This window comes from Balaenoptera acutorostrata, chromosome X, assembly GCF_949987535.1.
Source record: "Balaenoptera acutorostrata chromosome X, mBalAcu1.1, whole genome shotgun sequence".
In the NCBI taxonomy this organism is placed as follows: Eukaryota; Metazoa; Chordata; class Mammalia; order Artiodactyla; family Balaenopteridae; genus Balaenoptera; species Balaenoptera acutorostrata.
Window position 1 is genome coordinate 24083639 of NC_080085.1, and position 72089 is coordinate 24155727.

The following is a 72089-nucleotide window of genomic DNA, read 5'->3' on the forward strand; positions in this document are numbered from 1 at the left end:
GCAGCCTTCTAGATTTAACTGTCATAGAATAGTCTATGATAAGAAAGATTAAGGCAAGCATGTCTGAATTAATATATGAAAAGAATCCCACAAGAAACACATGTACAAAGTAATAAGCTCTTGATATCATCTAAACTTATGTGCAAAAATTAATTATTTAAGTTTATTTATTTTCACAAAATTCTTACAGCCATTTTGTTCTTTTGAGTATCAATATTACTGTGGATACTATTCATCAATTATATTTTTTCTCCTATTTTCAATACTTAAAAAAATTGTTTTCTTTTGGCTTTATATATAAGAAGTCTTTTAGGATGTGCATAAACCACTGGTCCTAAATTCAGTATTCAAAGAATAACAGTGTTGCAAACAATTTTGGTGGGTAGCTAAAATAATTATATTCCTTTTCTGTTGGTATTAGAAAAGTGCTCCTGAAACAGTTTCATGGGCAGAGGTGCTACCTCTAAATGTCTTTGCAAAGAATACTCAAGGTGAGGCCATTTAGATTTAGAGTTAACATGAACATATTTGCATTGATTTTCACATATGTAAAAGATAAATATTATCTAAGACTTTATTTCAATGTTGATGAATATATATTTGTTTTAAATGAGATAAAATGTTTAATGTAATTAAACAGGTAGGAGAAAATATGTTCTAATTTTCTATCAGATATAGGAAGAGAAAAGACAATACGAAACATTCATATAAACAGAACTTAAAAATTCTGAATTTTCAATTCTGATTTATTCCTAACTGTATAATGCTGACGTCTTTTCCTTGCAGTGCTTCTAGATTTCTTTTGAGCAGCAGTTTCACTGAGTAGTCAATTTATACCGAAGATTATGTAAAATATGACCGATTAAAATCAGGCCAAATGTTAATGCTGGGTAAAAAGGCCAAAATAAATATAAAAATTATGTCTGGAAGGCATTATAGTGTGATTTACTTACTAATAGAAGTAAACTATGAAAAGGAAAAACAGCTATAAAAGTAATGAATGTTTTACTGAAAACATAAGGTGTTTTCTCTTCCCATTCTCATACCATAGAAACAAGCTGACTCTCAATGAGAAGGAATCACATTCCACTTTAGACTGATGAACCGCACAATTCTTTATGCAGCACACAATCAAGCTGTGGAATTCAGTTCTGCAATATATCATTGTGGTAAATAGTTTAGCAAAATCCAGGAAAGCATTAAATGTTGCTATGAATAAGAATGACATTTAGAGCCATGCTTAGTAGGTCACAAAGTTTAAAGGGCTCTCAGCCCTCTAGCAATGGGGCATAGGAGAATTTGTGTAAAGGTCAGAAAGTAATGTTCTCTCCTCTGACATTATTGCATATCACTCATGCATTATGAGATGTTTATGTGGCTCTTTCTCAAAGCTGGGAATGAAGGATATCTACCTGCATGTAAAGAAAATAAAAAGTACTTAATTTTCTTCAAAATATAAATATTATTTAATGCAAATTATCAATTATATTATCAATGACTGTAGTAATTCTGCAAAATATAATCAAAGGAAAGTAAACAGAATATTCTCCCTGCAGAGGAGTAAAGGAGTAGGAAAATTTGGCAGATGTGGGAAATAGGGAAGGCAAAAATGGCTAAAAACAACAGTATACTTTGGATGTTAAAATATTTCCTTCTAAAACATAGCAAATTTCAAAAAATAACCTTGACTTTCTTATTTAACTACATAAGTAATTAGTGTCTAGATCTGTTAAATTAGAGGTTTGGACTGCTCAGTGCTTAAATTTGTTCCTCCTGTGCACTGAGACATGCAAAAGAATAGTCTTAACATTATTTATAAAACGCAAACTATAGCTAACCCAAATTTCAAATCAAGAGTCATGTGAAAAAAAATTTTTATATACTATTATAAAGAAAACTATACAGCAATGAAAATGGATAGAGTTGCATGCAGTAACATAGACACATCTCAAAAATATAATGTAAAACCAAAGATCCCTTACAATAACATCTTTATAAAAAGAAAACACAAAATTAAACTTAAGTATTTAAGAATGGTTACTTATGTGGTAAAACTATGCAGGAAAGTAAGCAGACGATTACTATAAATGACACGAGCATAGTTGTTTTTGTGAGACAGGATGGCTGTAACAAGAAGGTGGCAAAAGAGAGACTTCTATACTGCTGCAATGTTGTATTTTTGATCTATGTCAGTATTTACAAAGTATCGACTTTATGATGAATCGTTGATTTCTACTTCTTCATTCTTCATTCTCTCTCTCTCTCTCTCTCTCTCTCTCTCTATATATATATATATACACACATACATATATTTCAGAATAAAGTTTCAAATATGGTAAAATAAAATAAATGGATAAGAAGACATTGTGTGAATACTGAAGAATGTGCTTGATAAAAATAAGTTATTTATTTTCTAATGTGCAATATTAGATAAAATAATCTATAGTTCCTTCTTTTTAGAAACTGGCTTTTCCTGTTATGTCAAGGCAATAGTTACCAAATGAAAGTTGCTTGAAAATTTGTTTGAGTTTTATAAAATAAATATGATCATCTCAGCATTTCATAAACTATAGCATGAGAGATTAATTTGCATGAAACAAAAATGTCACGCTATAGATATCAGATCAAGACAATGAGTAGATTTAAAGCAAGTATCTCTGGAACATGTTCTGAAAACACTATCTTCAAAGGGAACAGTTTATAACATAAAGAATCTTTCTAGAAAGTATAAATCAAGATAAATGTTCACAAAATGAAAGAGTGCAGAGTTTTATTTGTTCACACTATCCTGCAGGAAAATTAATTTAATTTTATTTAGCATTGTGAGAATTACAGGAAATAATTTGTCATCAGCAAAAACTACAGGGCTCTAAAAATCACTTCTAGAGTGTATGGAAATCCAAAAGTTCTAAGCATTTTCGACCAGGTACTTAACTAAATGATGAAGAAGTATGTTGTCTCATGAGAGAAACATCAATCATGGAAAGTTCATTGCTCTTTGGGAAACCTAATGAGTCACTGATTCTAACCTGATAACTATCCAGGTTAGAGTGCTCTGGAAACTTAACATGATATTTGTTTATTATTTTCTAAGTATCTTTGACAGCATTTGATTGAAATCAGTGAAACAACCTTTCTTTTTCCACTCCCCTTACTCTCAAATTCACACCCTTCCTCACACATGCCAGTTATTTTTGAATAAAGGAAAACTTATGCAAACTACAGATATAGAAATGACATTATTATAATATTATCTATTTAAGATATGTACTGTCTAACTTTGTATTGATAGAGTTTTAAGAGTTGAGTCAATATAACACCAAATTTCAACAGATTCAATTTGTGATGGTTATTCACACTGATACCCCCCCTCCCCTCCCCCCCTCCCCGCCACAACAAATTTCCATCCCTCTCTGTCAAGCTGATGCCTGCAGACTTCATCACCTGGGCTACCCGCATTCTGGTGGAGTTTGGCTAATAGAAGCCACCAGGAAGAAATTGCAGTGCAAGAGGAGAGAGGTTTATTTTTTTTCTACTGCTCATTCCTGCCTTTTTGCTACCTTACTCTTTTTTTTTTAATATCTTTATTGGAGTATAATTGCTTTACAATGCTGTGTTAGTTTCTGCTGTACAACAAAGTGAATCAGCTATATGTATACATATATCCCCCTATCCCCTCCTTCTTGAGCCTCCCTCCCACCCTCCCTATCCCACCCTCTAAGTCGTCACAAAGCACCGAGCTGATCTCCCTGTGCTATGCAGCAGCTTCCCACTAGCCATCCATTTTACATTTGGTAGTGTATATATGTCAATGCTACTCTCTCACTTCATCCCAGCTTCCCCTCCCCCGCCCCCCATGTCCTCAAGTCCGTTCTCTACGTCTGCGTCTTTATTCCTGCCCTGCCACTAAGTTCATCAGTACTGTCTTTTTAGATTCCATATATTTGCGTTAGCATCCTGCTACCCTACTCTTAACCAATATGGAGAATGGTGTCATGGAAAATTCCTTATGACTAGACAACAGAAGAGGAAAAATATGTAGGTCTGGTTTAAAGATAGGTCTGCAAGAAATGCTGGCACCAGATGGAAGTAAAGGTTGCTGCATTTGCTGAGTGTCAATATGGATTAAGAATCTCAAGTGTGTGCATATCCTTAGTATCCAGTAATGATTTTTATCTCATTTTTTGAGTCAATTTTCATTTTTATAAATTGTAAAAGTATAAGAAAGTACAAAAAGTCCGTTTTCTTACAATACAAAATTAACCACTAATTACAATTTCTTATATTCACTTTGTCTATTTTTGAATGTAATAAGACAATCAATTTATAGAAATCGTTCTATCCATTCATGTCCTGCCCACTTCTCTCCTGATATCCCCAGTGATACTTGTTTATTCATTCATTTAAAAAATATACTGAGTCACTGTCAGGCTCTGTCTTTGGTACTAGAGACATGGAAATAAACATCATAAAACATCTGCTCTCATGAAGCTTATACTCTAGCGGCAGTCTGGGGGAGGTTTGGACAGAGAAAATAAAAATGCAAAAAAATAAAAGATATAAAAAGTCATTGGATAATTGCTATAGAAAGGATACAGCAAGTGACAAGGAGATTTGGAGGGATTTAATTATTTATTGTTTATTGAGGAATAACTGACAAATATAATTGTATATATTTAAGGTGTAAAATGTGATGATTTGATATGCATATACACTGTAGAATGATTACAAAGCTCAAGATAATTAACACATCCATCACCTCGCATAATTAACACAGTTAACTGTTTCTGTGCCATGGGAATGCTTAAGATCTACTGTGAATGACTTCTAAGTGTCTAATACGGTATTTTAAACTATAGTCACCATCCTGTGCATTAATCTTCAGAGCTTATACTTCCTATAACTGATAATTTGTACCCTTTGATCTACATCACCCCATTTCCCCCTCCTCCCAGCCCTGTTAGCACATTATTTTTTTTTTTATTATTTTTTTTTTTATAGCTACTTTATTTATTTATTTATTTTTGGCTGTGTTGGGTCTTCGGTTCGTGCGAGGGCTTTCTCTGGTTACGGCAAGTGGGGGCCACTCTTCATCGCGGTGCGGGGACCGCTCTTCATCGCGGTGCGCGGGCCTTTCACTATCGCGGCCCCTCCCGTTGCGGGGCACAGGCTCCAGACGCGCAGGCTCAGTAGTTGTGGCTCACGGGCCCAGCTGCTCCGTGGCATGTGGGATCTTCCCAGACCAGGGCTCGAACCCGTGTCCCCTGCATTAGCAGGCAGATTCTCAACCACTGTGCCACCAGGGAAGCCCTTAGCACATTATTGACTGGGGGATTTTTGCAGAAACTAACACCTGTGGCCATAATACGTCTCCGGTCAAAAATATGTTAGTATAGCTATAATCAAAAAGACAAGAGCTAACAAATGTTGGCGAAGATGTGGAGAAAAGGGATCCCTTAAACACAGGTGGTGGGAATGTAAAATGATACAGTCATTATAGAGAACAGTTTAGTGGTTCCTCAAAAAATCTAAAATGGAATTACCATATAATCCAGCAATCTCACTCTTGGGTATCTACCCAAAGGAATCAGTATCTTGAAGAGATACCTGCATACCCATGTTCATTGCAGCATTATCCACAATAGCCTAGAGGGATTTTAAATAGAGTTGCCAAGAAAGGCAACTAATGAAGGACAAATGTCACAAAAGTCAAATATCTGAAAGAATGAGGAAAAATGAATTATATATATAATATAATTATATATATAATTATATATATAATGAATTGTATCTGGGCAGAAGGAAGTGAGAGGAGGAGAGAGAGGACATGAAATGCAATGACACTGATGAAAATGTATCTAATGCCAGCGTGGCTGGAATGGATACTGTGAAGGGAACAACAGTAGGAGATGAAGTGAGAGAGGTACCAGGGAGCCATATAATAAAGGGCCAGAAGGTCATTTTACTCTAGCTTTTATTGTGTGAGAGACAGGAAATACTGGAGGGTTTTGAGCAGAGGTGTGATAGGGGAACTCATACATGAATTTGCTGTTTGGAAGAGAGGTCCGAGTTTTTATCTTTAAAATAATAACCTACATTTTATCTATTTTTTCAAATATACTTGGTTGTATGTGTGTGTGTTGTTCAATAAAAAAAGTCCTCCCTAATATGAGGTTATAAAAGAGTTCTTGTATTTTTTCATCTGTTTTATTTTTAATTTTTTTTCATCTGTTTTAAATACTTATTTAAAACTTTTTTCTACCTAGAACGTACATCTTTTTAATCCACCTGGAATGTATGTCTTTTTATTCCCAAATGGAAAGCCAGATTTTCCAGCATCTTTATTGAATAGTGTTTGCTTTCTACAATGTTTATGATGCCACCTCTCTCATATACCAAGTGTCCACATATGCATAGGTATGTTTCCTGACTCATAATTCTCCTTAAATGGTCTATGAAACAAAACATTATTTTAATTTGCATCACTTTATAAATACCTTTCTATCTGTAGGTTGAATTTCTCTATTTGTTCTTATTTTACTAAAAAAATAGCTAAACACATAATTTTACTCCCCCATATAAACTTACTCTGTTCGTTAAGTACTCTACTGGGTTTATCATTGGGCATACATAGAATTTTGAAGAAATTAAGAGAGAATTGACATTTTAAAAATAGTGTGCCTTTTTATCCAGGAAACCTGTTTTTCCATTTATTGAGGCCTTCTTTTATGCACTTCAAACATGTTACATATTTTCTATATAAAAAGTGTTACAGATTTTAGGTTAAAATTCCTGGGGATTTTTAAAATGTATTACTTTTGTAAAGGGTTTTATTTTCCTACCACAAATGCTACTTGGTTATTTTTGATATAAAGTAATGGTATTGATTTTTTAAAGTTGATATTGAATACAGCATACCTACTGAAGCAATTGGTTCGTTCTAATAATGTCTCCACTGGTTTTCTTTAATTTTTATAGGCAAATATCTGACACACGGAGACAATGATTTTTATCTGTCCTCTTATTATCTAACATATGACATCCAGAATAATGATGGATTCCAGCAGTAATGGAACCAATCTGAACTTATCCATGTGTTTAGTGAGAATGCCTCTAATCTTTTAACTGCCTTTCTAATCTTTTGAATGCCTTTTTGTCAGTCTAAGGAAATTTCCTTGTTTCTAGTTTACTAAGTGCATTAACATACATGAGAAAATGTTATCAAAAGTTTCCTTTTCTTCTATTAAAAGATTATTTGGTCTTGACCCAAGGCTTTAGTACCTCTAAAAAAAGAAAAAGAAAAAGAAAAAAAATGATTATTTGGTCTTTCTGCTTCATGTATTAATATAGTGAATCACAGTGATAGGTTTTTAAATATGGAACTCTCTTTGCCTTTCTGAGATAAATCCTATTCGGTCATGATTTTTACAGTGTTATCAATTTTAGTTACTAATGTTTTTATATGCATACATATCATAAAAGGGAGTTTCATCAATAATTTTTTATTATTTTTTATGTTGTTCTTTTCTGGTTTCAGTATCAAGGACCTATTAACTTCATACAGTAAATTGTGTAGAGCTCTTTATTCAGTAATCATCACCTTTGGCTGCAAGCATTTATATTAGGCCAAGTGCACCCATACAACTGAAATGTTGAATAGTAAAAATGTCCATTATAAGAATGTCCACAACAAGAATTTAATTAAAGCTCAGGTTTCCAAAAAACACATACACAAGTATATACATATAGATAGATAGATGTAGATATAAATATACACATTTTGGCCCTACTTTTAAAAAAACACTCATACACATACAGAGAGAAAAAAATCTAGATTGAAATATTAACAATAATAAGTTTAGATTATATAATTATGTGTAATTTTCCTTTCCTTTTTAGAGCCCCATCATTTTCTTTATTTTCTATATTACGCATACATTTCTTTTATTTTATGGTAAAAAAAAAAAAACAAACCCACCAGTATAAATAAAATGAAATGGTTAGGATGGGTGACTACTTTTCTTTCCAGTTCTAATTATCCATGAAGCTATGTCAAATAAACACCAACTCCTTACTCATATATTCTGTGCTTATCTGCCTTGACTGGGCTTCTGGTTACTAACAGTCGATCATCCCACCCAAAAATGTACACTACTTTTACCACACCACCTCCAATTTCCTCCTCCATACTACCATGCTAAATATCAGTATAAGCATCATCATCACCACCATCATTAGAAAACCAGTTTTATTATTTCTTAGTTTTAACAATTTATTTTTAACTATGCGCAGAAATAACCCAAGAAAGGCATGGATAAAAATACCAAAAGATTTGATCACAAAAGCCCTGTGGTTACATAGGCATGAAAAATATTCAGTTTAATTCTGCACTGTTGGTTACATATGTTGATCTTTTGTTTTCAGTGATGTTGAAAGCTTTTTGGTTAAGAATGAAAGCTTCTAAGAAATGTGAACTTTATATTTTCTAATCTTAAAGCTAAAGAAACATCTTTGAAAATATGTCTGTAGCATCTAACATGATTTCAAGTGTCATAGAAATTTGTAAAATCAAAATCAATCACCTTATTTCTCCATGTACTTTTACTTTATCAGACTCCTATTAACACAAAAAAGACGTGATATATATATATATATATATACACACACATATATATATCTACACACACACATATATATGTATGTATATATATATATGTATATATATATGTATTTATTTTATTCTAAGAAAGTCAAGAAATGGTTTGTGACCAATTTGTTGAAGACATCCTAGTATACATTGAAGGAGGAGAGAGAGGAGAGGAGTGGAAAGAAGAAAAGGAAAACATAAAGTTAAGGTTGTTTTTCCATTCAGTTTGTTCAAGTGCTCTTTATGATCAGTTAATATGAATGGAAGGAGAACAAAACATTTTATATAACCACTGTTTAAAGTATTGTTTTTGTTTTAACTATCTTGCTTAAGGAAATGCACTATTCAAATAAATAAAGACCATTAGGGTCACAGAAACTGAAATACTTGGATTTATGTAAATATTGGTAATACAACAGAAGCATATTTGAATCATGTTCTAATTATATTAATAAAACCCTTAATGATTATTGTAGAATATCCAGAAAATACAGAAAATAATAAAGGAATATACAGAAAATAAAAGACGATAGTAATTTCATAAGTAAAAATTGACAGTATAATTGTGAATATTTGTCATATGTCCTTTCAGGTTGTTTAACTGTTTTGAAAAGTTTTCTTCAGATTAATTATATTTAAATACAAATTATGTATTTCCAAAGTGCCATCAGGAAGATACTGTCCGTTTCTTTGAAAAGCATGCCATAATCTTGCCATTTTCCTGGAAACAAATATTGTCATTTTGCAGCCCCACCCGTATCATTTGTGAAGCCCTGAGCAAGAGTATAAATAGAGGACTAATGCCATATGTCCTAATATTTTTAAATATTCAAGCTAAAAGAACTGCTAACCTATGCTGTTCTCTTAACTTCAAAAAGATACAAAACATATGAGGGAAATCATGCAGTATGTGTCTGACTTATTTCACTTAGCATAATATCCTCAAGGTCCACCCACGTTGTCACACATGGCACAATATCAACCGTATGGTGATGGATGGAAACTAAATTTTCGGTGGTGAGCATGCTGTAGTATACACAGAAGTAGAAATATATGTTGTATACATGAAACTTATATAATGTTATAAACCAGTGTTACCTCAATAAATCTAAAAAATATAAATACAAAAAAATTTGTGTTAAGCTCTGGACTTCACATGACTAAGAATCACAAAATAACAAAGATAATAAAAATGTAGTTATTACTGTTACATGTAGAAAGTTTAGCGATGTTTAGATGAGTAATAAAAACATAATAATTCATCAGTTATTTTTACATCTATTCTATAAAATATATAGTCTTGCCTTTATATCAGCAAAATTACTAGCTGTGTTATAACTGAATTTTCACATAATCTGTGTTATATTAAATGACCAAAATGAAAAGATGTAATTGCATTCAAAGTGTAAATAATTTGAAATATTTTCACTGAAAATATGAATGCTAGGAAATGTAAGAATAAAACAATTAAAATTATTTTCTTATGATTTAAAATATTTTTTCTCCTAATATATTCAAAATTATCTATCAAGGTAAAAGACAACCCACACTTTATACTTAATGAAACTCAAAATTATTTAAAACAGGTAAAATTTTAGATATACTTTTGAAAATGTAATTACATTTTAATGTATTTTTTTGTACTGACCAAATTACAAGTGACAGTGACACTTAGGTGTCCTCTAAGAAATGTTTTGTTTTGTGATACTTGAGACTCTGCAGGGCCCAGGGCAGCAGTCCTTCTTCTTGGTTTAAGGGAAATACAGCCTTTTTGTTTCAATTTTTATGTTCTCATTAGTGAATTTTAGCATTTTTTATTACCTTGCATTTATTATTTTGTACATTTTCTATTGGAGTGGTTACCTCCTGTTTAACTGCTTTGCTTTCACATTTTTGTCCTTATTTTTGAGATCTGGATGATAACCTTTCAAACCTTAGTGTACGACTTTACACTTTATTTTTGGCCTAAAAGACAGCTTAGGAATTTAAAGTGCCCAGGGACCATATTTAAAATGCATCATTCTAGTTATTCACCTTTAGATGCTTTTTATGCAATCAAAGTGAATTATTCATAGCCTGCATTATGAAGTTCAACATGATATAAAATCACACAAAATATATTTGGAGGCTTTCATTCAAGCAAAAAGACACCAATCATACATCATTTAGTGGAGATTTAACCAAGAAGTTTTCATAGAGCCAGAAGCAGAAATCATAAAACAAGAAGTGATATCACAGACTTGCAACATGTATAAAGCATATTTCTGAAGTACAGTGTGCTGGAACACAACCATTTCAACTATATATCAATCAACATTGATAGCCATAGGTACACATTTTTATTTTGTCATGAGTGGATATGAAATGTGTGCTGTTATCAGCTGAGGGCTTAGAGGGTTAGATAGCTTTAAAGGCTGTAAGAGTTTAGAGGCACTCGGTGACCATTTGGAATTTATTTGTTATATTTGTTGCATGTTGGGAGATTTATCTCGAATATTTTTCATACAATAACACAAAAACAACTAAGCAGGTATTGATTGGTATTTACACATTTCCACAAAGCTACAGAAGGTTGATATTTTCCAATTTCTCATTAATTGGCTAAATTTTTAATAACTATACACAGTGATATTTTATGATATTCTCTGATATCTTCTATTTGACAGCACTTTCACTGAACCCTTGCAGCAGAGATTCAAACAACATAATGCTCTTCACATTCACATAGAGCCAACAAGTTTTTTCTACCCTCAGCTTTTCACACTCTCACAATAACATCAACTATGAAGATATTGGTTTGGGGGGCTGCTCTTTCTTAAGGTAGAAAAAACATAACCTTGTGTCTTTAACTTCCATGCATAGTAGACTGTTCCTCCATTCTATATTTGGAAATGAAATTCAATGCATAATAATAATTTGCACAGTTTAGGGCATTAAGGTGCTAGCCAAATAGAAAACTTCCTAAGTGTACACTATAATAGCAGACTGTTTCTTGATTTTATGTCACGTTCATATTCTGAACTACCAGTTTCAGTTGCCCTTACTCAAGACAGCACTATTTCTTCACCTCAGCAATATGTTCCTGAAAGATGTAGACCACAATCACATCTTACACTTTATTATATCTACGTTCTTCAGTGACTAGCATTAAGGTATGCACATTGCAGAAGCTCTGTAAAAATACTGTGAATGAATGAATTAAAAATGCTATGTGATATAATTTGAGAGACACAAGAAAAATCATTTAACAAAAATCTTTGTCTCTAACTTGTACAACAAAGTGGAGAATTCTATTCACCAATTTTCTCATGATATTAATTATAAGAGAAACTGATAAAGTGAGTGTAGGGACCTTCCCTTGCGTCCCTCCACAAATATTCATTCCACATGGTATTACATGCTTAGTGAGCAGAGGCATAAATTCTGGACATGCCTCTGCGAGATAGCGGATAATGGAGGAATAAATAAAAAGCAGTCTGATGGTGAACAAATTCAGTGGAGAGCATTGAAGAGTAGATTCTAAGGTAAAGAGGTTGTGTTGTTTGTCTTAGCAACTTTGATGAGTGTGGAAATTTAGGAAGAAGAAAGAATGCTTAACCAGTAGTTTTAGGAGAATTTTTTTGTGAAGCATTATGGGAAACTCATACACAGCTTCCATTAAGAAAATTTATATTAGACATACATATTGGGTCAAGGTGTCTAGAGTCAGATGGCTGTGAAGCTGGACCTGATTCTATCTGAGTTCTATCTGGGGGTGCTCTCATCTGGGATTTTGTACATACTTTGCAAAATCTCATTGCACATAAGTGTATCATAATCACTGAAATGAGCTAAAACCACATTATTCACTCTTACCATCCCCTCTTGCAAGGAAATTATTATGACTGGAGTTCATCAGACTTGGAATATTATGTTTCATAGGATACAACCAATATGCAAAAGATATTTTGTAACTGAAAGAGGAGACCGTTTGGCCCTAGATGAAAAATTTTAGCTGTATGGAGACCACTAAATTAAAGAAGTCTTTGTGAATGCTTCGTGAGATTGAAAATTATTTATTTTTCTTCTTAAAGTCATATATATATATAATTTTATATAGTGTACTAGTATTTTGTTATATTATATATTATACTAGTATTTTGAAATTTGGGGATTTGCAGTCCTGTAGATTTTGGAAACACTGAAGCATATCCCTCTTTATGGGAAGATCTTCACTGGAGCTGGAATATGTGGGTTAAATTCATCCTTGTACATCTACCAAAATGGCAAAAGCACTGCCCTTGTATATTCGGATCAACATAACGAGGACAGTAAGACACTTGTTATGGGGCATTAGCAAGGGGTCCTAATGGACTAGGTTCTTGCAGGCACGTTTCACAATGAATATTTACTGAATAATCTTGTACCTCATTTTAAATAAGAGAGACATAACCTGAATTCTCACCATTGATGGAGCTAAACAAGACTGAAGAATGAGAGGAGTAGTGCTCTGAGGAAAACAAGCAAACAGTGAGATGATAGGGGAGACTTAAGTTCAGAGAATGTTACACATCTATCTCAAACTCTTGAAACTGGATGAAGTCCCAGGGGCCTCCAAACCTTTTCCAAAGGTGCATTTTCCAAACCTTTTACTAATCTCTTTAGATTTGGTAGAATTAAGATTGATGGACACTGACTTAATTTGGCACTACCTTCTGAGTTCCTTGAGGAAAATTCTCTGTGCAACAGATGAAGAAAAGCAGGCATGGGCTTGATATAAACAAAGTGACAAAGAGATAGTATGCTCTTATTTTTGAAGAGATACAGAAGCATTAGTTGTACTAAAACTTTAATGAGGTCATATTTATTACATGCATTATTATGGTATAGAAGATGCTCTTTAAGATGTTGACAAATAAGAACTATACACTATTTCCAATTCCGAGTAACATATTTTTCCAAGTTCAAATGTTGTTGTGTGAATTTTTTCTCTAGATTTTGGTAAATTATTTTCTCCACTAGCACATCATTTCCCTAGTGATTTTTTTCCTTTGAAAACTACTCCTAATTAAGCAACGATAAGAATATTAAATTTAAAAATTTTCTGAGAAATCAAAATATAGCCCTTTTACCTGCTTTCATGCACTTTAACCCTAGAAAACTTCTTGGATGCTGAAAGAGGGTCCATTTACTCATATCATACCCAACATTCTAATTACAGTAATTTGGTTTTCTGATTCCCCAAACTATAGTATATTAGAAACATCAAATTAGAGAATGAATGGACTTTGAGCAGCAAGAACACAGGTATAAAAAATTATGTCATTTGGCAATATTAAATCTAGGATGGAGACCAGAAATATATTAAAAAAGAGATTAGGATGTATACCCAGAAGTAGAGTTGCTGGATCATTTGGTAATTCTATTTTTAATTTTTTGAGGAACTTCCATACTGTTTTCCATAGTGGCTGTACCTATTTACATTCCCACCAACAGTGTACAAGAGTTCCCTTTTCTCCACATCCTCTCCAGCACTTGTTATCCCTTGTCTTTATAATAATAGCCATTCTAACCGGTGGGAGGTGTGATACCTTATTGTAGTTTTGATTCACATTTCTCTGATGATTAATGATATTGAGCACCTTCTCATGTCCCTATTGGCCATTTGAATATCTTCTCTGGCAAAATGTCTATTCAGGTCCTTTACCAATTTTTAATTGGATTATTTGGTTTTTTTGTTTGTTTGTTTTTTGCTATTGAGTTGTTCATTGCAGCATTACTTACAGTAACCAACACATGGAAACAACCTAAGTGTCCATTGATGAATGCATAAAGAAAATGTGGTAAATATAAAATGGAATGTTATTCAGCCACAGAAAAAGAAGGAAATCCTGCCGCTTGCGACAACACGGATGGGCCTTGAGGGCATTATGCTTAGTGAAATAAGTCAGATAGAGAAAGACAAATACTGTATGATATCAGTTATATATGGAATCTAAAAAAAAAAAGAAATTCATATAACTAGAGAACAACTGGTGATTGCCAGATGGGAGAGTGGAGGGTGGGGGAATTAGGTGAAGGTGGTCAAAAGGTACAAACTTCCAGTTATAAGCTAAATAAGTTCTGGGGACATGATGTGCAGCATGATGACTATAGTTAACAATATGTATTGTATATTGGAAAGTTGCGAGAGAGTAGATCTTAAATGCTATCATTACAAGAAAGAAAATTTGTAATTATGGAAGATGACAGATGTTAACTAAAGTTACTGTGGTAATAAATTTGCAATATATACATATATCAAATCATTATGTGGTACACCTTAAACTTATACAATGTTATATGTCAATTATACCTCAATAAAACTGGAAAAAAGACATTAGGAACTTGAAATACAGAGCAATGTAAAATCAATACAACTGAAAGTATTTTAAATTATGACAAAATACTCCTGCTTACTATGCTGTTTATAAAGGCAAAAAGGAAGAATTAAACAGTTCAGAACAGCTTACATCAGAATAGCAAACAAATAATGTGGATTTGGTTTTTATGTACTGGATAAAAGTAAACTTCAATAATTCTGAAAATACAGTGTTGTGAGACCTGAGTGATACAAGAATTAATGAAGAATGACTTACTGCGAAGTAATTTTTTTCATGAATCCTTTCCTATATGGAACACACAATTTCCTCTGAGATTTGTTCTGTTATTTTCTAGAAAAGAGCTTCAGTGGTCTCAGTGGTTGTCATTATTTTTCATAGAGTCTTCTAAGATAGGCTGAGTCTCTTCAACAAGATCTATGATTACTTAACAGAGAATTATTTAATCTCCAACTGGGCTTCACAGTGTTTTCACTTTGAATACTAACCTACCATGACAGAGGCAAGATCCAGCACTCTTGCTGCATGTGAACCATGGTGTTAACTCAGTGGAAGTCGTCCTCTGCAGGTATTTTCACAAATAATCATGATTTTCTTTGCTATACTGAATTTAATTTTCTTTTGAAGAGCCATTCCAGTATTTCTTTCACTGTATTATTTTTGGTATTTTTTTCCGAGCCCTATTTCTTTATTGCTTTAACTGAATTATTTTTAGTTTTTGTTTCCTCTTTGATTTGTGTTAATCACCATTTAAATACTTCAGTAACTTTACCAAGATAATGCATAGAATATGGAGACAATTCAGACAAATGTGTTAGAATTGAAGAAATAATTTATCTCAAATTAATATATGGCTAAGAAGTTCTTTGTTTTAAGGAAAAAATAGCTTATATGTTGTATGTTACAGAAAATGATTTAATTTAAACTTTATACATTTTACCATTAGTAAATATATGAAAAACTATATGTCTCTTAACAAGAGTGCTAACATAATTTTGAAGCAATTCTATTTTACTTTGTACTTACATTTCAAGTAAAAGACTATTTTGGTCTCAGAGTTAAACAATCAATTTTTTCTGCAGTTGCTAATTTCTTAGATATAAAATATAACCAATTAAATAGGTAATGTTACTAAAATGTTTTAAGTCTTTTACATACTGATCATGTAGATCTTAATATCATATTGTAATAAAGTAAAATAGAAGTAATTTTAAATATTAATGCTGTAAATATACAATCTGGTAGACATTGTTTCACTTTTTGCTTTATTTTTTAAATTTTAAATTTTAATTTATTCATTTAATTTATTTTTTATTGAAGTATAATTGACTGAGTTTCAGGTATACAACATAGTGATTTGATACGTTTATAGATTATGCACTATACAAAGTTATTATAATATTATTGACTATATTCCCTGTGCTGTACTTTATATCCTTGTGACATTTGTTTTATAACTGGAAGTTTGTACCTCTTAATCACCTTCCCCTATTTTTCTCATCCCCCAATCCCCATCTCCTCTGGCAACCACTAGTTTGTTCTCTGAATCTGTGAGTCTGTTTCTGTTTTGTTATATTTGTTTGTTTGCTTTGTTTTTTAGATTCCACATATAAGTGAAAAGATACAGTATTTGTCTTTCTCTGTCTTTCAATTTCTTTTGAATGCACATAATGGGGAATAACTCCAGTTAAATTATGCAACAGGGGCTTCCCTGGTGGCGCAGTGGTTAGGAATCCGCCTGCCAATGCAGGGGACACGGGTTCGAGCCCTGGTTCAGGAAGATCCCACATGCCACGGAGCAACTAAGCCCGTAAGCCACAACTACTGAGCCTGCGCTCTAGAGCCCACGCACCTAGAGCCGGTGCTCCAAGACGAGAGAGGCCACCGCAATGAGAGGCCGGCGCACGGCAATGAAGAGTAGCCCCCACTCACCGCAACTAAAAAGAAAGCCCACTCACAGCAACGAAGACCCAACGCAGCCAAAAATAAATTAATTTAAAAAAAATATGCAACAATATATCTTTACAGGATGGATACTGGGGTTTATCCCAAAATCAGAGGGAGTCAGCCCCTAAGGGAAAATCAGAACAGGGAATTTAAAAAGTTATAGGCATATGGGTGACCCTCTTCCATTCCATTCTTTCTGCTTCTCCATCTGCTTCATTCATATTATCCTGAACATCATTTTCTTTGTGACTTTTTGCAAATAAGACTGAAGAAGTCTCCTCATCTAAGATTTATGAGTCTCTCAGTTCCAGCATTTACAGAACCTAACTGCATGGCAATTTCACATTCCTAGGAGAATCTGATTAACTCAGGTCAGGCCCCGTGTCCAATATTGGTCTAATCAATAGTACACACAAAGATATCATGCACTGTTACCAGTGTTTCAGCTGCCCATACAACTAGATATAGGGGTTGGGGCAATGCTCCGTTGAGGAAGGGGATTCTCTTAAACTGAGCTGACATCCCAAAAGTTACTACTATACCTATATTGTTACAGTTGTTAATCAGAAGAAGTAATGACACTGAATATTCAACAGGTATTGTGCTTCTACCATGTGCCAGAAGAACTATGGTCAAGGCTCTCATCCATTACTTCCTGTTTTCTTCACATGGTTCTTATCTCTGTTTTATCCATGAAGAAACTAAAAATTAATAGTGGCTAAATATTGTGCTGAAACTCTCAGAATGGTGTGAAAAAATGCCACAAATTATAGAATGTAAATTTATTTAATGGAGAAGAGACAAATGCTTACGAAAAACAGGATAGTACCTGACCCCAGGGAGGATTTTACAGATCTCCCAATGTTCCTGATAGGCAGGCACAGCTGTGGGAAATACCACTGGAATTAGCATTGTCATTCTCATAGCAGTTTTATATCCTTTAGGTCCCCTGGTGACAATGGACTGTTCTGCAGATTCTAGCTATATGACAACCCATTTGCCAGCTAGAAAACAGCTGGTATAAAATAACCCAAATGAATTCCTATGTGTTCAGGGCAAGCTTAGGTGAAGCAAAAAACAGTCTTCCAGGCATGTCTCCTGGCAGGCCCCTCAAATGCTTATGGTCCATCATCAACATTTCCATTCTCAGGTCACTGGATTCCTTGCCAAATGACTCTTGGTTTTAGTGCTAAAGCTTAATACATATGTCTAATGCTTTTAAACAAAATTTATATAGCTACTCTTTTATAATAAGAAGCCAAATCACTGCTGTCCAGTAGAGAATAATCATTTCTAGCTTACACACTCACACACCCAAATCACCTTAAAATAACAGAATTCAGGCACCCCACAGCTAAACTTTAATTATGTTGTCTGATAGTAGATTGCTATATTTTGTCATCATTTCAATTCTGCCTCTATCAACATAGTGCTTTATTGTTCTCTATTACAAACCCTGTTCATTATTTACTGTTAAAGATTCAATAGTTGAATTTACACTCTGTCACAATAAATCATGCTCACCCAGCTAATGCAGCATTAAAATGAAATCAGGCTTGCAATATTGTTAAGCCATATATATTAAAGTGTTTGGGTGGACAATATAGACCAGGCATTCCAAAACTGTCTCATGTCACACATACCACACCATCCAAAACTCTCCATTGAATGACTCTAGGTTTCATGAGACTACTCCAAGTGTTCTGAAATTATCAGATAAGAGAAAAAACACATGCACAATAAATATTCACTCTTAAGATGAAATTTTTGAAAAATATACATAAGAACCTACACTTTTATATGCCTGAATGTGGGATCTGAAATTACTTGAATGAGTGCTCAATATTGTTTGTGTAAAGTTGGTGTCATAGCAAATGTTGTAATGGGTTTAGTCTCCAGTTCAGGTTCTGCAAAGGAAATTATATACAAACACACATATATATGTATATGTATACACATAAACATTATATGTAATGTTTATTTTAACAAGGTATACACCTTGATGCTTAGAGTATTTAATGGGAAAATCAGTGTACAGTGCTGCAATTATTTATTTGTAATGATATCTTTCTTTTTATGGGATTTTTCCATACTTTGATGGTTTGAGTTTAGCACATTTTTGAGGAAAGTGCTATCATAGTAGGAAAAACCAGATAGAAGCTTCTGAAAATGCCTCTCCTTTCTGGCCAAGAGAGTACATCAAAAACACCAGTGTATCTGGAGGGGATGCTGAAAAGTAGTGCTACCTTTAAAGATCTAAAGGCTACAAGGATGGTGGCCCCTATTTTATTTCTGTTGAATTCACCAGTCTGGACCCTGCAGAAACTGAATGGATCCAAGAGGACGACTGTAGACTATTGTAGATTTCGACAAGTAGTAGCCTTGATTGCAACTGCTGTGTTGGACATGGTATTATTGTTAGAGTAGATTAATATAGCCTCAGGTACATGGTATGTGACCATTGATTTGGAAAATGTGTTCTTTCTATTTTAATCAGAAAAGAAGATCAGTAACTGTTTGAACTCATGTGGAACAGACAAATGAATTCATTAGCAGTTTTGCCTCAGGGCTATGTTAACTCTAGTGCTCTCTCTATTATAATAACGTCTAAAGAGCTCTACACTGTCTGGATATCCCACAGAATATCACATTGATTCATTACATCAATGATATGTTGATCAGGCAGGATAACAAAGAAGTGACTATCACAGTGGGCACCTTGGTAAGATATGTACAATCCAGGGGATGGGATATAAATCTGAGGAAGATTCAGAGGCCCATAATATCTAAATGATTTTTATAGATCCAGTGCCAAGACATATCCCCCAAAGTAAAAGGGAAGTGCAGTGCTTCTCTTCTTCAGGTTCTGTAGGAAACATATTCCATACCTAGTACTGCTTCAGCCCATATACTAGGTGACACAAAAATCTGCCAGCTTTGAGTGGGGCCCAGAGCAAAAGAAGTTTTCTGCAGCAAGTCTAAGCTATAGTGCAAGCATCTGTGCTTTTTGGGCTATATGGTTTGCTGGACCCCACGATGTTGGAGGTGTCAATGGTGGGGAAAGTTGCTGTGTGAGAGAGAAGAAAGATAGTGTCCCCAAAAAGGAAATTGAAGTACTGTTATCCTAAAAAGGGAAAAGATGCTGGGCATGAAAGAACAAACAGATATCCAACTTATCTCTATTGTAGTCATTGCAGTTTTGTTTTTTTTTTGAAGATTTCTTATTCTCGGTTGGTTTACATCTAAAAGGCCAATTTTTTTTTTCCCAATGAACACTTTTAAAACTCTAGAACACAGTTGAACATAATGAATCAACATAATTTTAAAAACACTGTTTACCATATGATATTAAATGTTAAAAAATGGCTGTGCCATGTGACCATTTTTGAACTTTTGATGTATACTTTATCAAAGATATAATCAAAATCGAAATATTTATCAAAAAGATAACTATTTTTGAAATTTTTCTCTGCATTGTGATTAAACCCAGAAATAAAATATTTCATAGTAGATCACAATCCAATTAATATATAATTTTAATTTGAAAAAGTGACTAAGAAATAGATTCACTGATCCCCGACTTTGCAATGAAAGAAATCTGCACTATATGCTAACTCTTCAGTGTAATTCTAATAAAAATAAAACTTTTGTTCATTACCACTTTTAAGCTTTTTCTAATTAACTGAATAGAATCACTGAAAAAAATAGATCAGAATAGAATATTAAAATCTAAGATCCTAATTCACGTAAGTCTGCAATATTCAAAGATCTACAATGTCATTAAAACCTCTTAGAGTTTACGAACTTAGAAATAAATAATAAAATAAATGGCACTAGAAACTTTCACTTTTCTTCATATCCCACATGTCTAGCAGTATTCTTTTTATATTTTTATTAAAAAACTAGAGGAATAATAATGCAGATAGACAATATATATCTCAATATATATCTTAGATTTATGGAGTAAAGAGGAGCAACATAATTGTCTAAGAAAATTGTTTTGAATTTTCAGCTAGACTATATTGTAAAAGTAAACAGAATACATTACTAGTATTCTTTTTCCTTTCTAGGGACATAAAAGATTGAATTCTTACTTTATACAGTATTTTTTAAATGAAAAGGTATATGAAATTTCTATAGAAGATACTGTGGTTGATACTATTGCTTCTATTTCTGGTATTATTGCATTATTAGAATTCTTCCAGTTTTAAAAATGATATTCTCCTCAACTGTTGTAATATAGTGAATCATCCTCTCTTAGAAAGTACATTTTTTGTCTTCCACAATATCAATTGTCAGTCATAATATTAGTATACTAAAAGTACATCAATTACCTCAAAGTTGGAAATATAGGTCTCATACTCTCTATGAGAACTGGAATAATTAATTCTGCTGGCAAAAATGGAAGTAGCAGATATTTTTTCACTATTATTCCAGTTATGGCTCATTCAGGTATGAGGGTAATTCAACTGAAATTAATTAAATTCAATATGGAAATTTATATATCTATACAAAAGGAAAATGGACTTGGGTTTGGTCATAACTGAATACAAAGCTTAAACAACGTCATCACTTATTTCTTATTTCCTCTTTCCCTCCACTCTTGCCACTGCTATCTTGTTATGTTGATTCTTTCTGTTAGAAGGAAGGAATTGCTGCTGGAAGCCCTGGATTCATAATCTACAGCTTAACATCGCCATCAAAAAGAGGATCTTTATCCATGATAGCTGTGGGAGAAATTGTCTAGGGGGAGACTGATTGGACATGCCTGATGTTGCGGCACTGGCCCAGTCATTGTTGCCCGGAAGGAAAAAGTCGGGGCAGAATTAGTCTTATGAAAACTACATGAAATGTATTTCCCAAAGGGGAAAAATACATTCTCCTTCTAGAAGGAAGACAAAAATCCTTGACAGATGTGAAAAAAAAAAGCAAAAAAAAAAAAAAAAAGTTATACACTACAATTATGGATACACCATTTTATTTGTAATCCATGGAACTATCTTACGGAAATTTCAAGCTACACTGATTAAATACATAAGGAGCAACAAATCTGGAGGGTTCTGGTGGCTAATCTCTTTCCTTCCTTTAATAGCTTAGAAGAGTGGCTCAGTAATGACAGGCTAATACCAGTTACAGGGCTTCAGAAAATTCCCATTTCTAACAAGACCACTTCCCTGACCAGAGAGTTCCTCTGTGTCTTAGTTACATAGATTTCCCCTGCTCTTCATTATAAATACATAACTATTTAGAGATTTGGGAGGAAGGTTCCTCCTGTCTAGTACGACATGATGTGTGCAGACCTATGCCCAGCCTACACTGTGGGATAGGGAGAGTTCAGGGAAACGTGTGTGATCTACATTTCTCTGCTTTTCAGTTTTCTCCCAATAAATCCTGTTTTATATCTGCACCACATGATGCTTTGCCTAACATAGGTTAAACATTTTCTTTCATGGAGTTCTGAAAGCTGTGAATTGAGTCACATGATTTAACATTTTTATATAGCAATTGACATGGTTCACTAATTTGCTTACTCAGGATCATGATACACTTGGGAAAATAAAAGCATGTTGGAAAAGAACCTTCCATTATTTTACCCCTCTTATTAGTATTATGCCTTTTTACAAGTTTCTATTTGTTTCTATTGCAAACCATCTACTGATATTTTCATATCCCCCAAATATCCAGTTGTCTGCCATCTAGTGACTAGTCCACACGGTTGTTAACTGCTCATTTATTAAATATTTTATACTTAGAGTCTTTTTTAAAAAGCATTGCCTTTTCATGACTTAGAAGAAAAAAGGATCGTCACTTTTTATGGCACAAGAGAACTAAATAATTACATCAAGAGATGTTTATTAAAAAGTATAATGCTAACTAAATAATGTGAAAATATATAGACATTATTTCAAAAATAAAACAATTTTTGTGTGCAACTTCTGTTACTTACAGTTCTAACATATTGCAGTATTCTACGTTGTAATATCATATGGCTTAGAAGCTTCGTAGAGGATGCTTAGGTACATCGTTCTACTCCATGATTGGTTGCAGATAGTTATAAAGCTGCTAGAAAAACACAGTATCTTGGAGAAAACTCAATAAAATATGTGAAATGCATTCTTTTTTTTTTAACATCTTTATTGGAGTATAATTGTTTTACATTGTTGTGCTAGTTTCTGCTTTATAACAAAGTGAATCAGCTATACATATACATATATCCCCATGTCCCCTCCCTCTTGCTTCTCTCTCCCACCCTCCCTATCCCCCCCCTCTAGGTGGACACAAAGACCAAGCTGATCTCCCTGTGCTATGCGGCTGCTTCCCACTAGCTATCTGTTTTACATTTGGCAGTGTATATACGTCCATGCCACTGTCTCACTTCGTCCCAGCTTACCCTTCCCCCTCCCCGTGTCCTCAAGTCCATTCTCTACGTCTGCATCTTTATTCCTGTCCTGCCCCTAGGTTCTTCATAACCATTTTTTTTTTAGATTCCATATATATGTGTTAGCATACGGTATTTGTTTTTCTCTTTCTGACTTACTTCACTCTGTATGACAGACTCTAACTCCATCCACCTCATTACAAATAACTCAATTTCGTTTCTTTTTATGGCTGAGTAATATTCCACTGTATATATGTGCCACATCTTTATCCATTCATCTGTCGATGGACACTTAGGTTGCGTCCATGTCCTGGCTATTGTAAATAGTGTTGCAATGAACATTGTGGTACATGACTCTTTTTGAACTATGGTTTTCTCAGGGTATGTGCCCAGTAGTGGGATTGCTGGGTCGTATGGTAGCTCTATTGTTAGTTTTTTACGGAACCTCCATACTGTTCTCCATAGTGGCTGTATGAATTTACATTCCCACCAACAGTGCAAGAGGGTTCCCGTTTCTCCACACCCTCTCCAGCATTTATTGTTTGTAGATTTTAAAATAAAATTACAGAATTAAGTTGTTTGTTTTTTTGATATTCAGCTGCATGAGCCAAAAATGGGCAGAAAAACTAAATAGACATTTCTCCAAAGAAGATATACAGATTGCCAACAAACACATGAAAGAATGCTCAACATCACTAATCATTAGAGAAATGCAAATCAGAACTACAATGAGGTATCACCTCACACCAGTCAGAATGGCCATCATCAAAAAATCTACAACAATAAATGCTGGAGAGGGTGTGGAGAAAAGGGAACCCTCTTGCACTGTTGGTGGGAATGTAAATTGATACAGCCACTATGGAGAACAGTATGGAGGTTCCTTAGAAAGCTAAAAATAGAACTACCATACGACCCAGCAATCGCACTACTGGGCATATACCCTGAGAAAACCATAATTCAAAAAGAGACATGTACCACAATGTTCAATGCAGCACTATTTACAGTAGCCAGGACATGGAAGCAACCTAAGTGTCCATCGACAGATGAATGGATAAAGATGTGGCACATATATACAATGTAATATTACTCAGCCATAAAAAGAAATGAAATTGAGTTTTTTGTAGTGAGGTGGATGGACCTAGAGTCTGTCATACAGAGTGAAGTAAGTCAGAAAGAGAAAAACAAATACCGTATGCTAACACATATATATGGAATCTAAAAAAAAAAAAATGGTTATGAAGAACCTAGGGGCAGGACAGGAATAAAGATGCAGACGTAGAGAATGGACTTGAGGACACGGGGAGGGGGAAGGGTAAGCTGGGACGAAGTGAGACAGTGGCATGGACGTATATACACTGCCAAATGTAAAACAGATAGCTAGTGGGAAGCAGCCGCATAGCACAGGGAGATCAGCTTGGTCTTTGTGTCCACCTAGAGGGGGGGGGATAGGGAGGGTGGGAGAGAGAAGCAAGAGGGAGGGGACATGGGGATATATGTATATGTATAGCTGATTCACTTTGTTATAAAGCAGAAACTAGCACAACAATGTAAAACAATTATACTCCAATAAAGATGTTAAAAAAATAAAAGAAGTAAATAAACATCACAAAAAAAAATTACAGAATTAACTTTGAAGGACATACATGTCACATATATAGTGAGCATTTGAATAATACACAGTAGAATAAAAGACATTAATTTCCTATTTGTCACAGTGGGATAATAATCTAGATTTTAAAGAGGATATCCAGAAAGAAAGATGTTACAAAGAATTAAAAAACGTAACACATGAAGAAATGCAGTGCATGGGGGCAACGTAGTGTAGGAAGACAGTCTATTAAATATTCCTACAGCTAAAACATGCATGGGAAACCCAGAGGATGGTACACCGTATTATCGGGAAAGGTTTCTAAAACGCACCTCATCTATTCATCTCCTGGTGCTCAGGTTCGCCATTCCAGCCGCTTTACTAACAGTCTCCCCACTTGGAGAATCAGCACCTTTAACCTCCTGTTTCGTACAGTTTGCAATTTGTCCGGAGGATGAACGGGAAGAGGGGGAACCAATGAGAGACTAGCTCTAGGTGTTTGGACAGGCACATGTCACTCTAATTTCCAATCAGCAAGAAGAATTAACCAAAGGCTAGAAAAGAATAAATGTAGCTTGGACTTAGTTTATTAGCTGCAGAATATTTATCCTCACAGAAACACAATTTCCTTACCAGCAAAATGGAAATAATAATAAAACCTTCATTGACTTTTTAGGTACTTTTGAGACAAATAAACATGTCGTCTTTGTTGGGATTAGATACAGACACGCCTCCACGTGTGCACATCCCCATAGTCATGCATCTTGGAGCACAGAGCTTTTGTGTTAATTAGAAAAGATGGTCCTTACTCCAGGAAGATGCAGCTCTGACCCATGAAGCAAGTGATGTTTAGAAGAGTTTGGAATTGATTTTAACCCCCACTTGCCCTCTTTGCTGGTTATCTATGGAAAGAGAACAACTGGAACATCCGTTCAGGGCCCAGCACTCTTGGTTACTGTGGGTTTAGCTAATACTAATGGAAAAGTGAGAGGCAAATTAATAGTGATTCATTTTTCAGCTCTATTGATCATAGACCAAAAGGGGTAAACCTTTAGAGAGAGGCTTAGTTTTATTTTGTTTTTTGTTTTTTTATTAATAAGAAAGACTATCCAAAATTTATGGCCATTTTGTTTCAGTGTTGGGGAAGATTGAAAATAACCCTTTTATGATTAAACCCATCTCATTTTGATTATATATATTTTTTTCTACACAAATTTTATTTGGAAAACTGGCTCTATGAGATATGAATCACTTTTAGGTAAGTGGTTTTGATAGTAAGTCACATAGTGTGGCAATCCTGTGATGAAAAGAATGAGTTTTCTTTATCCTAGGTTGTCTTAGAGACTTTAATATAACATCTATTGTGAATCTCCAAACAGGAATAAGTCTTGTGACATTTTTTCAAAATAATTTACAATGGAAACCATTTCTGAATCAGTGAGGGTTCAACCAGAGAAGCAGAACTAGTAGATTAGATAGATCGATCGATCGATCGATAGATAGACAGATTTATTACAGGGAATTGGCTATCCCAATTGTGGGAGCTGTATTAACAATCTTTTTAAGTCTGTGTCTCCATATCTGATGCTAGAACGTGAAGGCCACAGGGAAGGCAGTCAGGGAGGGAAGATCACAAACAGGCTGGAAAACCCATGAACACACGCTGGCCCAGGAGTTAGAAAAAAATGTGGAAAATTCAAGGAAGGTAGAGCGATTGCAGGTCTATATGCTGCTTCCTGCCAATGAAGTGAGTCAGTAGATCAGCAACAACATATGTCATCTACAAAATGGTTGTTTCCCTTCCATTCTCCAACAAAGACTCTTTGAGAAAAGGATTCACTAGTAGCCTGTCCAAACTCCTGAAAAACCAACTTTCTCAGCTATGACTCAAAGTCCAGACTCAATAAAAGACAGGATAAATTCTATTGCTTAAAATTAAATAAAAATTTCATAGCAAGAAAGAAAGAAATATGGGCAAAGTTAATGGAAAATTACTATTTGAAAGAAAATATTTGTAGCATATGTTAGAGATAAATTATTAATATTATAATAAAGAAATCTAAATGATGAAGTCTAACAACCACCAAAGTAAAAATTATAGACAAAACAGGAAAGAAAACATGAACAATTTTATATTTCAAAACAACTTTAAAGAGACATAAAAGTTCCTAAACTTCTAAAAATATGCTAAATTTTGCATATAATGAGGAAAATGTAATTTAAAACCACACACTGGTAATTTCTTGCAGATCACATTGTCAAAAATTTGAGAGCTCGACCGCACCCTCTGTTGGCAAGACTGTGGAAAACAGGCACTCTCATATACTGCTAGTAGGAATGCAGAATAATACAATCTTTACGGGAGGGAATTTGGTAAAATTTAACAAATGTACTTATGTCTTTACCCTTTGACTCAGAAGTACCACTTTCCGAAATTAATTCAGAGGGTATACTGCAAAAATGCCAGGAGGAGGAGAAGGAGGAGATAGAGAAAAGCAAAGGAAAAAGAAAAAAAGCACAAGTCTTTTCATTATAGCATTTGTTTCTTATTCAACAACATTGGAAATGATGTGTCTATATAGAGAAGATTAAATAAATAATTTATGGTACATACACACAGTGGAGTTCTTTATTGGAAGGTATATTTAAACTGATATACAGTGATTTCCAGGATATATTGTCAGGGGGAAAAAACAAATACAAAAGAATATGTACCACATGCTCCCTTTTGCGCCTTAGGAAGAGAAAATAGGAATATAGACATGTATACAGGTATCTCCTTATTTTTGGAAAAAGAAAAAGAAAAAAGTAAAGCAGAAACTACTGAGATTTGATTACCTGCAGGGGATAAGAAAGTGATGGATGAGTTGGAGAAGTGGAAGGTGAGTAAAATTTATCTGAGTATGCCTTTTGTATAGTTTTAACCCTCAGAACCATGTCAAGATTTTAGGTACTGGAAATATAAAATGAAAAGAAATGAATTAAACAAAATAAAATAAACAAGGATGTGGAGAAATCTCTAAAATAGAATCAAAATAGAAGTAAATGAACCCATGTTTCAGATTAATTACATAACTTTTTAGTATAGCATTTTGACTATTAATTTCAAACAATAATTGAATTCTAGTTAGTAGGTTTGATTTTTGCAGTGGTATAATTCTGAAACTATATCCTGCACATTCTAGAATCGAGCAAATCAGTAAGTATATTGTAGATAATAAGAGCCATGTTTATCACTGCTGGAAAAGGGAGTTACAAATATGTAAAGGAGAGGACTAGGGTGAACCATGTAGTATTGAACTGAAAATGGAATTACAGTTTGAACTGATGGTTTAAATACATGGATAAAGATATAGATAATTATATAGATGTTGGTATAGGTATAGGTATGTGAAAACTGATGTGAATATAGATGTGGATACAGATGTAGATATACCTATACATATAAATATATATGTATAGATATAAATATAGACATAGATAGCTGAGAGGAACTAAAAGCAATGACACTCAAAGTAACAATGAGCACATTTAGAGACCAAATATTGGTTTTTAAATAGCATTATCTACTAGAAGAATTTGGACTTCTTGGAAAAATGGCAAATCTAGCTCTGGGTCAGGGAATGTTCAAGATGAGCCAGGAACATTTTGTTGTAATAGAAAGAAGGAAGTCCACAATGAATGACAAAGATATGTCTGAAGAACACATAAATGAGTTCAAAAGGGCTTGCTCTGGCCAAATCCGGGACAATTTTAAAGCAGCAAAATTAATAATAAAATAATAATAATAGCTGAATATAAACCACTGAATGAAACAATAATCTGAGTCCTTAATGATATGAATAATAATTGAAAAAAATACAGGAGAGGGAAAGCTCTTCCTCACAGTAGAATGCCAACTAGTAAATGTAGAAGGAATGACCAAATTAGAAAATCATTATTTTAGTAATAATTGATTCAAGCAAGAATCAAACACAGATATTAATAATAGTGGGTAAAAGTTTGATGAGGAAAAGTATATTTACATAGTCTCAAAGAATCTGCGTACATTATTTACTTATTGCAAAGGGGAAAATGTTATCTTAGCAGTGGGAAACCTTGCAGATACCACTTTAACCAAATGAGCAATGTTCACATCACCACCAATGACAGGATGAGCAGAAATCATGTACTTCTTGATATGAAGTACTGAGAAGGACACAAAAGCACTTCTGTGATGTTTCTGCCATCACATTGATGTATAATATCAATCTAATCATAAGAAAAGTTTGGCAACTCTAAAATGAGGATCGTTCTACAAAATAACTGGCCTGTACTCTTCAAAAATTCCAAAGCCATGAAAGAAACAAAAACAAAACACTGAGGAACTGAGACATGAAAATGAAATGTAATATGTGATCCCTGATTTAAATCTTGAATCTTGAACTAGGAAAGAAAAAAAAAATGAGCTATAAAGGACATTATTAGGGAGGTTGATTAAATTTGAATATGAACTCTGGATTAGGTAATAGTAATGAATCAATATTAAATTTTGTGGTTCGATAATTGTACTACAGTTGGGTAAAATGAGACTCTTCTTCTTAGGAAAGACACTGTGAAGCATTTAAGGTTAAAAAAATGTATAACGTCTAAAGTAACACTTAAATGATTGCCCCCAAAAAGGCAAAATCAGGAGAGCAAAAGGCTGATGTCAGCTGCTGCAATGCAAAATGCCCAGTTACCAAAACTGAGACAGATTTTAGACCCAGAGCCCAGTGTTCGAAGGGGAGGACATATCGCAGTAAGTATATACAGTAGCTATTTTCCTAGGTATTGCATAAGGAGACTTCTATGGCCATTTACCCTTATGTACACTGAGGAAAGGAGAATACTCAGAACTAACAAAGGCTGTTGGATACAGTGTATGAGCTTATACCAATAACACAGTTCAAAAACAACATCATGACCCCCTTGTTAGAGTGGAGGCTACAGAGGCCAGATCATAGATGGCATTCTGGCCCAAGACCATTTCACAGCGGATCCAGTGGGTCTATGTAACAGCTTTGTGGTTATTTTACCAGTCCCTGAGTGAATAAATTGGGTGAACACAGTACTTATCAGAACACTCACTTTAAGAGTCATGATGGTAGTAAAGGTCAAGTCTAAGTGCCTGAAATGGTCTCATCCAGAAAAAATTGCAATTCGAAAGTAATACCACATCCCAAGTGGACAAGAAGAGATTAGAGTCGTGCTCAGATAATTAAAGGAAGCAGGGTCATCAGCCTGTTCCATGCAAAAAAATGGATGTGTCAATAATATGACAGATATCAGACTACTGTAAACTTCAAGAAATAGTAATCCTAATCAAAGTTTTATTGGTTATATTGTCTAATATGCTATATTTACCAGTACAGATCAACATGGCCCCTGGACTTTGCATGTGGCTACTGATACAGCAGATACATTCATTTTAACTCCATCAAGAAGGAGGAGAATTGATTCGCTTTCACTTGGAGCAGTATATATTCATCTGCTCTCTGTCACGACATAATTCCAAGAGACTCCAATCATGTGGCTATTCTGCAGAACATAACGCAGGTCCAAGGTGATAATACTACAAACCCCTTTCATCATAGAGGCAACAATGATTCTTCATTACCAGGTACTGTCTGATCCACCAAGTCATAAAATTGTGGGAGATAACATCAAGTTAATAGAAGTTGATGCAAGAAATGGCAAATAATCTGGATATTATGGTAAGACACATGTGCAACAGGATAGAAAATAAACTCTACAAAGATTCAGGAGGCTGCCACTTTATTAAATTTTTAGGAGTCCAGGGGTCTGGTACATTCCAGTACATTCTCTTAAAGGTTAAGACATGTTATTGCACCTTGAACATCTTACCATTAAGAAAAAAAGTCTTTGCAGACTCTACAGGGGGAATATAACTCATGTGAGAATGCTACTCTGATCCATTAATCTACTGACTTAGAAGACTGCGAGTTTTGAGTAGGGCCCAAAGCAAGAGACTGCTCTGGAACAGGTTCAGACTATGATACATGGCATACATGGCAGATACCAAGGTGCTAGAGGCACCCGTGTATAAAGATGCCACATATATTCACAGTTCAGGCCCCTAGGATTCTGGAATAAGGACATGCCATTTGCAGCAGAGAACTATTCACCATTCAAAAAGCAGTGCTTGGCATGTTGCTGGGCCCTGGTAGAAGGGGAATATCTAACCATGGGGCATCAAGGGACCATGTGACCAGAATTGCTTATCATAAACTGGGTATTTTCTGATCCACCAAGTCATAAAATTGCAGAAGAAGGCATAGCAGGAATTCATCAAATGATAAAATTGTATATTCAAAATGGGCCTGGGACAGTCAAGAAAGGTACTCAGATAGGTAGCACAGACCTATTTTATACTTACTGCTGCTGCTCTGAGGACTTCTCTAATGGCATTATGGGGGATTCCCTATAGGCCTGGTTCACAGATGAGTTGGCTCAATATGTTGGTGCAAGCTGAAAGTTAGCTACTACTACTACATTACATTATAGCCTCACTCCAGGGTGGGCCTTAAAGACATTGGTGAGGGGAAACCCTCCCAATGGACATAGCTTTAAACAGTGTATTTGGTCAACTTGATGTGAAGGAATAAGCAGCCTGAGGTTAGAATATGCGTAGAATCCTGTGCAGTGTTGAATATGTTGGCTGGTTGGACAGCTGCCTGGAAGGAGCATAAATGGAAGATCATGGTCAAGGAGGTCTGAGAAATAAGCATATGAATGGATCTACTGGGGTGGTCATGAAGTAGGCAGATCTTTTTCTCATTTTCATGCCCATAAGGGAGCATCCAGCACTAGAAAGACAGTGAAAAACCAGGTGGTTAAGTTGACCCAACCAGTGGAGTTCAGCCAGCCTCTGCCCTAAGCCTCCTCATTCTTTGTACAATGGTGCCATAATAAGAATAACCATAGTCCCAGAGGTGCAGACCTCTACACAGGTCTAAGTGAATAGTCTTGCACTCACCATGTTTCCAAGGTACCTCCATGTTGTAGCATATATCGAAATTTCATTCTTTTTTTAAAATTTATTTTTCATTGAAGTATAGTTGATTTACAATGTTGTGTTACTTTCTGGTGTACAGCAAAGTGATTCAGTTTTATATATATATATATATATATATATATATATATATATATATATATATACCTTATAGTTTATCACAGGATACTGAATATACTTCCCTGTGCTATACAGTAAGACCTTGTTGTTTATCCATCCTATATATAATAGCTTGCCTCTGTTAATCCCAAACTCCCAATGCATTTCTCCCCCACCACCCCTCCCCCTTGGCAACCACAACTCTGTTCTCTATGTCTGTGAGTCTGTTTCTGTTCCGTAAATAAGTTCATTTGTGTCATATTTTAGATTCCACATATAAGTGATGCCATATGGTATTTGTCTTCTCTTTCTTACTTCACTTAGTATGATAATCTCTAGGTCCATCCATGTTGCTGCAAATGACATTATTTCATTCTTTTTTATGGCTGAGTACTATCCCATTGTATATATATACCACATCTTCTTTATCCATTCATCTGTCAATGGACATTTAGGTTGCGACCATGTCTTGGCTATTGTAAATAGTGCTGCTATGAACATAAGACTGCATGTATCTTTGAATTATAGTTTTGTCCAGATATACATCCAAAAGTGGGATTGCTGGATCATGTGGCAACTCTATTTTTAGTTTTTTGAGGAACCTCCATACTGTTTTCCACAGTGGCTGCACCAATTCACATTCCCACCAACAGTGTAGGAGGGTTTCCTTTTCTCCATACCCTCTCCAGCATTTGTTATTTGTAGAGAAATTTCATTCTTTTTAATGGCTGAATAATATTTCATTTTATATACAATATTTTGTTTATGCACTCATCTGTTGATGGACACTTGGGTTGTTTGCTCCTTTTGACTATTGTGAAAACTGCTGCTATGAACATTGGTGTACAAATGTCTGTTTGTGTCTGTGCTTTAAAGTATTTGGATGCATACCTAGGAGTGGAATTGCTGGGTTATATGGTAGTTCTATGATTAATATTTTGAGGAAGTGCCAAACCGTTTTCCACAGCAGCTTCACCATTTTACTTTCCCACCAGTCAATGCACTAGGGTTTCAATTTCTCAAGATCCTCACCAACAGATGTTATTTTCCATTAAAAAAATTATAGCCATTTTAGTATGTGTGACATGTTATCTCATTGTGGTTTTGATTTATATTTCACTAATGACTAATGATGTTGAGCATATTTTCGTGTACTTATTGGGCATGTGTATATCTTCTTTAGAGAACTGTCTATTCAAGTCTTTTCCCCATTTTTTAATTGGGTTGTTTATTTTTGTTGTTCTTGAGTTGTAGGAGTTCTTTATATAGTCTGGATATTAATCCCTTATGAAATGAATGACTTACAATTTTTTTCATTCTGTAGGCTGTCTTTTTACTTTCTTGATAGTGTCCTTTGATGCACAAAGTTCTTAATTTTGATGAAGTCCTATATATATATATATATATCTTTCTTTTGTTGCCTGCGCTTTTGGTGTCAAATTCATGGAATCACAGACAGATCCTATGTCATGATTTTCCTTGATGTTTTCTTACAAGAATCTTATACAGATCTTTTCCGACTTATGATGGGGTTATATCCCAATAAAACCATTGTAAGTTGAAAATACTGTAAGTTGAAAATACATTTAATACACCTAAACCTACTGAACATCATAGCTTAGCCTAGCCTAACTTAAACATGCCCAGAACACTTACATTAGCCTACCGTTGGGCAAAATCATCTAACACAAAAGCTATTTTATAATAAAGTACTGAATATCTCATGTAATTTATTGAATATTGTACTGAAAGTAAAAAATAGTATGGTTGTATGGGTACAGAATGGTTGTAAGTATATTGGTTGTTTACCCTCAGGATGTTGTGGCTGACTGGTAGCTGCAGCTTGTTGCTTCTACCCAGCAACATGTATGGTACCACATATTGCTAGCCCAGAAAAAGATCAAAATTCAAAATCGGAAGTATAGTTTCTACTGAATGAGTATCATTTTTATAACATCGTAAAATCAAAAAATTCTACATCAGGGACCTTCTGTAGTTTTAGCTCTTGTTTATGTTTTTGATTCATTTTCAGTTAATTTTTGTATATGGTGTAAGGTAAAGGTGCAACTTCATTCTTTTGGATGTGAATATCTAGTTTTCCCAGCACCATTTCTTGTAATGACTGTCCTTTCTCTGTTGCATGGTTTTGGCACCCTTGTCAAAAATCAATTGACCATATATATGAGGGCTTACTTCTGGGCTATCTAATCTTTTCCATTGGTCTATATATCTTCCCTTAGGTCAGTACCATATTGTTTTAATTACTGTAGGTTTGTAGTAAGTTTCAAAGTCGAGAAGTGTGAGTGCTCCAACTTCATTCTTTTTCACGATTGTTTTGGGTATTCAGTGCCCTTTGCAATTCCATATGGATTTGAGGTTCAGCTTTTCCATTTCTGTGAAAAAGGCTGTTAGAAATTTGATAGAAATGCATGTAATCTGTAGATGGCTTTAGGTAGTATTATTATCTTATAATGCTGGTCTTCCTAGCTGTAACCATGGGATATCTTTCCATTTATTCAGATCTTTATTTTGTTTCAGCAATGTTTTGTAGTTTTCAGTGTACAGGTCTTTCACCTCCTTAGTTATATTTATTCCTAAGTATTTAATTCTCTTAGATGCTACTGTAAATAGAACTGCTTCCATAACTTCCTTTTCAGATTGCTCGCTGCTGGTGTATAGAAACAAAGCTGATTTTCATGTGTTGTTCCTGTACCCCACACCTTTGCTGAATTCATTTATTAGCTCTAGTAGTTTTCTTGTGGATTCGTTGAGACTTTCTAAGTATAGGATCATGTAATCTGCAAATAGAGATAGTTTTACCTCTTTCTTTCCAGTTTGGAAGCCTTTTACTTATTTTTCTTGTCTAATAGCTCTGACTAGAATTTCCAGAAAAATGTTAACTAGCAGCAGTGAAAGCAGGAATCCATGTCTCATTCCTGATCTTAGAGGGAAAGCTTTTAGTTATTCACCATTGAGTATGATGGATGTTAGCTATGGGTTTTTCATAAATAAACTTTATCACGTTAAGAAATTTTCCCTCTAGTCCTACTTTTCTCAGAGCTTTTATCATGAAAGCCTGTTGGATTTTTATCAAATGACTTTTCTACATCAGTTGAGATGATCATGTGTTTTTCCCCCGGTTCTATTAATGTGATGAATTACACTGATTAATTTTCTTATGTTGAACCACCCTTGCATTCCTGGGATGAATCCTACTTGGTCATGGTGAATAATGCTTTTAATATGTTGTTGGATTTGATTTGCTAATATTTTGTTGAGAATTTTTGACCAATTAATTTTTTTGAGACAATAAAAGTTCCTAATTTTAATGTAGTTCATTTAGTCAACCTTTTACTTCACTGTTGTTTATCAAAATATGCCATCATGAGAATGGCAAAGGAGCTGTAGCAGTATAAGACACTTATAAAACATATGGCTGATACAGAACTGGCTTCCTGAAAAAATAAAGAACTAAAAATCAACAAGAAAAAGCCTGACAACCCAGTGTAAAACAGAGGATAAAACTGAGCCAGCTCTTTAAACTTCCCTTCCCCAGAAAAGGATGTCCAAGTAGTCGATAAACATATAAAATATGCTGAGTTCATTAGTAATCAACAGAGTGAGAATTAAAATTATGAGATGCCACTAAAATTTAAGAAACATGCACATGAGCGTGCACACACACATACACACACACACACACACACACACACAAATACCCGATATTGTCAAGGATATAGGCAATGGGAACTCTACTAAGGTATTGATAAGAATATAAATTGTTTAAAGTACTCTGAAATACAGTTTGATATTATCTACCAAAATTGAAGCTATTCTTGCCCTATGATTCAGCAATTCTACTCTCACATCTCTACCTAAAAGAAGTGTAGGCACATATATAGCAAGCAACATATACAAAAATATGCTTAGCATCATTATTTGTAATATCTCAAACTGAAAATAATCTCAAACTCATTGAAAAGTAAAATGGATAAATTATGATGTCAAACAATGAAATATTATAAAAGATAAACATGGATGAATTAGAACTACATGTATGTTTCCCATAAACATAATGCTGAGAAGAGAAATGTAGAATACTTCTACATTACTCCAAGTAACGTAAAAGATCAGGTACACATAAATCATACTGTTTAAGGACACATTCTAAGGAGGTAAAGCTATAAAGAAAAGCAGGAAATAACTACCATAAAATTCAGATTCTCTTTGGAAGAGAGTTGTAGTGATTATGACAGAGTCTGAATGAGGTTTTTAGGTTGATGGCTTTATTTATTCCTTGATCTTGAGGATCATTGAACAGAAGTTCATTATATGAGAAAGGATTGAGTTGTAAATGCCTGCTTTGTACAGTTTCCTCAATATATATTATAGTTCACAATAAAATGTGATTAAAATGTAAAGTAGTTGGTTAAAACATAATCCTCTAATATTTGGAATTGCTCTAATTATAGGGGAACACTTTTGCCTGAAACAAGGAAGTTATAAATGTATCTGCCAATGACAAGAGGTAGGCCTCAGTGACTGGTGTCTGCAAATTGTGCTCATTGCTGGGAGATTTTGCTCATAATATTGTTTACATTTCACACCACTTAGTTTTGGGCTACCAGAAATGGATATCTTGGTGACAATAGGAAAGGAGAGTTTAATAAAATTGTGGACAGATTTCTCCCATTGCTCTTCAAGGACAGAAAAACTCAGGAACCCTAGAATATATATTTTAGTGTAAAAGACTGCACAACAGCCTGAGTATGATTTATTTTTTGATGAATTAGTCAGTCTTTTTAAATAGCAAGAACATACCCCTCACACAACCTCTGAGAAAAATAGTAATGCAGATTTAAACACATATGAATCTGAAAGGATTAAATTTCCTTTCAGATCAATCTTGTTTGAGGTCTGCTAATTAGATAAAGATCCAAGAGCTAAAGTTACAACAGTGAAGTTGTTTCCTAAATGAAGGATGAAAACATTTTACAATCATTTGAATATTCATTGTGTATCTCCTGCTAGATATTTTCTAAGAGCACTCACTTAAATAATCTCATTCAGTATTTGTGATCAACAAATGGAATTGGAATTATTTTCCAAACTTTACAGGTGAAGATATTGAAACTCAAAGTGTGTATGTTCTTTAGTGACACACTCAGAAATTGGAATGTTTGGATTTCAAGCACAGTTCTGACCCTGAGATCATTTGTTTTTGTGCCTACCTGCTACTTTTAGATACCATGCTATTGGGGTTTATCAGTCATAGTACAATTAGGAAAAGAGAAGGCATGTCAGGTAGTTCAACAAAGGGAGTTTTATATGAGAAGCTAGTCTCAAATTGTTAGAAGAGCTGAAAAAACAACAGGGAGAGGGCAGATAGCCCAGAGATGATCAAATACAAAAAACTGCTGCAATTACTACGCTGGAAGGACTATAGCAGGAGCTGATGTTACCAGAGCCCAGGGTCTGAGTTCTTTTACAGGTGCTAGAAACTTGGAGGAGGGTCTGTTTGAGGGGCAGCACAGCTAGCTGCCAAGGAGAACCTGGAAACGTGGAGTGCCCACCTGGCAGGAGCTGAACTCATAAAATGAGCTGCAAGGTTGGAGCTGGTACTGCAGAGGAAAGCGCTGCCTTGTGGGAGCTGCAACCAGAGTTACTATGGACAGTGATAAAGATACCTCAGGAAGGAAAGAGAGAGAGGAAGACATACCTTGGCTTCTTACCTCCAGTCCCCAGCCATTGGTGAAGCCCCAAAAGAACCAATTTGGCAGGGATCTGGGGAATCATCCCTCTTTGGTCTGTGATATAGAGCAGAGCAGAGCACAGGAAAGTGGGGGAGGAGGTGGACCTAAGTGAAGAGGAAAATTATCAAATCCCAAGGCTAGCTTTCTAGCCTACTTCAAATTAATCTGGCCCCAAGAGGAGATGGTAAGTAGAAATTACCTGAATTACCTAAGCAGGCTCATGTTAGAATCATTAATTTAATATATAATATTTATTCTTTGTTCCCCAAGAAAATAAATCATCGTGTAAGTTGAATAAATCCACACTTGCCGCTTCAGTTAGAAAGAAGTCTAAATAAGTAGCACTGCACAAAAAGGATAAGAAAGCAAGCTGAAACGTAAGAAGCAAAGAAAGATGCCTGCTATCATATAGGACTGATTAAAACTCATATAGTAGAGGAATGTGGAAAAGTCTAAAAATAAGACTAAGTCTTAGCATTGCCTGTTAATGCTCATAAGGGACATTGATTTGAATGATAATTCCAATTGCTGGTTTTGCTAATGTCTGAATAGTGCTTTCAGAAATCAATTCTTTTGTTATATAAAGTAGCAGCTTATAATTGGGGGTGGGGAATTCACATTTGAAACAAAAGAATTGATTTCTAATTCTAGATAGTGGAAAAAATAGATAGCACCAAGAAATTCAAGACAAAAAAGAAAAAGGAAAAAGAAAAAAGCCATGAAAGACAAATGCAAAAGAAATGGGAAAAATACAGGGGTGGTATTTCATTAGAATACATAAGAGATACAAAGTTTGTGTTTTCTTTCCTATTCCTTTTTTTGTAGTTATCCAAACTGATAGAATCTAGAAAGAGGGATACCAGGAACATCTGGTATATAATTTTCCTTAAAAGTACCTAGGCAGTGCTACCCAATAGAACTTTATGGGGTGATGGAATAGTTATAAATCTGTTCTCTCCAATACAGTAACCACTGACCACATGTGGCTATGAAGCACCTGAAAAGTGGCTATTATGACTGAGGAACTAAATTTCAGTTTTGATTTAATTTTAAACAATTTTCACTTAAATTTAAATAGCACATGCAACCAGCGATTACATTTTTGAGGCAGCACAGACCAATGCTATTCTTCAAACTTGATAGAAAGATGTCTTCCTTCCACAGTGAATAACTTCAAGAAGGACAGTTTTGGAGCATTGAGCTAAAAAGGTGATTCCTTCCTACCAGTCAGAATGGCTAAATTATCCCTGGTGGGGTCACAGTCAAATTTCCCACATATTCATCTATCCTCTAAATTGATAGTAAACTATTTAGAATTATAGTGCAGACACTTCTAAGGCTAGGATAGGCATTTGTTACCTATTTCATATCTTTCAGTGTCTGCTATGAAACTATGATAAAAAGTGGGGACTAAATAAACATTTTCTGACAGCATTTTGAAGACCTCAGAAAACTCCATTAAGATCTATAGTGGAAAACTGAAAACAAAACTAAACTAAAATATAGAAATTGCTTTTTCCATTTATTCAATTTCAGCCGCTTTTCACCACCTCCACTGCTACAACTTTGGAACCATCCTCTCTTGCCTGGATTATTGCAGTACAACCTCCTAACTGGTCTTCTGTTTTTATCCTTTCCTCCTTACAGTCTCTTCTCAACACTGTGGCCAGTGATGTTTTATGCCATTTCATTTTCCACAGTCTCTTCTCTTTTTTTTTTTAAAATAAATTTATTTATTTATTTACTTATTTTTGGCTGAATTGGGTCTTTGTTGCTGCGCGGACTTCCTCTAGTTGCAGTGAGCGAGGGCTACTCTGTTGAGGTGTGCCGGCTTCTCATTGCAGTGGCTTCTCTTGTTGCAGAGCACTGGCTCTAGGTGCACGGGCTTCAGTAGTCGTGGCACACGGGCTCAGCAGTTGTGGCTCACGGGCTTTAGAGCACAGGCTCAGTAGCTGTGGCGCATGGGCTTAGTTGCTCTGCGGCATGTGGGATCTTCCCAGACCAGGGCTCGAACCCGTGTCCCCTGCATTGGCAGGCGCATTCTTAACCACTGCACCACCAGGGAAGTCCACCAGTGATATTTTAAAATAGAAGTTAGACCATGTCACTCCTCTAGTCAAAACCCTCTAGTAACTCCATTTTATTCAGAGTCAAAAGTCAAAGTTTACAATGGCCTAGGATGCCCTACATGGTCTGCATCCCCCATTTCTCTGATCTTCTCTTCATTTTTCTCCCCCATTCACTCTGCCCCAGCCACATCGGCTTCTTTGCTGTCACAAACACATAAGGCACCCTCTTCTCTTAGGGCCTTTGTACTAGCTGTTTCCTTTGCCTAGAACATTCTTCCACCAGAGTATTATTTATCTTTCCCATGGCTGTCCTCTTCCTCTCGAGCTTTTGCTCAATTCTCACTTCCCCAAAGATGCTACTCTGACCACTCTATTTAATTCTGCACCTTGTTCTCAGCACCTCGAGCCCTCCTGATTTCCCTAACCTTCTTCTGCTTCGGTTTCCTTTTTCTACAGTACTCATCAGCTTTAACATACTAGAACATTTATTGATTTATTATGTTTATTTTTCACCATCTTCCTTACTCCAGTAGAATGTAAACTCTAGGAAGGCAGCACATTTTGCCTGTTTTGTTCACTGATGAATCCCAAACACCTTGAAAACTGCCTAACACACAATAAGCACTTTACAAAAGTATACTAAATATATTACCAAACGTTTATTAATCAAGATCATATGTTTATGATTTATATATATATGAATGTATATGTATGGAATAATTTTAATGAATTAAACTTTTATGAGTAAATATATCTGATTGCTAGTGTAACATGAAATTTGCCATGTCAGAATTTTCTAAATGAAATCATAAAGTTTCTGTAGTAAATGTTAATTTGTTTCAAAGTGTTTTAACGGTGATATAAAATCCTAGATGTGTTCAAGTGGGCTGAGATAATGATATTAAAGAAAATTCTAATTTCCTTGATGCCCAACCCCTTCCGTCTTTAACACTTACGGCGCTTCATTAAAATGCATGTTGTATTTAATTTTCCAGGAAATTTCAGAGCATAAAAGAAGTACATATATTCAAAGCGATTTCCAGTTAAACTAGCTGAAACTTTTAAAATGTTAAGTCCATGTCTTTTTAAATAGAGCCTGTGTCTTTTCTAGATGTGGGGCTGCTCTTGGCATGCTTGCACAGGTCAGTGTGTTCAGAATAGTCAGAATACCTTTATCCTTTGTTTGGTTCTCCTATTTCCTAAACCCTTTATCACATTCTGTACCCTCTCCAAGTTACTGATATTGATTTCAAAGCCCCAAAGCAGACATAGTATTCTCATAACACTTGACCACTGCTGACAGCTGTGGGAGGAAAGCTTGCTGTTTTTAGAGCCTCTGCTGCAGTGTACACATCCCATTTTCATCCCTCCTTTCTTAAAAGAATTATATTACTGACAAATTTAACTTTGAACCCATAAATAATCCTTGGAATATTTTTCTGGCAACTACTTCAAAGCTGGTTATTTCTGATTGTGTAGTCATGGAAATCACGTTTTATCCTTAAACTTATTCTATACTTATAATGTTAAAATTAGCATTTTTTCTCTCTTTCTACTTGTGAAGGTCAATTTTCCCTCTCATCTTGTTGTCAAAGCTTGTGTTTCCAGTAAAATTTACAGTCTAGTATGAACCATCTCTCTTCCGATATAAGTATAAACCCTTTGAGGACAAGGTTATGTCCCATTCATTTTTGTATTCCCTACAGAATTTAGCACGTAACAGGTACTCCATTCCACCTAGCACCAACACAGCCTGGTCCCTCATTATCTCTCACCTGGACTGTAACTTCCTAACTAGTCTCACCACCTCTGGTTTCTTCATAACTGACCTGGGCCACAGACATAGTAAATTACTTGTAAGTAGCCCGGATATAACCTGTTCTATCTGCCAATACACATGCTACTCCCTCTCACCGAAGTGTCTTTCACCCAAATCTGCCTGGCTCAATCCTGCACATCCTTCCAGCTTCAATTATTATATTACTTCCTCTGCAAAGGCACCTTGGATGCCTCAGAGTGGCACTACAACCTTGAGCTTAAGGGCTCAGACTCTGAAATCAGATGGCTGGGGTTGGTTTATCTTGCCTTGTACTAGTTGAATAACCTTAGGAAAGTTATTTAACCTTTCTGTACCTCAGTTTCCTTAACTGGAAAGTAAGGAAAATAATGGCATCAATTTCATCAGGTTGTTGTAAGGATTAAATAAGTTAATATATAAAAAGAGCTTGGAACAGTACCTGTCTCATAATAAGCAGTAAATTAATGTTAGCTTTTATTATTAGTACAGTAGATATATTGACATTGCTAGTTTGTTACCACTCTGGTCCCTTAAGCAGAGTTCAGTATATAATTTTATTATCTTTGTTTAACACTGATTTTTAAGTGGAAATGTAACTGACATATAACATATTACTTTCAAGCATACAACATAATGATTTGATATACGTATATATTGTGAAATGATCACAATAAGTCTACTTAATATCCATCACCACAAGGTTACAAATTTATTTATTTTTCTTGTGATGAGAACTTTTAAGATCTACCCTCTTGGCAACTTTCAAATATGCAATACTGTGTTGTTAACTATAGTCACCATGCTGTACATTACATACCCAGACGTATTTATTTTATAACTGGAAGTTTGTAGTTTTTGACCACTTTTACCCATTTTGCCAGACTCCCACCCCCATTCTGGCAGCCACCAGAGACCAATCTGTTCTCTCTATCTAGGAGTTCAGGGGTTTTTTGTTTGTTTTTTTAACATTAATTTTAAATTATTTTTACCTCCTGACCAAACCATGAGCTGACTGAGGACAGATATTTTTACTCAGTCATCTGCCGGATCTAGCACAGTGCTTAATATTCAAAAGAGCACAATACATATTTTTGGAATAACTTAACAAGCAATCTGAATTATCTTTTTAATGAAACCATCAACATCTAATGATTAGTTCCTAATACCTGACCAAGGAATGCGTGATAATTTTAAAGTATCACGCTTAAAAAGCTGTGTTGATAGTCATCTTTCATCAGCGTCAGGAGCTATGCCAGTCACTGTACTGAATATAAGGTTTTCTTCTAAACCAACCCTATGAAATAGATTCTATTAAGACATGAGAAAGCTGAGACACAGAAGACTCAAGTAATTTTTTCCTTAGCATAAAGGAATTCAAGAATATAACACTTTGTTTCCTGCCAATTCAACATTCATTCACTGGCCGTTCTACTTCCATGTTTAACACTCACAGGAAAAATAAAATGCTTCAATCATCAATGTTTCATATTGAAAGCGACACTTTTAAAGTATTATTTCAGTACTTCTGGACAATAGTCAACACCTGATGTATGCAAGCAACTTCTACTAATGTCAATAGAAACACAGGGTGTTTGAGATATTTTATTTTCCTAATGAACTGTGTTGCATGAAAACCCTAACGCTGAAATGAGTAACTTTAGATAGCTGGGGCCTTATAACTCATCTAAGTTATAATGGACTCATCTGGTCCATTTTCCATGTTTAGAAACAACATGTTCCTCTGACCTTAAAGATTTTATTTTATAATGATAATTCATTATTAACCCCATTTTAATTATAACCTAAAATCTACTACTATTATATTTTAAATTAATATCTCACATTTAGCTATTAGTAAATTATCTCAAATTGATCCAAAAATATAAGAATAGAAAAACAGTGTGTTTATTCATTCATTCATTCATGTGACTCTGGAAAATCAGACATGTATCCTGCTGAACCTGAACGAGGAAGCATGTAGCCCCAGGAGGTGCTGGCAGCTTTATTCGTCCAAAGGTTAAGGACGAGGAACTGACCAAAACAGAGAAACCAGCTATACTGGGTGGGCTGAATGCACCTAAAACCACTTCTGTAAAATTAAACAGAGGCTCTTCATTTTCTGAGCAGCCAAAAATGACAAATGACAAATGTACATTCTACAAGGTCCCTTTCACAATGTTTGAAACTGAAGGCAATCAGAATATTCGGCCCCCAAATATGCCACTTTGGCATAAGGATTATTTTGAGCTGAAGGCAATTGAGAGTCAACAAACACAGGAAGAGTTCTCTCCCCTTTCCTTATCTTCCTAAAAGCTGGGTATGAATTTCCCTTTGAGGATAATGCTCCCTCTTCCAGCCCCAGTACCAGGGAGACAAGAGGAACTCTTATCATCAAAGACTGGGGTTGACACCAAGATGAGTTTGCATAAACAGACCTTACAAAAATAGCCTTTATCTTCCGTTATTTCCCCCATATATTTCTTAATTACTTTCCCATAATTTATCACTCCTTGAAGCCTAACCCTCTTTCCTTTGTTAAAAGTTATATAAGCCCCCAAGTCCAACTGCTTCTTTGAGTTTCACTTCTTTTCTCTAAACTCCTGTGCATGTAAATATTAATAAAAATTGTGTGCCTTTTCTCCTGTTAATCTGTCTTTTATTAGTTTAATTCGAAGGGCCACAGGTTCAGAACTTGAAAGAGTAGAGGAAAAGTTTTTCCTCCCTAACAAGACAAAGTTAGAGTCTTACCTAAAGCTGTGGCTGTGGTTTTTTTGGTCGTTGTTGTTTTTTGTACAGTGTGATTACATGGTTTATTGGATTAACCTTTTGATTTAAGCCAGTTTGTTTCAAATTAATCTGTTGCTTTTGCCCTAAAGAGTTCTTATTAGTACTTAGGGCTTCTAAATTTTCTCCATTGTGGGGTCCCTATTCCAGGAATATAAAGAGCTCTATAGCTTAACTTTGAGGAGTGAAACCCTACTTCTGATATTCAAGTAAGGTTATTATTACCCAGCTATATATTGTTACCCAAATTATCTGCTTGACTGGACCTCTCCATGTCACTATCTGGGTTTTCCATTAGCATGTTCTTTCCATCTTTGAGCATACCACCCAGGACCAACACACAACTACAGGCGGCACCATTCACAATAAGCATCCAGTTCAAGCCATGAAGTACATAGCATATGGGACTGGTTGAACATGGCAATCCTGACCCCACCCCTTATTATTTGACCCTTACTTGGGTTATTTTTACCCTGGCTTTTTTTCAGAAATTATTTCATGTAGCTTAAAAAAATTATACAATTAAATTCAAAATTTTTAAAAATTTAAGCTTTTATTTACAAGTGTACCCAAATTTTAAAGAAAAAATGATTAGCTCAAAAAATAGAGGCATCCTAGTGTTCTCAGCTTTCTAGTAGCCAATCTGCAAGGGGGAAGTGGCCATTTACCCAGGTAACATTGTCCACGCATTAAAAACAAAACAATTGGGCTTCCCTGGTGGCGCAGTGGTTGGGAATCTGCCTGCCAATGCAGGGGACACGGGTTCGAGCCCCGGTCTGGGAAGATCCCACATGCCGTGGAGCGACAAGCCACAACTACTGAGCCTGCGCGTCTGGAGCCTGTGCTCCGCAACAAGAGAGGCCGCGATAGTGAGAGGCCCGCGCACCGCGATGAAGAGTGGCCCCCGCTCGCTACAACTGGAGAAAGCCCTCGCACAGAAACGAAGACCCAACCCAGCCAAAAAAAATAATAATAAAATAAATATAAATAAATAAATTTTTAAAAAAAGTATATCTTTAAAACAAAACAAAACAAAACAAAACAAAACAATTGCTTATGTGAAACAAAACTACTCATGGAACTCAAACTAGACATGATATCCCCAATGTTGGTTCAGATTCTGGGAGAAGCAGACACTAAGACAGGATTAAATAAGGCAGAGATTTATTGGGAGAAATGGCTATGGAAAGAGGGGAGGATACTGAAAGAAGTTTGGGGAGCCATCAGACCACTATGCAATTTGGATCCCTGTGGAAGACAGATGGAAGGAAGGTTGGGTAGGAAAAGTCTTAGACTGCAGTACAGTTTTAAGAAAGTTTCAGTATGGTTGATGGGGAGTCCTTGAGCCAAAGTTGCTCATTAGAGAAGTCCTATACCTTGCAGGAATACCCCTACTCTAGTATCCCTGCTGCACACCATCATTGGCTAGAAGCAACCTGTGGGAAGTGCTGTGATGGATTCAGAGCTCAACAGCTGAGGCTATTGATCAATTATGCCCCACAGTAGGAGATTTGTGAGCAACATTTTCATGGCTGCCATACCCCCACCCTCATTTCTATGAGTCTGAAAAGGCGATGACTACTAAATGTAAATGATTTACTTGAACCAAGTCTGAAACTTTATGTACCTTGGAAACTGATACTTCCCAATTATTTTAACCTTTATGACCAGCTGGATTTGCCCTTACTCAACTTATACTGGCAATGAGTTTCATAAGTCCTGAAATATGAGAATCCATGCCCCATGGAACTGGCATTCTAGTGAAGGTTATAGACATGTCAGCAATGAAATATAATACAAGGTGAAAGGAAATGCATGTTTAATAAAGGTATAAACAATGTATTGTGGAGGGGCAGGGAGGAATGGGAGGTTTCACAAAGCTGGTATTTCATAAGGGACTTCACAGATGAGTAGTGTTCCAAAGCAGATTAACTGAAAGTAACTCAACTAATATGCATTTATTGTTTGAAGTAATGAGAACTAATGAGTTAATGTAGATCTGTAGTTCTCAAGCTTTAGTGCACATCAGAATCATCTGGAGGGCTGGTTAAAACACAGATTACTGAATCCACCCCCACCCACAGAGTTTCTGAATCAGTAGGTCTGGGAATAGAGCCTGAGAATTTGTATTTCTAACAAGTTCCCAGGTGCTGCTGACGTTGTTGCTCTGGGCAGCACACTTGGAGAACCAAGCAAGTAATACAAGAATAGTGGTGTTTTAGAATATGAGTTAATGAGTATGAGAAGTACTCATATGCGTAATGAGTAGGCACTCTCATACTTCTCTCCCTTTAATTAACCTAGAACATGTTATCCATCACAGGATTATTATCAAGAGCACAGGAGCTTTGGAACTGAGCAAGCCTGGGTTCAAGATAGGAATTCTTGGGCTTCGATTTTTTTGTTTGATTGTTTTCTGTTCTTTTGGATTCATTACCTCCCACACCCCCAGGCACTGGCAATCACCCATCAGTTTCTGTCCCTAGAGTTTTACCTTTCCCAGAATGTTATACAAATGGATCAATATAGTGTGTAGATTTTGGGGTCTGGTTTCTTTCACTTGCCAACATGCATTTGACATTTATCTGTGTTCTTACAAATATCAGTATTTCATTCATTTGTATTGCTGAGTAGTATCCCATTGTATGCACACACCACACTGTCTATCCATTCATCAGCTGAAGGACATTTTCATCATTTCCAAATTTTGGCATTATGAGTAAAGCTTCTGGAAATATAATCATTTCACTTAGGTAAATATCTAAGAGTGAAGTTTCTACGTCATGTGGCAAGTGTATGTTGAACTTTATAAGAAACTGCCAAACTGTTTTCTAACGTGGCTGTACCATTTTGCATTTCCACAGTGATACAGGAGAATTCCAGTTTCTCCACATCTTTGCCAGCATTTAATATTGTCAGTTTATTATTATTTTTTAATTTAAGCCACTCAAATAAGTATATGGTGGTATTTCGTTGTCGCTTTAAGCTTCCCTAATGATTAATGATGTTAGTATCTATTCATGTGCATATTCGCAATCCATATACTTTCTTTGGTGAAATTTTGCTTTGGTGTTTCTAGTATAGATAACTTATAACACTCTACTCTCAAGTAATATATCACTTCACCTATAGTAGAAGAACCTTTAAATAGTACAATTTATTTACTTTCTCCTGGCCCCTGTGTTATTGTCATAGTTTATTTTTACATCTGTTGTAAATACCACAATACATTGTTATTATTTTTTATTTAAGCATTCAATTATCTTTTAGTGTAATTTAGAACATAAGAAAACACCATTTTGTATTTACTCACATATTCCCGAATTCTGGTGTTATTTGGTCTTTTGTATAGATACAGATTTTTATGTGGTATCATTTCCTTTTACCCAAAGATCTTCCTTTAAAATTGTATGTCTGGCCAGCCCCTACCCCAGCAGACTGGATGCAGTCAGCCTGCCCCTACTTCACTGCGACCAAAATGCTGTGATCGAAAATGCTGTTATGTCAGAGGAAATGCAACAGGACTTGGTGGACTGTGCTACTCAGGCACTGGAGAAATATAACATAGAGACGGATATAGCAGCCTATGTTAAGAAGGAGTTTGAAAAGAAGCACAATCCCACCTGGCACTGAATCGTGGGGAAGAACTTCAGTAATTACATGACACATTAAACCAAATACCTCATCTACTTCTACCTGGGCCAAGTGGTCATTCTTCTGTTCAAATCTGTTTAAAAGCACAGACTGTCCCACACACCCAGTGATACATCCAAAAACAAGGACTACAGCCTAAATTCCAAACACCAGACTTAAATCTTCAGCCTTGCCTAAGGCAACACCTCAATCTTTGAACATTTTTTGTGTTGTTTTATACAAAGCATTCTCTGTACTAATTTGTTGTGGTTCTAAAACAATTAATAAAACAACTTACATTTGTATATATGTTCTATTCCTTACCTCTCTGCCACATATTTTCCCTCCTCATAGTCAATTCCTTTCAAAAAAAAAATAGATACATCTGTTAGAGAAATGTGTGTTTTAAAATAAATAAATACAAATAAAATTGCATGTTGGCTAGTGATGATTTTGCTTTTTGTATGTTTGAATAAATATTTCACTTTTATTACTGAAATATATTTTTACTGGCTATATCATTCAAGGTTGATGTTATTTTCTTTCAGTACTTTAAAGATACTGTTCCACTGTCTCCTGATTCATACTGTTTCCAAAACAATAGTCTCCTATAATTCTTATATTTGTTTCTTTCTGCAAAATGTGTTCCCCCCTCTTTGTCACTGGTTTTAAGCAATTTGATTATCATCATAATCATCAGTCTTGGTGAAGTTTTCTTCATTTTTTTTCCTTGGGGTTTGATCCTTTTAAACTTGCTTTTAAGCTTTGTTAAGCAGGACCAGAGAAGCCTTTGGTCTAGGTCTCATCTTGCCCCTTAAGTGAGCCAATATCCTTCTGAATAGTCTACCTGATACCTCGCATATTATAATTTTTCTACTCAGGCTGGTGAGAACACCAATAATTTCTGTTTCACTTAAGCCTGGAGATTTTTCTGCCTGCTTCTTTCAGGTTATTCGTCCCTTGGCTTCACGTAGCTTCCTCACGTGAAAGTTCTGATACTCAGATGAAGACTCAGTGGAGGGGGGGTTGGTCCTGCAGATCTTCAGAGCTTTCTCTCACTGCAACTCTCTCTTCTCCTTTACTCTGCCCTGTGAACTCCTTACCCTGATGTTCCCAAATTCCCAAGTCCATCTCTTCAACTCAGGTACACTGCTGGGCTCACCCTCTTTCACCACCCTGTGTTCTGGTCTGAAAACTCTCTCTAGTTATTACACTGAGTGATCATAGGACTCACTTTATTTGTTTCCTTTCTTTCAGAGATCATTGCTCTACACATGTGTGATGAAAAATATATTTCCCATTTCAAACAATGGGAAATCAGCTCCAACTTAGCATTTCTGCTTAGAACTTTTCATTTCAGGAATGTATTACTGATGTTAAGTGGGAGATATCTGTATTATGTACTAGAAGAAAGGGCTGTAAGGATCCAGAGCCTTATTAAGGCAAGAGATCTAGGCATTATTAACAATTGTGCTGCTAGCTCTCAACACGATTTTTGTGGGAAATTGTACTCTTTCCCCTTTTTTTCAAAACAACTATTTTAAAGGTTTTTTTTTTTTTTATAGCTACTTTATTTATTTCTTTTTTTTTATTTTTGGCTGTGTTGGGTCTTCAGTTCGTGCGAGGGCTTTCTCTAGTTACAGCAAGTGGGGGCCACTCTTCATCGCGGTACGGGGACCGCTCTTCATCGCGGTGCGCGGGCCTTTCACTATCGCGGCCCCTCCCGTTGCAGGGCACAGGCTCCAGACGCGCAGGCTCAGTAGTTGTGGCTCACGGGCCCAGCTGCTCCGTGGCATGTGGGATCTTCCCAGACCAGGGCTCGAACCCGTGTCCCCTGCATTAGCAGGCAGATTCTCAACCACTGCGCCACCAGGGAAGCCCTTTAAAGGTATTTTTAAGTTTGTTGTTTGTTTGTTTTTAAAAGGGCTATTCTTATTTTTGTTTTCTCTTTTGCTTTGAGGAAAAGGTCAAGGTAATCTGAGCTGGTGCTGGAGAGACGAGAAACCAAGAGAAACTGGAAAGAATCCAAGTAACTTTTGGTAAATTTTAATAGTTTTGTAAAAATACATATAATATTAGTGCTTACATATACATATAATATAGTTAAAATTTTAAAGCTATTAAAATTATTAATAAATTGAAAAGAGTATGACATGATGTTCTATGTTATTTTTCTGGAAGCAATAAGATGACAGTAATTAAAATACTTCTCATGACTGTATTACTTTCCATGAGGTTATTCCTTACTTTCCCTATTAAACTGTGAGTGCACATTGAGTTACTGGTGTTTAACTTTTGTGTCTCATGCAACACCTAATATATGAAGCACTCAATATTTTTTTATTTGGCTGAACGACTGATTTGACTATGAATAAACTGATTAGGAAATCTCTAGCTCCTCAATGACCAACTGACCGATTTAGTGTTCCAAAAATTCTTCTTTCTCTAAAAGGATTATATTCTCCTGAGTTTTTAATTCCATAAAAACATTTCAACTCCCATTCTTAGGTCTTTGTACTTAATAACGTTGTCTCTGTCCGGAGCATTCATACAACCCCTGTCCATCTGCTAAGATACCTCACTACTTTTCTACCTGACACCTGATCAGTGTCTCCTCCTCTGAGAGACCTTCACTATATCTAAAATATCACTCATCACATGCTGACCCAAGAATCTGCTTTTCTTTGAGAGCTATCTGGGAATATGATATGTTCTTATATATGTGTGTCTGTATAGTATATACCTTATATTTGTGAGATGTACACATACACACACACATTTGTCATTTGTTTCTCCCACTAGAATGTAAGCTCCTTGACAGTAGCAACAGTTTTTGATGACCACTTTATCCCCAGGGTACAGAAGAGTGAGACACAGAGGAGACATTCAGTTAGTATTTGTCAAGTGAATGAATAGATGAGGTAAGAAGTGGATGATACACTTCGTTACCAGAAGCTTCATCATCAATTCTTTTAGTAATACAGGACACATCTGCTTTCAGTGATAAGGCAGGCTAACTCCTCTGAAAAACTGCCTGTTACAAATCACCTAGATATGCTGGATAAACATGACCAACCAGTATTTAATTACATAGCTGAGCTTTCAGGAAGCTAAGGGAAATCATCAGGAGCCATACAGAAATGAAGAGGAAGCTACGAATCAAATGATTTAATGAAGCTGAAACTACGCTCTTTGTATTTGGGAAATTCTGTGCCTTTTTCAGTATCCAAGACACTTGCACATCCATAGCTGGTTGAAGGAGAGGGAGACAAGTCCTTTGCTCCTAGCAAGGAGTGGAACAGGGAACAGGCAAAGGTGGAACAAGAAAAACCCCAGACCAAGCCAAGATCTTCACCTTCAGTGAAAGGATGAATTAGACAAAAAAAACAACCTCTTGTCAAGGGCCAGTGACAAGTAAAATTACCTATCTAGGCTTGGGTTCTGGGAAGGAAATTTTAAAATGGTTTCACTGAGATTTCACAACTTCATTCCTGCCCTCGCTTATGAGTTCCTATTTTTGCTACCCACATAGTCTGTAAAACTTCATGCCACAAAATTAAAGACATTCTGAGTTGGTAGTAATTTGGGCCACCACACACAGGTAAAATGCATTGCCTTTCTGGAAGAAGGTAACCTCAAAAAAGGACTCACCAGCTGTCCTTATATAAAATTCCCTGAATTGAAGCTCCGAATAAGCAAAAGTGAGGAGGGAAGAAAAGGACAGATTTTGATGACCAAGAAATTGAGATATTAAAATTATCAGATAAAGATGATAAAATAAGTATGTGTAAAATGTTTAAAGAAATAAAAATGACTGAGAACTTTCTGAAGATGATTATCACATTTGGGAAAAACAACATAAAAATATACAAAATAATATTCTATATTGTTTAGGGATATATAAATATGGGAATAAGAAAATGAAAAACATTATTATAAGCACTAAATTCAGGATAATGATACCTCTGCAAAGCAATAGAGTCAGGAAGAAGACAGAGTAATGTGATCTCAGATAATATCTTGACATGGCATAATCTGTATTTTAGAAGAACCGATTTCAAAGGCCAGTAGTAGTATTTCCCAGTTAATCAGGTATAGTTTAAAAACTTATCTGTGATACACTTTTAGAATTGCATTCAGTTATTAGGATATTTAGATCATGGACAAAAATACACAAACTTTTCTAAAAGAGGAGTTTAGAATTGCACAATGATTGGAGTTATAATTTTTACAAACTCCTTCTCAGTTGATTGGACACAGTACTGTTGTTATGGGTCTCAGGTATTCAAGACAGTTACCATATCCTTTCCCACAGCCCCATCCTCACACACACCTGCATTTTAGGATCATTAATGATATACAGGTAGAAAAATATGGACAAAGCACAACTCAGTGGTACAATAATGATCCTACGTAAGATTTATGTTAACCTAGAATTGGTCAGGATCTACAAATTAAAATGTTTCTATTAGAGCTAGTTTAGTATTTCATGCATATTTGACTTGAAGGTAGAATAAAAATAAGATTTACTGGGTGGCAGATGGGTTAGTATATCAGCTCATATGGGAACCAAGGCTCTCAAGCACGGCTATACATTAACATCATTTGGCAAAGTTTAAAACGTACTGATACCCGGGCCTCAGCCCCAGAGAATCTGACTGGATTGGTTTAGGGTAGAGTCTAGGCAATGATATTTGTTAAAACTTTCCCATATGACTCTAATATGCAACCAGGAATTGAGGCCCACTTTCTTTGAGCAAAATGGCATGAACATGGCAAGTGTGTCTCCATGAAACCCTGAGAATGAAACTGCAGTTTCAGGATCAATTTAGCACTCTGAGTGGTCACTGTCAACTGCTCTGATTAGCCTGGAAATGGTTTGAAACCTATTTGTTAACCCTGCCTGAGAACTGCAGGACTGCTTTTAGATTGAGGTAAGAAAATTAGGAATATTGGAAGATTCTTATCCCTATATATTCAGATGTCAAGAATCACCATAAGTATTTTCCTGATACAAATAACGTGAATATTAGGACTAAAAGTAGACATTTTAATGTCAGATAGTTATTTTAATTTCAGAAATCCTAGAAGTACGGTTTTCTAAGAACCTAATTTTGACAGTAGTGTTGGATACTTTTTTAAAAATTAAAATGTCTATTAGCTCCTATTTTTTCTTTTCTCCTATTTCCAAGCCCCTTCATAATCCTTACCAAATGCTTTGCTCTTTAATGTCTAATATTTTTTAACAGTTAGATGAAGTTTATAAAATGCCCTGTTCTAATACTAGTTTCTGAGAGTGAATTCCCAAGTTAAATTCCTGTCCATAATAAAAATAATAACTTTATGTATTGAGTGATTATGATGTGACAGACATAACCACTGAATATGTATTATCCCATTTAATCTTTATGATATTATAATTATTTGCCTTTACAAATAAGAAAAAATACTCAGACTAAATAACTTACATGAGATCACACAGCATGACTCTGAATCGCCTGAGTCTAACCATTTTGATATATGAACACTTTTTTAAAATTAATTAATTAATTAATTTATTTATTTATTTATGGCTGTGTTGGGTCTTCGTTTCTGTGTGAGGGCTTTCTCTAGTTGCAGCAAGTGGGAGCCACTCTTCATCGCGGTGCGCGGGCCTCTCATTATCGTGGCCTCTCTTGTTGCGGAGCACAGGCTCCAGACGCGCAGGCTCAGTAATTGTGGCTCACGGGCCTAGTTGCTGCGCGGCATGAGGGATCTTCCCAGACCAGGGCTCGAACCCGTGTCCCCTGCATTGGCAGGCAGACTCCCAACCACTGCGCCACCAGGGAAGCCCAACACTTTTAAGTTGGTTTTGCAATCTAGCTATGTAATGTAAGCATAGATTCATTGATTCACTAATTACCTAATTACTACAATTCATTTTATTAATTCTCTCAATAATATTTATTGAGTGCCTACTATATGCTAGGCACTTATTGAGCTCTGGATATACGGTTGTGAACAAAAGAGATGAAGTCCCTGCCCTCATGGACCTGTAGAGACTGAAGTTTCAAGGCAAAGAAACTTGATTAGATCTGTCCAGTCATGTGCAAATGAATCAAAAAGAGAAACAGGTATCAGCTTCTAAGATCCACCAGTTAGCTGCTAGGCCATTTTGTCAATTTCAACAACCTGAGAGCATTGCATTATTCCACCACTCAGTCATGCATCAGCAGGGATGAGGATAGAATATGTAGTTATATGGAATAATGAGGACCTAGCATACTATAATTATTTCAGAGCAAAGTGATTCAAAAAATAGAACCATTGAAACCTTGGGTAAAAGAAACAAAATCAAGGACAAAAATCTCATCCGATTTAAAGGTTAAAAGAAAACACAGGGACAAAAGATTTTCAAATTGCTTACAACTTTTTTTAGAACTTTAGTTTTGTTCATCTAAATTGATCAAAGTTACTCTGAAGTGACAGTGATATAAATTGTATACATATCTCTAATGTCAGAAAACAGAGACACAACTAAGCTGGCATGCAGACTGAGCACATGTTTAACTTAGGATGTAAAATTTTTCTAGATGACCATAATCTGAAGAATTCTAAACAGATAGGCTTTAATTTTAGATTATTTGGGAGAGAAGCTAATCATTTAGAAATAATTTTGTTGCAAATATGCATTTCTCTAGTTTTAAGAATAACAAAAAACACATTCATATAATAGTTGCCAGGATAACTGAATCCTTTGTCTACTTCAATATGGCAATTCCTATTGGCTCATTTTGTTGTAAAATATTTTGTAAGTCATGGAAGCAAATCCAGGAAGAAGGCAAGAAATAACATAAAATGTATCACCTTGATTCATATATTTATAAACACTCCTCCTTGGGGAAATACATTGCTGTAATAAACTACTTTGAAAGACATTACACCTGCAATAGGAATAATTCATGAATACAGTTACACACTTAGGTGGGAAAGACTGTGACATATACTGTAATCTTATATTTTTCTCATCAAATGAAGATCTAAATATTTATGAATGAGGATTTTTTCAGCATCTGCTAGTAAATGTGCACCCTAATACATTTTTATTCCTAAAAATTGGAAGAAAAATATTTAAAAAATCTTAGGTAACATTTCTGCAGAGTGAGATCAATTCATTGATACATTAGTCTACGAAGCAAAGTAATCATGCATTATTCAAAGAATTTAGCCACATTCTAAGAGACTTATGTCTCCTCTGGGTTTACATATAAATAACATGATTTATTTTTTAGAGTAGTCTGGAAATAAAATTTAAAAGGGTCAATCTTCATTTTAGTAGCTGGAAAGCAGTAATTTCCAGATATTCATTTGTTCCTAGAAGAATGTACTGATTACATATTTCGACCCAAACACAGAGTGACAATGTGATGAGCACAAAAATGCTGAGGCACTGTCCCCATCTCCAAAAAAATTTTATTGAATAAAATAGATATAGATAAAAAATACAACCGTGCCAAATGCTACAGGAAGAAATTATCTAAATTGTATTACATATTATATAATTATATTTTACATATAATTATATATAAATATATAATTAATACTATACAAAAGAAGTTTAACTAGAATTAACAAACACAAATAATCTTAACATCTTATAAAAACAATCCTAATAAAATATTTCTTAGTGGAAAAAAGCAATTTTTAACATTGAAACATCTAATTAATATTCTGGTTAAGCTATTTGATAGCTATGTTTTTAAGTTAATGCTCATAATACAAATATATACGGTGCTTACATTTGTCAGATTCTTCAGGAATAACAATTCCCTAACCTTCACCCTAGACAAAACTAGCCTTTGTACACTCATATCCACCATTGATTTTTTGCTTACAACTAGAAACACTTTTCTCTGAAGCAGCCAGAAATGAGTCACTGGTCAGTTAATCAAAAAAGTACAATACGGAAGAAATAACAACAATAACAACAAACAAACTAAATAAATAAAACTATATATATGTATATTTATAGGTTTATGTGTATCTATATATGTATATATACTTTTAAATGTTCATTTAATGTAAATATCAATATATTTTAATTTACAACTCTTCATTTTAACTTAAAATTAAGTGGTAAATTTTATTTATCACTTTTTTTTGTAGTGCCAAGACTGTTTGATTTTGCGAATGTAAGTTCCACAGTCATATGCATCATCTACACATTCTAGTTTTAGCTAATTTTTTAATTAATAAGGTCGAAACCCAAAGACACTTAAGAAGCACTTTGTATAAAAAATATTTCTAGAATATGATTTTTCCAATCTTTTACAAGTATCTCTTCCACATATTTTAGTAGCTCACATTTATCAAGTGTTAGCAAAAGAATTTGACAGTTTTTATAGACAAAAATCTATTTCAGCACTTGAAATTTTTGTTTGTTTTGTTCATATTGAATTAAATTATACAATTAAAACAAGTAAAAATGACACAACAAACTTGAGGGGATAAAGTATGACTGACTCTTTGATAAGCAAATAACTCAATTGATGGGGGCAACACTTGAGGGTGTAATAGACAGTAGACTTGTAGCCATGAGCATTCAGGGTGTCGAGAGTATCTGCCAGTAATGTTTTATGGAGGTATTGAGGACAATTGCTCAATCCATTGAATCAATACATAAAACTGCTTAAGAGATTACTGTAAAGTATACCAGGCATTCAGGTAAGCATTTAAAAAGCATTAGTGTATTTAATTCTCATGACAACATGAGAACTCTGTAGGACAGGCATTATGTTCTCATTTTTACAAATGAAGAAACTGAGTCTCAGTGAGGTGAAATACTTTACCTAAAGCTTTCCAGTTAATAAATACCAAAACTAAAACTGGAACCTTGTTCTAGACAGTACTGTCTCTAATATAGCTTTGACTGTTCTGTATAATGATTAATAGTTATCTACTAGTATCTGGCTGGATTAGAAATTCTTTAAGGGCAAGATACAGTCTTTTTCATTACAGTATCCCCTGTGTCCATATATGTATGTATGCTTTAAATAGATAGACCCACACAATAGATGCATGGGTTCTTTGGGAAAACATTAACTTATTCAGACAGTAGCTTGTTAAATTGATCCTTGGTCTAACTGGGGATAGTTTGGAGCAGAATAATTAGTTTTTGTTTCTTGCTTTTTAAAAAACTCCTCTTAACAAATTTTAAGTGTACAATACAGTATTGTTGACTATAGGTGCTAAGTGAAATAAGCCAAACACAGAAAGATAAGTAACTGCAGGATTCCACTTATATGAAGCATCTAAACCATAAATTTAGATGGTTTTAATAAATTTATTTAATAAATTTATAAATTTTAAATTCATAAAATCAAAGACTGGAATGGTTGTTACCTGGGGCTAGGGGGAGGGGAAGATGAGGAGCTATTAATTAACAGGCATAAAATTCCAGGTCTGTCTCTTGCTTTTTAAATACGGTACATTGGATGGAGAATGTTATCTATTAACATTCTCTAGTTAACTAAGATTTTGCCATTTTAAATTATTATTTGCAAGCTTTATTCACTTATTTGTATAACATTTATTAAAAACCCCAAATCAATGGCTTCTTGCATGTAAAATGATCTTTCAGAAGATAAATTTGGTTTATATAATAAAAATGAAATAGTATATAATCTCATCATCTAAAATAATGCTATTTCTGATATAACTTGTTGATTTACTTTGATTTTTTTAATGGAAGCTCAGGTTCTGATATAAGGATGGTGATTAGCAGTTATGAAAGTTATGTAGTCAATGTAAATTGTACAAAAGCAATATTTTTTTTAAAGATCATTCTATTACAAGGAATCTACTAATGTCGAGTAGCAAAAATGGAGATACCACTAATTAATATTTAATTCTGTTGGGGATGACCCTAAGAAAATTGAACATGCAAAACTCAGGGAGTTTTTTGTTTTACTTTTAATAAACAGTAGCCAACAAAATATTTTATATGAATAAGGGCTAGCTACTTCCCTTAAACGGTGTAACCAGGTTATTATGAAATCAAGTCTCAGAACAAGCTCTAGAAACATTTATTAGCAAAGAGGCAAAAATGGTTCATATTACAGCTTATTCTGTAAGCTTGATGAAGTCTCAGCTGTCTGTCATTCTAGGAGTTTGACCCACCCCCCTTACAAGAAATATTGGCTCAACACTGGACAATATCCCAGAAGTAGGACACAGTTACTCTTATGGTCATCATTAAGCAACCAAAATCCTTCTAAACCAAAGGCAGGATACATGATAGTTTACAGACCTAGTCTTTGGCAACATCCCTAACAGTAGAAGCTGCAAACCTTGCTGGATTTTTATGTCCTGTTTATTCAAGGGTGGGGAGCATCTTTATACTATTTTAGCCAATTCATATAAAATGAAAGCTTTTAGTTTCACTAATTACCATCCATTTATAACAGGTGCCATGCCAATTAATAAGCTTGCCACTAATTTAACCAATGAAAACCCATTTCTGACATGAAATATGGTGATTAGCAAAATATCTGGATATGATCAAAGACAAAGATAGCTAATCTGTTTGTAATCACTGCCTCTGGAGTGGGGAGGATATTCTCTTTGAAAAAGTGATATCTGACTGTCCCTGGAGTGGAGATTCCTGGTTAGGATGCATAAACTGTCTACGCGAAATTATTTTTAAGCAAATTACAATTATCATTAAATTTTTTTTTACGATTCTTATGAAGTCAGTTCCTAAGAAATGGAAAATAAGAAGGAATAAAGGCAGAAAAAGTAAGCTCTTTTATAGTAACTCTTTTTTGCTTTTTATATAGTTATATTTTCTTTTAAATAAATTTATTTATTTTATTTATTTATTTTTGGCATTGCTGCACGCAGGCTTTCTCTAGTTGTGGCCAGAGGGGGATACTCTTTGTTGCGGTGCGCAGGCTTCTCATTGCTGTGGCTTCTCTTGTTGCGGAGCACGGGCTCTAGGCGTGCGGGCTTCAGTATTTGCAGCACGCAGACTCAGTAGCTGTGGCGCGTGGACTCTAGGGCACCCGGGATCAGTAGTTTTGGCTTGCAGGCTCTAGAGTGCAGGCTCAGTAGTTGTGGCGCACGGGCTTAGCTGCTCCGTGGCATGTGGGATCTTCCCGGACCAGGGCTCGAACCCGTGTCCCCTGCGTTGGCAGGCGGATTTTCAACCACTGCACCACAGGGAAGCCCTATAGTTATATTTTTAATGTAGACCTAATGCATTAATTCACAATATTGTTGACTTAACAGTAATATTCCTCTCTGGGACCAGCTGCATGATATTTGATGGGATACACTGAATGGAGTGGTGAGGGAGGAGGTAGCTGCTATTTAGAGAGTCTAATCAGTGAAGTCATATTCTGGAGGTTAATGGGCAATATATGTCTCTGTCACAGCCCTGACAATTTGGCTTATTCAAACCACTACTCTTAATATTTGTTCAATTTTTATTTGGAGGACAAGTTTATTGTTGTGTGCAAGGGTCAGAAGAAGGGCAAATCTGCTTGCCAAAAAAAAAAACAACAAACAAACCCCTGCCTGTAAATTACCCTGCTGCACTCACTAGCATCAGTCAGATCATTGTTTACTAAGAGACTACAACCAATGAACAATACAGCAATCCTCTGTTGTTACTTTTAAAAGTCCCTTACAGGATGTTGACAAAAAGGAACCCTTGTATACTATTAGTGGGAATGTAAATTGATACAGCAATTATGGAAAACTGTATGAAGGTTTCTCAAAAAATTAAAAATAGAACTACCATATGATCAAGCAATCCCACTTCTGAGTATACATTCAAGGGAAAGAAAATCACTATCTGCAGTGGTATGTGCACTCTCATGTTCATAGCAGCATTAGTCACAACAGCCAAGATATGGAAACAAACTAAGAGTCTGTCAAGAGATGAATGGGTAAAGAAAATGTGGCATATATATACAATGGAATATTATGTAGCCTTTAAAAAGAAGGAAATCCTGCCATTTGGGACAATATGGATGAACCAGGGAACGTTATGCTAAATGAAATAAGTCAAACACAGAAAGAGAAATACTGTATGACATAATCTCACTTATATGTGGAATCTAAAAAAAAATGTTGAACTCGTAACAGAGTAGAATGGTGATTACCAGAGGCTGAGGAGCTGGGGAAAAAGGGAGATATTAATCAAAGGGCACAAATTCTCAGTTGTAAGATGAATAAGTTCTAGAGACCTAATATATAGTATGTATAGTACAGTGACTGCAGTTAATAATAATATATTGTATACTTGAAATTTGCTAAGCGAGTAGATGTTAAGTGTTCTCACTACAGAAAAAAATGATAACTATATGAAGTGATGGATATGTTACTTAGCTTCATTGTGGTAATCATTTCACAATGTATATCAAAACATTACATTGTACCCCTTAAATATATATAATTTTTATTTATCAATCATTCCTCAATAAAGCTGGAAAAAATAAGGATATTAAATGAAGGAAGATGAAAGAAAAGCCTGCTGTCCCCTTATAGCTATCTCACCCAAGTGATGCTAAAATAAAATATGCCCTATAATTGTACTCAGTATATTTCCAAAGAGGAGTTCTGGAAAATATATTTTTTCCAATTTTTTACACTTTCATTGACATTTTAGATTCTCTTTGTAATAGATTTTCCTGCTGAGCACCTTTATGTCTAGCCTAACTCAATTCAGCTCCAAATATATATATGTATAACATTCATATATTTTGCATGTATAGGATTTTTTAGTCAGTCATGGGGCATACAATAATAAAATACAGATACACACACACACACACACATTTTTTCTTCCAGAAAGTAAAATAATACACCTCAGATTTTAGCAATTATTGAATATTCGTGGGAGTCTTATGGGGGTTTATTCTTTAATTTGAAACGACTTTTTAAATGATTTGGCCTTTCTACTGAGAATGCAGGGATGCTATATTATGGTGCTGAAATTATTAATGTGCATAAATATTCCTTTTCTCCTTTTCTTTGGGGCACATGAGAGCATTCTATTTCCTTCTTCACCCTTTGAAAGTAGGTGTGGCCATGTGACTATTTCAGTCAATGAGTCATAGGCAGAATGACACATGTCACTTCAGGGCTTGAGCATTTAAGTGCTGGCGCAAGACCCTCCAGGACTGCTCCTCCTCTGACATGACAAGCAGGGGAGCACATGTGAATTGCGAGACCCCATCAGCCTAGGTCTCTAACTACCTACAATTAACATAGCTCCTCTACCAACCTGAGTGGTACATTAGCATGTACAAGAAATAAACCTTTGTTGTTTGAAACTGAGGTTGAAAAAACAAATGAACACAAAAAGCAGCGTAAGCAATAACAACAAGAAAACCAGAACATAACCGAGTTGAACTATCCAGTACTTGCCCTTTAATAAAAAACAGAAAACTCCTTTTTCTAGGTAGAGAGGAATCACCTAACTATATAATATTATTTTAAAGACTATTTTCTGTAGCTGAAATAATTTCTCAATTAAATCAAAGTGGCTAAATGTTAGCAGAATGCTGGTTATTTCATAAACTAGTTCTCTGTATACATTCAGCAAGCTGTGGCAATTTAAAGGTTATATCTTCATAGAAATGAGACAGTGCTAGAACATCAAAAGAAAATGACCACAAATGTTTGAGCCAATCGTAGGGCACAATAATAGAAATATTATATATCATCTTACAGTTCTTTTAGCTGTGCCACACTGATTGAGAACTAAATTAAAATTATTAACTGCATTACAAAATCCCTAATCAAGAGGTAATATGAGCCACCAAAATGTATATTAAAATTTACTTAGTTCACTTATTATATACTTTGATTTTTCTTGGTAAAAGTTATTCTTATTTGTCTGCATTAAAAGGAATTATACAGAAATGTGAAGGTTTATTCTTTTTCCTTAATTCTTATCATTAAGATAACATTAATGTGATTTTAAGGCCAAACATTAATTACTGCTGAATATGATAAATTATTTTTTGTCTCTCCTACAACCTCCTTTCTGTCTATTCTATCTCTACACTTCAGAAGCTCTAGGATTCATCTACTCAGAACACTCTACCAACTCCTGCACCCCTGCTTTTTAACCAGGGAAAACTAATAAAGACCTAAGGAAAAATAGAAAGTGAGTGACTAATACAAATTCCACTCTGTATACTGCTCACTTCAAAATGCTATCATTATAATCTAAGAAGTTAAAATAATATGACACTTTAACCTCTAAGTTAATCAATTTAAGAGAATACTGGGAGTTCTATTTCCAAGAGACTGATTGAAATCAAACCTCTGGGCTGGTGTAAGAATAATTAAGAAATGGTTTTAGGTTCCAGAGCAATAGTTATCTATATACAAGTTATCAGCAGCCGATTGGCTCCAATTATTCCTTCAGACATCTAAGACAGACAAACCGTAGACATAAAAAGCTCTTGCTCATTTGCATATTCATAATACCTCAGTGAATCACCAGGACTGGCACTGATGCTGCCTGAATATTAATGCAGAGCCAACAGCTGAGTTGAAGGGCAAAGCAATATATAGAAACAAACAGCAATTTCCCTCTGGAATTCACAATTTAACTTAATGGTGGACAGTTTTTAAAAACCAGTTTATTATTATCATTATTATTATTATTATTTCATTCCTTACTACAAGATTATTCCCCATTTCTTAGAATATCTAGTCAGATCAGTGCAGGATTACAGTACATTTTTTTTTTTTTTTGTATTTTAAACCAGATTTGATCACGCAGTCTTCCTTTACACCATAAACCACAAACTACTCGAGCTTACAGGCTAAATATCTATGCAGTATGCACCCCAAAAAGGAGGCATCCAAGTCATACACTGCATCCAGCTGAAGGGCATTCTATTTTTATATGCTTTTAAAAGCTTCAAATTTGTGAGCAGTTAAAAGTTCGGATAGTTAAGTGCCTTTGCCTTCAATTCTTCTCCCTGCTCTGCCCTTTAATTTCTTGTATAAACCTCTGTCTCCTGACCCCACCCTTTGTCACAGCTCAAATGGATGTTTCTGCCTTGGCTTCTGCAGAGAGTCACAGCTTGAGGCTTCCGGAAGAAATGATGCAATTCCTTCCATGAGGTAGAGCAGAATATTTGTGGAAGAGTATGTAGGAGGGAGATATGTATTTGAGGTTTGCATGTGTGATGTATTTGTAGCATCGGCATTACATTTATACATCTTTGATCACAAGATTGTTTATTATAGGATTCTATTTTGCTTGGAGAAGTGGCAGATTAGACAAAACTCTCCCAAGCATTTGCATTTCCTTTTCCTGAAGAAGGTGCTGTCTGCCAACAGTGGTTTCAGAAATAAACAGGAGTAGATAAAATAGTATCTCTTTAAAGACAACCTCAGGTTTAGAAAACAGAGTTCTGTACCTTACTGATTATCATACTGCTTTGCTTTATTTATTTTTATTGGGCTTCTATTTCAAATGATAGTAAATAATAACCACAGCAATAGCTAATCTATATTGATCACATACTGTATCAGTCAATTTTTGCTGCATTAACAAACTGCCTCTAAAATCAGTGGCTTAAAGCAATAAACTATTACTGCGTATGTGCCTGTGGGTTGCCTGGGGTTTGGCTCATCTGGGGGGAGCCTCAGTTTGACATTTCCGTTCAAATTTCTGTTCTGTGGCAGCCAGGGTGGCCCTACTTTGCACTGCAGATCTATGAGTTGTTTGGGGTGACTGTTCCATTTTTCAATCATCCTTAGACCTATAGGCCAACCAGGTAATATTCTACTCATGGTGTTAGCAGAGGCACAAGGGTTCAGACAGAATATATGAGGCTTCAAGGCTTAGGATAAGATCCAGAACACTCACTACCTCTTTATTCTATTAGTCAAAGCCAAGCATCAGGAAAATATACATTATCTCTCTAGTGGAAAAGACTGAAAAGTCACATGACAAAAGGAGGGGTGAAAATTTTAAACCAATAATGCAATCTACTACACACACTATGGCCCAGGCTCCTTTGTTAGCATGCTATATATATCATTTCATTGATTCTTCAGTGTAGTCCCGTGTATTATTGCCATCATTGTTTTACAAACAAGAAATTGAGATTCAGAGAGGTTAAGTAACTTGTTTAGGACCATACTGCCAGCAAGTGATAAAGCAATGATTGACATCTAAGCAATTCTTAAACACTATGCAGTTTTTCTCAAATGTTCCATCCTACCTGGTTTCAAAGAATATTTCTATATTTAATACAGAGATTATAAAGATATGGGACATAATGTTTGGTCATCAATATAATGATAATGAGTAAGGATAGAGCATAACAAAAATTCTGCTGGGATAATACTATTCATTTCTAAGTCACCTCATTCTTAAAATTTATTTATACATGAGAGAATAAGGATAATGTCCTCAGTAGGGAAGAACCACAGGCATATTAATAAATTAAACTTTCATTTATGGTTCTTTTGTGATCAATGATTATTCCTTAGAACAAGAAAGACCTTCTTCTTTGACAACAAACACTACATATAAAAATTATAACTGATTTTATTTTATAAAAAACGTGCACCAAACAAATAGTTTTATAGATTCAAATATCATTCATCAAAAACCACCAATGGCTATAATAATGGCAGAGAACTTTATTGAATGGAAAGTAATTGTTCCACTGCCAGTAGAAATGTAAGTACACTCATAATTAAAGTATTTTCTAATTGTCTTCTTGGCAATCAATAGCAAAATGGTTTTAGAATATGTTTATATTTGCACTGGTTTCTTGATTTTTCATATTTTCATTTGTTGTCGAACAGTTGTTTTCAGAAACCTGAAGAGGTTTAGTTGAATCAAAAAAGTCAGCATATACCACAGGACTCAGTGATAATTCCATATTGTTTTCATACTGTTCCTCATTGTATAAGGCGTGGCTTAGTAAATACCACAAATTGTTAAAAGAGCTTAATTTGCTGGAATAAACATGAAAACAGTAGGGCAAAATTAAATAAGATGGACTCTGACATAAATCCAACCTCCATGTTGCAAGATTTCTCCCAAGGGTTAAGCCATACACAGAGACAGATTTTATATGGGAGTAAGATTAGCATTCATAGAAATTGGAATACTAAAATATTGAAATGAATGTCTATGTGTAGCTTTTGAAATATTTAATATATAGAACCCTTGTCTTAGACACTATTATGTTATTCAAGATTAATAGTTGTACTGAATCTCACACTTTGTCTACTTCCTTTACTGCATACCAAAAACATTTCAGAATCTCATTAAGAGCAGATTGGAAGCTAGGAATCTGAGAGCATTTATGAGTGTGTTTATTCTGAGGAAAGTGCATGGTATATGATAAATATTCGATTATTATTTTTGAACAATGCAGTATTATGAGCTTTTACACCACTGGACTTGAAACAAAACTGGGTTCTTAATAGTTGAATGACCTCAGTCAAGTTATTTAACACTGCAAAGGTCAGTTTTGTTTTTATCCATAAAAATGGGGATAAGAATCTACCAATGTCCTAAAGTTGTTTAGAGGAGGAAATTAAAACATTTATTTATAGCCGAATTTCCCCAACCTGTATTAACTAAGGAGTTAAATGGAATCCTATTATTAACTCAGAACTTAATCATTCTGGCCCCCACCTGCTGAGGCAGAATTTCAGTCCCTTCCTGCTAGATCTTTCCATGTTACATTTGGATGTCCCCAGTGAGGGTCTCAAATGTGCTCATGAGAAGCCCTCTTCCATTTCTCAACCTCAGACCTTTTCACTGATGCTCATGGCCTACAACACCACTTGAGAATCAACTCTTCCCCAGCGGGCTGAAGCTGCCACTCAATCCTCCGGGAAATGTTGATACTGAACCCTATCTTGCTATCTCTTGTACCTGATGTCACAGCATCTCTGAGTACCCAAAGGACATTGCATTCTCTGGGGTCCTCACTGAGTTGAAGCTCTTATGTATTCAATGCACAAGTAGAAGGATCATCCTTGCCCTTCAGCCTGTAGCCCCTCTCTCTCTAAAGGTCAATTACAAATCAAGTTGCTGAAATAGGAGAGTCAATATCTGAGAGAGAAATCATGCTACTGCAGCATCTGGTCAGGTCAATTCATACAGACACACACACACACAAATACACACCCCACCTCCAACCTTCTCAAGTCTTCTCCTTTAGGATGGATTTTAGCATACATAAGAAGAGGAAATTCATATTTTGCTGCCAATCACAACTTTTGGAATGGAGTACTTGGGGAGATAAGACCCTGTGTTGGCAGGGTTTTGCATACCTAGTATATCATGGCTCACCATTAATATGGACTCCATCATCTAGAATGGCATCTTTAAGATTTTTCTGAATCTGAACCATTAGAGCATCTCCAGAGATCACAATTTATTTGGTCTGGGATGAGTTGCTGGCATAGGTAATTTCTAAAAATTCCTTAGATACTCCTAATGTGTCCAGGTTTAAGAAGCACTGCTTCAGAGAATCTGTTGAAAACATATTTTACCAGATAAAATGTGCATTTGACTTTGTTTATAACATTAGTAAAATGGCAGGTGTCTGTGAGCATCCTGAAATCTAGTTTAAGGATAACTGACTTAGAGCCAGTAAGTTGGATTGTTTCTCCATATGAGGGAGTAGCCATGCAGGGAAGGCTGCTAGAAGAGATATTAATGAGGCTATGTCCTAGAATGAAGCAATAATCAGTTTCAACTAATACAATTTTTTTTTCTATTTATCTGTGTTTTCCCAATGTTCCTGGTATTATGCTATCTTGCTGTAGGTGATTAATAATTATTGAAATTCATATTAGTACTAAAATTCAGGAAAATATTTAGATACGTTAAATTAGAATGAGAATAATAAAAAGAGATTTAAAAGTGCTTCACTTCTGGGAAAGTAGAATGACCAAGTTTCGCTGACCAGCCAATTAACATTGAAAAAAAATCTATGTCCTAGATTTAGAGAAATATTAATAACCACTTCTCATATAATAGAGGACAATATCAGTGAGAAATGTTTCATTTATGGTGTGGCAAGAGAGTCACAGAAATACTGTGTAAGTTTTGTGTAAAAAACCACCTCCTGGGATGTCTGGAAACTTACATGAGACTCAGTTTTTATTACACTGTAATAAAATTGGCAAAGGTGTTTTCTAGCTAAGATAAGGTGGGAAAATAAAATTGCAATTAAGACCAGTCATGGAAATGTTTTGATTATACCAGAAATAGAATGAATGAATATTTCCAAATTTTGGTAACTCCAAAATCAATTGCAAGAAATATTTAAGACACTTGGAGCTAGGTTTTATGACCCATTCTGGGGATTTTGACTATTATCATGATAGGCCAAAGAGAGGTGCCAAAAGTGAAGAAATGAGAGAGGGAGAGGAGGGGGGAGAGAAAGAGAGAAAGTTAATTAAACATGTTTCAATATTTGCCTCTGTAGGGAAGCAGGTGTATAAATAATTTTATAAGGAACTCTATGGCTGAAAATAAAGTAAAATGGCTTTTATAAAATATCAAAACATAAAAAAGATTAGTCTATTGTCAGGAAGAATATATATATATACACATAAAATGAAATATGGATACTTTTTAAATTTTTTTCTCAAAATTACCACCTAGAGGTAACCGCTCTGAACAAATACATATACATATATTCAGTATATGTGTATATATATACATATATGACATTTTCTAAAGCCTGAGACGAAGCAGACAAAGAGAAGAGAAACAGTGCAGGTCATGCTATTTTCAGACCGGGGAGTCAAGTAGTCCCAGATAACGAACCCAACTGGGACCACCGAGACAAAGGGGAAGCGGGTGTAAGACAGAGGCTGACCCATTATAAAAATATGATCCTAAAGGGAATCCAGGCAGCAGGAAAGAAACCTGTCAAGTGGAATAAGATAAAGGAAATCAATCAGGAGCCAACAGAAAACCCTTCTGCATTCCTAGAGCCTCAGGGGATGCCTCCAAATCTATACTATCACCGACCGTGAGTTAGTGGAAGGGAAGGCAATCCTGAGGTCCTATTTCATTTCCCAAAGTGCCCCCGACATTAGGCATAAACTTCAGAAACTGGAAATAGAACCAGATACCCCTACCTTTTGCCTGGTTAAGGCTGCCTACTGGGTGTTTAATAACTGAAATATAGAGGAGGAAAAGTCAGAGGATAAAAAGGCCCAGAGACCCACCTACTGGCTGTTGCCGTCCAATGTCAACTGGCCAGCACAAGAATCTGGACTAACTGCCCATGGAGACTCTTGACTCTGGTGAGTGACCTCAGGCCCCCACTGAGAGATGGCAAGCAAGCCAAGGAAACTAGGGCCCAATCAGTGTACCATATGTAAACAAGAGGGACGATGGAAGAGAGAATGCCCAAAGGGGGATGGAAATGGCAGATCCTGGCCACTACTGTCGAAGGCAGATGGTCCAAATAGATAAAGAATGACGGGGGCCAGGGGGCTCCTAACCTGGCACTTCAATTGACCCCTGAGGAGCCCGACTGACACTGGACATAGGGGGAAAGGCTGTTGAATTCTTAGTCAACACCAGTGCCACTTACTCAATTCTGAACACCAGATTAGGCAAACTCAGTCACAAGAGTTGTAAAATTATGGGAGTATCAGGGAAGAAAATTTTTGCTTTTGAGTGGCAGGATCCAAACACACAGAAAGGCCCTTGGACAGTCCTGCCCCAAAGGTTCAAAAATTCCACCGCCATCTTTGGAGAAAACTTAGCTAAACACCTAAAAGATCTACATCTGGAGGAGGGTTCCCTCCTCCAGTATGTCGACAACATTCTGATCACCAGCCCTACTCAGGAATCCTCTGACAAAAATACTGTAGCTACTCTGAACCACCTAGCCGATAAAGGATATTAGGTGTCCAAGAAAAAGGCTCAAATATCACAAACCAGGATGACCTATCTAGGCTTCACTCTCACAGAAGGTCAGAGAAGTCCACCCCAGGAAAGGAAAGAAGCCATTTGCAGCCTCACCCCACCTAAACCTAGAAACAGCTTAGGGGTTTCCTGGGGATGGCCGAGTTTTTCCACATCTGGATCCGTAACTATGGTCTAATAGCTAGGCCACTATATGAAAAGTTAAAAGAAACGGATGATGATCCTTTGGAATGGAATTCAGAATGTGAAGGGGCCTTTCAAGAAGTGAAAAAACAATTACTTCAGGCTCCTGCCCTGGCCCTCCCAGATTCAGCCATTCAAACCAGAGGGACATATCCTAGAGAAGGTTTGCAGATTGATTTCACTGTCATGCGGAGAGTACCGAGCAATTTCAGATATCTCTTGGTGCTAGTAGACAAGTTTTCTGGGTGGATAGAAGCATTAAACTCAAGAAAACTGGATTGTTTCCAATTGCCCTGCTCCACATGCAGTTAGCCCCAAGGGATAAATTAAAGTTAAATCTAAAAACCCGAAAGATCAGCTCACTCCTAACGGGAACGGACCCCACTCGGTGATCCTAACCACCCATTCTGCCCTGAAGTTGCAGGGAGCACTCCGTGGGGACATCACACTCGAGTGAAGAGGCCCTTAATTCCCAACCTCCAGAGAAACAACCGGAGACAACGGACCCCCTGCCCCCCAGCCCCGACTACTCTTTTGAACCTCTCTGTGACCTAAAACTTCTTTTCTGAAAAATGGCAAAAAAGAAATAACCCTGTATGCCTTGCCAAGCAGTAGACATTTTAGGATCTGTTAGCTGACCAGGGAGGGGTCTGTGCCCTGGGCAATACGTCATGTTGCTTTTTATTTCAATGCAAGTGGCCTGACTGAAGAAAGTGCAGACAGGCTACTGGAAACAGCAACTTGGCAGACAGAAGGCAGCCAGCCTCATCCAGCCGAACAAATGTGGAGTGGGGTAAAACAAGCCCTCCCCAGCGCCGCCGGTTTCTACCTTTCCTGGGCCCCTTAATAACCATTGTTCTCTTGCTGATATTTGGACCGTGTATCTTAAATTGTCTGCTGTCCTTTGTCTCCAAAAGGTTAGACAAATGGTGGCCGCAAAGGGATAGGAACAGGTAGGGCCAAGGCCTGGGGCCAAGCTAACAGAACTAAGAGCAGCTGGGAGAAGTTCTGCTCCTCCACCCGCGGTTAGGATGATGCCCACACTCAGCAGGAAGGTTACACAAGATGGACCAGGCCAGCGCCCCTCAGCGCCCCTCGAGAATGAGGACAAAAGGCAGAGGAGGGGTGTGTCACCCTCATAGTCCACTGGGGTCTCCGGGAAAAATAAGATGGAATCTAGGTGATAAGGTGTAACCTTAGTCTAGTTTTACTTGCCTGTAGGGGGCTGTGTACAGAGGCCTTGCATCTAACACGTCGGGTTAGAGTTCCCGGGGGGAACCAATGCCCGGACACCTCAGCTCAGCACGCCAGACACTGCGATTCAAGATGGCGGCGGCGGTGTCAGGCCAGGTTCAGAGACGCTTGCCATCTGGAGCCTGAGCCGCACACCTGCGGCTGCGCCTGCCCAGCGAGAGCTCCGCTCCCGCCCCGCTGATGAGATCCCTATAAAGCAGCCCCGCCCACCGCCTGTCAAGGAGAGCATGTAGCTCGCAGGTCTCTTTTCTTTGATCAAAGGATAAAATTTTCCTTTGCTTCTGAACTGAACTCGGTCTCTGTCTACTGGTGAGACCGACACCGGGCAGGGGTACCCTTGTTGGGACCTGACTCGAAAGGGTTAGTAATACTTCCGTATTTGCCTGTGATGATCCAAGGAGTCTAGTATCCAATAACAATTAAATTTTTTCTTGTCCTTCATCTCCAATTATAGTATGAGTTGTTGTAGGTAGAGACTATGTTTTACTTACTATTGCAATCACAATATCAAATGTACATTCTCCATGTAAAAGGCATTCAAATATTTCAAGTATTTGTTGAAGGAATATTAGCAAATGGCAGATGAAAATAATTCTGGTCACCTCAAGCTTCAGGACACACAATAGGATAAATTACAGCAGATAATGGCAATCTACCAATAGATCACAGGGGTATACCATAGGGTGGAAGTAGTGCAATGAAAGCAAATATAGCAACAACAAGAACAACAAAAACTCATTAAATGTAGGGATTCTCTGAAAATATGTACTATTAAGAAAAAAAAATTCGTGCATTGTGTGTTCAAACTAATTAAATAAATAGTAAAAATTAGTGATATTCACTTTCATTAATAATTTTATATTTTATTGTGATTTGACTCAATGTGTCCTTTCAAAACAAATATTAAAATTGTGAATGTTTACAAAACTATTCATTCACTAAAAATAGGAACTAATCTTCTCTTAAGATATATGCAACCTATGTAAAGCCACTAACATTTTAGACAATAAGAACAAATACAGTATTTAATAAGAAGCCTCAGAGAAAACTGGAAGTTATTTTACGACTCTTTCTTCTGGAAAGACCAGCATTGTATTTGAATACATTTGGTTGCTTTAAGAGACAATGATTACTTTATAAAATAGTAAAAGAAGTAGCTACTTAACCTTACAAGTAAACAGCTTACATGATTTTAGGTCATATCTATCCAGTTAACAGATATCATATTTCTGCTTAGATGGAAAATATTCTACAGTGTAAAAGTGTCAAGATAGTCTAAATAATTTAGATCTTTCTAACACAGACAAACCTTGCCGGTAACACAGCATATTTGTTTTTCAGTACTATTTTGTGGAATATGCTATGTAGGCAATTGAAAGATTATAATTTTTTTTTGAATTCTGGTTTAAAAGATAATTTTGTTTTCTATGCTTCTATGATGTAAGGCAAAAATCCTACACAATTTGTAGCAAAATGATTTTCACCATGTACCATCTTTTATCTCTATAGTATATTTATGCCTTAAACTAATGCCATTTTAAAAAGAATACAAGTCCAACGCTATTTCTTTTAATTGTAACACAACACCCACACAGGAGATGAAA

At 35.5% G+C, this 72089-nt stretch overlaps 1 pseudogene; it reads left to right on the forward strand.

The window, feature by feature from the left end:
* Window positions 1–30042: 30042 nt before the first annotated feature.
* On the forward strand, window positions 30043–48212 carry LOC103005545 (dynein light chain 1, cytoplasmic-like; annotated as a pseudogene).
* The last annotated feature ends 23877 nt before the right edge of the window (window positions 48213–72089 follow it).